The 72,089-nt window shown below is 35.5% G+C and overlaps 4 protein-coding genes and 1 long non-coding RNA gene across 7 annotated transcripts in view; 2 read left to right on the forward strand and 3 right to left on the reverse strand.

Annotated features, from left to right (window-relative positions):
• Nucleotides 1-7,778: 7,778 nt before the first annotated feature.
• LOC306855367 (uncharacterized protein) lies at nt 7,779-9,816 on the forward strand (the record flags this gene model as incomplete). Its single annotated transcript, XM_079394027.1, has 2 exons — nt 7,779-8,058; nt 9,389-9,816. The coding sequence occupies exons 1-2, from the start codon at nt 7,812-7,814 to the stop codon at nt 9,814-9,816; spliced, it is 675 nt and encodes a 224-aa protein (XP_079250153.1). The 5' UTR covers nt 7,779-7,811.
• Nucleotides 9,817-25,260: 15,444 nt separating this feature from the next.
• On the reverse strand, nt 25,261-38,159 carry LOC306854881 (ran-binding protein 3-like). 2 transcript variants are annotated; one of them, XM_079393176.1, is made up of 19 exons: nt 38,110-38,159; nt 37,229-37,264; nt 36,956-37,037; nt 35,543-35,598; nt 35,422-35,458; nt 34,839-34,925; nt 34,667-34,738; nt 34,296-34,361; nt 34,047-34,139; nt 32,903-33,015; nt 32,004-32,108; nt 30,861-30,943; nt 30,682-30,757; nt 30,464-30,572; nt 29,680-29,804; nt 29,473-29,593; nt 28,162-28,304; nt 27,909-28,068; nt 25,261-27,375 (listed from the first exon to the last, which is right to left on the reverse strand). In XM_079393176.1, exons 3-19 carry the CDS (start codon nt 36,969-36,971, stop codon nt 27,332-27,334), a joined length of 1,506 nt encoding a protein of 501 aa, XP_079249302.1. In that variant the 5' UTR covers nt 36,972-37,037; nt 37,229-37,264; nt 38,110-38,159; the 3' UTR covers nt 25,261-27,331. The 2 variants fall into 2 exon arrangements, with proteins under 2 accessions (XP_079249302.1, XP_079249303.1); XM_079393177.1 differs by lacking the exon at nt 25,261-27,375 and having other exon boundaries at nt 27,958-28,063.
• LOC306854882 (cystinosin-like) lies at nt 38,110-44,382 on the reverse strand. 2 transcript variants are annotated; one of them, XM_079393179.1, is made up of 10 exons: nt 44,115-44,382; nt 43,968-44,040; nt 43,796-43,883; nt 43,258-43,361; nt 42,461-42,598; nt 42,282-42,381; nt 41,930-42,049; nt 41,190-41,360; nt 39,399-39,516; nt 38,110-39,304 (listed from the first exon to the last, which is right to left on the reverse strand). In XM_079393179.1, the coding sequence occupies exons 1-10, from the start codon at nt 44,176-44,178 to the stop codon at nt 39,165-39,167; spliced, it is 1,116 nt and encodes a 371-aa protein (XP_079249305.1). In that variant the 5' UTR covers nt 44,179-44,382; the 3' UTR covers nt 38,110-39,164. The 2 variants fall into 2 exon arrangements, with proteins under 2 accessions (XP_079249305.1, XP_079249304.1); XM_079393178.1 differs by having other exon boundaries at nt 43,968-44,046.
• Nucleotides 44,383-51,592: 7,210 nt separating this feature from the next.
• Nucleotides 51,593-53,507, forward strand: LOC306854884. The gene is made up of 4 exons (XR_013782873.1): nt 51,593-51,899; nt 52,022-52,111; nt 52,659-52,773; nt 52,924-53,507. It is a non-coding gene; the product is annotated as an uncharacterized lncRNA (long non-coding RNA).
• Nucleotides 53,508-64,922: 11,415 nt separating this feature from the next.
• The window catches only part of LOC306855099 (serine/threonine-protein kinase NIM1-like), a gene marked incomplete at both ends in the record, with an annotated part of 7,411 nt that continues 244 nt past the window's right edge, over nt 64,923-72,089 (reverse strand). The window contains 3 exons of the mRNA XM_079393552.1: nt 64,923-65,675; nt 67,530-67,798; nt 70,297-70,587. Of these exons, the coding sequence (XP_079249678.1) occupies nt 64,923-65,675; nt 67,530-67,798; nt 70,297-70,587 (1,313 nt within the window). The remainder of the gene's footprint in view (nt 65,676-67,529; nt 67,799-70,296; nt 70,588-72,089) is intronic.

Here is a 72,089-nt window from a genome sequence, read left to right on the forward strand (position 1 = left end):
TGGGGAAAAAAATACTAAGTCAATGGGGACCAGAAATTGTTTGGTTATATTCATAATATCTTCTTTTATATTCAACAGCAGAAAGAAACTAGTGGTTTGGAACAAATTGAGGATGAGTAAATGATGACAGAATTTTCATTTTGGTGGGAACTATCCCTTTAAAATTAAAATAGACGTTATTTAAGCTCTTTTTAGAATATGAAACAAGTACATGTACATCTACAACAGTTGATTGTAATTCAAACAGACTCTTTATTTATGTTCTGGCATGTTTTGCTGTTACTGCCATATGGTATTTTGGTGCATAAAACAGCACAGCTTTGGCAAGAAAAGCATGGCACATCTACACAAAACCCTCTCATGTACCGGTCCATGCATCTTCCTCTTTCCATGTTCTCCTGGACCAGAACCAGCGAGTAGTATTACCCAGTGCACTCTAATAACGTCTGCTGAAGCGTTTGAGTGAGTGTGGTCTGGTTAAGTTCTTAGTCTCTGGAAGAACGGCCAAGGCATTTCCTGATTTCAGCTGCTGAATTGTTTGGTTGCTCCAGCAGCTTTTCTTACAGAATCATAAGGGAATGGAATCAATAACTATAATTCCTGTAAGAATGTAGTTTTTTAAAGACAAGAAAAGCAAAGGCACATCCACTGGCACAAATACTTACAAGCATGTGGAGTTCATGTCCTGTGTCTGCTTATGTGACAAACAAAAAATACATAATAAATTAATAAATGTATTTATGGTTTGACACATTTATAACAGAAAGAAATAGATATTTCAGCATCTCAATTTAATAAGAACTCATGTAAAAACAAATCATACTGTGAACTGAATTTCTTTGTGTGTTAATGGCAGCTGGCTAATATTTAAAGTAGGTAAAGTAAACAAAATAAATTACTTATAATAGTATCATGTCTTTTAGACAATAACCATGGCATCTGCATGTAGTTGTTGTTGTTTTTAATTCACATACAATATACCATAATTTGATTTAAATATACATTATGCATAAAAAATACAAGACAAATTATAAGTGATTTTCATGATAAGGAAAGAAATGCACTAAAATTTCTGCAATAAAATGCAATAAAAAATTATTCTATCCCCTGCTGATTTTGTACGTTTGCCCACTGACAAAGAAATTATCAGTCTATAATTTTAATGGTAGGTTTATTTGAACCGTGAGAGATAGAATAACAACAAAATTTAATTTAAAAATGTATTTCAAAAAAGTTATAAATTAATTTGCATTTTAATGAGTCAAATATTTCTGGCTCCCAGGTGTATTTTATACAGGTAAGGAGCTGAGATTAGGAGCACTCTCTTAGAGGGAAGGCTCCTAATCTCAGTTTGTTACCTGTATAAAAGACACCTGTCCACAGAAGCAATCAATCAATCAGATTCCAAACTCTCCACCATGGCCAAGACCAAAGAGCTGTCCAAGGATGTCAGGGACAAGATTGTAGACCGACACAAGGCTGGAATGGACTACAAGACCATCGCCAAGCAGCTTGGTGAGAAGGTGACAACAGTTGGTGCGATTATTCGCAAATGGAAGAAACAGAATAGCTGTCAATCTCCCTCGGACTGGGGCTCCATGCAAGATCTCACCTCGTGGAGCTTCAATGATCATGAGAACGGTGAGGAATCAGCCAAGAACTACACGGGAGGATCTTGTCAATGATCTCAAGGCAGCTGGGACCATAGTCACCAAGAAAACAATTGGTAACGCACTACGGCGTGAAGGACTGAAATCTTGCAGCACCGCAAGGTCCCCCTGCTCAAGAAAGCACATGTACAGGCCCGTCTGAAGTTTGCCAATGATTCAGAGGAGAACTGGGTGAAAGTGTTGTGGTCAGATGAGACCAAAATCCAGCTTTGGCATCAACTCAACTTGATGTGTTTGGAGGAGGAGGAATGCTGCCTATGACCCCAAAGAACACCATCCCTACCGTCAAACATGGAGGTGGAAACATTATGCTTTGGGGTGTTTTTCTGCTAAGGGGACAGGACAACTGCACCACATCAAAGGGACGATGGACGGGGCCATGTACCGTCAGGGCCAGTGCATTGAAAATGTGTCGTGGATGGGTATTCCAGCATGACAATGACCCAAAACACATGGCCAAGGCAACAAAGGAGTGGCTCAAGAAGAAGCACATTAAGGTCCTGGAGTGGCCTGCCAGTCTCCATAACTTAATCCTATAGAAAATCTGTGGAGGGAGCTAAAGATTCGAGTTGCCAAACGTCAGCCTCGAAACCTTACTGACTTGGAGAGGATCTGCAAAGAGGAGTGGGACAAAATCCCTCCTGAGATGTGTGCAAACCTGGTGGCCAACTAAAAGAAACATCTGCCAACAAGGGTTTTGCCACCAAGTACTAAGTCATGTTTTGCGAAGGGGTAAAATACTTATTTGACTCATTAAAGGCAGGGTATGCAATTTTTCAAAAACGTTTTAGAAAACTGAGTCGGGGCCGAGTCCCAAAACAAACTTGTAGCCAATCAGCAGTAAGGGGTGTGTCTACTCGTGATGTGGAGGAGAGAGCGTTCAGTGAACAGCCGAGCCGAGAGACAGAAAGATAGAGATGGTGGATAAAAAACAAAAGAGGAAAACGTCTGCGGAACGATAAGGCAAGAATTAGGACCCGTGTAAATATCAGATCAGCTTTCCAGCGCTGGAGAGAACTCAAGGAGCGGAAGGCCTACGATCGGACGCCGATGTTGCTTTGTTTCTTCTCGATAGGAGTAACACCGTGTCTACACCGGACAACAGCTAAAGTCTGCCTACACTGGACGTGTGTATTTCAGCCAAGAATGTAGTTGTTTAAAACTCAAATCTGCGGTTTATTTATAAAAACAGCGCCTATTTGAAAATGTGCTTCGTCGATTTTGGAGTCGTGAGCTCCACGTGATCACCGGGCGCTCAGTGCTCATGTATCCCGAAGAGAGGAGCATAACCTCGGCTAGTCCTTCTGACATTTGCCACTGGCTCTGATGTCTCTAGTGGATAAACATAAGATATAATTCGTTTTGGGTAATTCTAACAGGTAATCTTTGGTCTTTATTCTATTGTTCTATTAACTTGTTAAAATGAAAACGAAAAGAGGCACTGTTTGATATATTTCGTCCGTAAATACAGTGAGGAAGATAGCGAGCTGACTGACGTTATCAAGTACGCTGCTCTTTGCAGAATTACCGGACTTGCGTTGTTCCGTCCGCAGGAGTTCACACTCTAACTCTAATTCGTGAAGTCCAAACTACAGAGGATGCAAGTCCGAAATTTGCGTAATTACTTGGTATTAAAAAACACGTGCAGACCTAAAGTTATATCACCAGACTATTTGCCTAATCTTCTCGTTTCTTTAGACAGAGATGGAAACGCAGACAGCAACAGGTCTGGGGGAAAAAAGTTCCTGGGACATATTATTCCAGGTCGTTTCGGTGGAAAAGCGGCTTATGTTTCACAGAAGTAGTTGTTGCCTGGGTTGCGTAGGCTACATATATGTGGGGCGGATCTATCAAAATAGGGGCGAGACCCTTTTGGGGTAGGGGCGTGTTTGTTTTGGTGATTTCAAATATCAGCATTGGCTTCCAGAAATCGCTTTCCCTGCCTTTAAAATGAAAATCAATTTATAACTTTTTTTGAAATGCGTTTTTTTGTTGTTATTTTGTTCTTATTCTGTCTCTCACTGTGCATATTGAAGAATTGTGTTCTTTTATTCTTTGAATTACTTGAAGTGTCAGTTAAATGGTAGTACCCAACAAAGTAATCATTTAATACAATTTAATATATAAATGTACTCTGTATCATTACTTTGATACAGAGTAATATACCTTGGTACTACCACTGTACTGATTCTAGTCCTGTAGCAATAAGGCTATGATCCTAAAAACAGATTAAGCAGATTAAACCTGTGTTTAAGAGAGCAAAAAGGGGAAAATAAATCTTTGTGTGGATGTAGGGAAATCACTGAAGAAAACCCACTAATATACTTCTCATGTGTGTACTGTGAAGTTGCCAAAGGAGAAGCTTGTGATAAGCGTAACACTGCGGCCCGAGTGTAAACGCGACCTGTTTTGCTTGGAACTTCCCATTTTAACCCCATCAGACAGATTGAAAAATAAAACATTAAACAAGAGCGCTTTGGGAGTATGTGGCAGTTTTTGTATGTTCTGGATACAGTCGATTTGGGCCACATGACACGGCTGGACAATCCACACCTGTGCGCTCAGAGACCTGCGACCGGAATGAGATCAACAGAGGAGCAGAAAAGCTGCAGATGGCCAAACCACTTGTGCAAACATCTGTGAATGAAATCTTTGGAGCAACAACTCAGTTTGCACGAGGCCACTCATACATAGCTGAAAGATTCTGAATACACAATCGAAGATGTTTTAAATTGATTTGGCGTTTGTTAGTGCTGCAGTCCTTGGACTGCTGTCCTTGGACCGTTTTTGAGAATAACAGTTGTGTCAAACATCAGCGTCAATCATCAGTGCAGCTAAAAAAAAAGTCAAAGCAATTTAAAAAAAAAATGAAAGAGTGAATGTTAATGTGCTCATTTGAAAAATATGTAAGCAATAAGGATTCCAAATTACATGACAAAAATTGTAGTTAGTAACTTAATCCATTACTTGACATATTTTAGGCAATATAATCAGACAACTTTTTAATTAATCTAATGTGATAAACGAGTTAGGTCAAAAGTAATCTAAAAGTAGTGCTGTCAAACGAGTAATCATGATTAACCACATCCAAAATAAAAGTTTTGTTTACATAACATATGTGTGTGTGTACTGTATATAATTTATTATGTATATATAAAGACACACACACAGCATATATTTTGAAAATATTTACATGTATTTACATATATATATTTATATTCATATAAATTATATTATATATAAATATATTTAATATATAAATGTAAAATGTTTCTTAAATATATACATGCATGTGTGTGTATTTATATATACACATAATACATGCACAGTGCACACCTATATTATGTAAACAAAACTTTTATTTTTTATATTATATATTTATATTTTTTTAACTTTTATATTAAGATGAGAAACAGTCAATCTAACAATCCAGTGGAGCTGAAGGCTCAATAGTGCCTCAGCAGAGCCACAGGCTGATCGCTTCACACCTCACTGATGCTTTGTTTGTCATTTTAGAGTGGCCTTTTATTGTGGCCAGCCTAAGGCACACCTGTGCAATAATCATGCTGTCTAATCAGCATTTTGATATGCCACACCTGTGAGGTGGATGGATTATCTCGGCAAAGGAGAAGTGCTCACTAACACAGATTTAGACAGATTTGTGAACAATATTTGAGAGAAATAGGCCTTTTGTGTACATAGAAAAAGTCTTAGATCTTTGAAATCAGCTCATGAAAAATGAGGCCAAAAACAAAAGTGTTGCGTTTACAATTTTGTTCAGTGTATATTGAATCTAGAATATATGAAAGTTTCACTTTTTGAAATAAGTTACCAAAAAAGAGAGAACTTTTTCACAATATTCTAATTTTTGGAGATGCACCTGTACATGGTTAAATAACATACTGAGTGATAATTCCAATAAAAATGCAATGCAAAAATGCAATGCAAATGCAATGTTGAAACACTTCTTAAACCTGAAATGATTTTTGTAAATCCAGTGGTCGAATGCAGTGTGGCCACCTGAATAATGACTGTTTATTGTTTGAATGTCCACAAAACTGGAAGATTTTCTGAGTGTAAATAAGTGGTGAGCTGTATAAGAAAGGAACATTTAAAAGATGAAAAAGAGCAGTTAAGGAGAATCAGTAAACTATGAATAATTTATTGCTACTGTATGAATAATATGTAATCGTGTAATCAATAAAAAAGTAACTGTATTCTGATTACAAATATTTTAAAATCTAATTTAATCTAATTGCAAGTACTTTTGATCAATCAGAATCTCAGTGGAATTAACTTTATATGGAATTAATTTTATAAATGGAATTTGAGGAACAAAATCCACCCAAGTACGTGAATTAAGCATCATTGCTTTCCTTAAATGTGTCAAAACTGTTTCATTTTCATGTTTCATTGCATATCTTTAGTAAATCCTGACTCGCCAAAAGAGGGTTTGCGCTGCCTGGTACAAGCTGTTAGTAAATCTAGCCATAGGTCTTCTATGGCAGGGATGGGCAACTTCGGTCCTGGAGGGCCACTGTCCTGCAGAGTTTAGCTCCAACCCTAATCAAACACACCTGCTTGTAGCTTTCTAGTGATCTTGAAGACCTTGATTAGCTGGTTCAGGTGTGTTTGATTAGGGTTGGAGCTAAACTCTGCAGGACAGTGGCCCTCCAGGACCGAAGTTGCCCATCCCTGTTCTATGGTCTCAAGTCAATCTGATCAGAGCAAAATCAAACTCGCACATGGTGGTAAAATAATCACAATGAGCAGAAACTTAATGCTAAACTTCATCTGATAACCAAAATGTTTCAAATTCTTAAGTTCAAAATCTGATTCAGGTTTAAACTTTGTAATTTCTGTGCTTCACTGTGGTCACCAAACCAAAATTGACAAAAAAAAAAAAATATTGTTTTCAAACAGGCTTCTCAGCCGCTCCTCCTGTCAACCATTTTTTGGCAAAGACTCACACTAATGGTTGAATGAATGCTGCTTAAAAAGATAGAAAAAACAGTGAAAGTGAAATCGACTCAAACTCACAACCTTTGGGTTACGAGTCCAACTCTCTAACCATTAGGCCACAACTTCCCCAAATAAACTATTAAGTACGAGAAGAAGCTTCGAGCGACACAAGCTTTAGTTCTTCTGTTATTGAAATACATATTTTGAGCATTGCCACAAGGGGCACTATAACGGGCATTAGTGTATAATGTCTTTTTTCAAGTGGCAAGCAGCGACTTCTTTAAATATGTAAACCAGGTAATCTAATTTATTAATTTTGTGAGAGACCACGGATAAGAAACATTTTCACATTGATTAGTTTGCTCAAACATGTTGCCAATTAATGTGGACCTTCAATATACTGTATCTACGCCAAAGATATATGAAGATATGTTTTCAGCGGACTTTCATAATGTCTTTTTTGCAACAATAACAACCTCATAGCAATAAGTGCCAAAGCTGCTATGGATCCGCTCACCCTAATTCCCCCTTAAATAGCAGAGTTTTGCAGAAAAGTATGTCATTCAATAAATAATTTATGTATTTTATTATGTATCATGGTCATGGCCAATATTTTATTATGTAAGCTTTATACATCAAATAAAAAGGCAATATATGCAAATGCTAATATTAATTAGCCAGCTCATTCTCTGAAATGGCTTGTGTATGTCGAGCTTTCAGTTAATATGGACTGAATTATAGGCCTGATTTTATCATGGTCAATTTTTTTCAACTGACCATAGGGACAATAACCAGGGTTACACTTTATTTTGATAGCCTATTTGAGACTTATACTAACAATAAGTACCTTTGCAATTTCATGTCAACTAACTCTCATTAGAGTTTTAGCAGACTGTAGTGTTAGCATTAGTAGAGAAAGTTAACATATACTTGCAAAGTTACGTACAATCAGTTGAATGTCTTCTGAGGGAGCATCAAAATAAAGTGTTAGCAAATATTTAGCAGATCGTCTAATAATACTCTGACTACTAGTTGATGTAGTTTCAAAAGCATCTTTCTCCACTGACAGCCATTCAGTTGTAGAGTATATTCTGACAAAATGAAAATTATATCTAATGTTTCTGGCTTGTTTTTCTTTGGTTTGTTTTGCAGGGGCCCAATGCTTCTCCTCATTCTAAGATGAAGTTATGGAAGTTTGCTGCCATCGGCCTGATTCTCTGTGGTGCTGCACTTCCCCTGCTCGTCCTTAAAACTGCTCCCTCTTCCCGAGCCCCGCCCCCTCCGACCCACCACAGAGCTTCATCCTCATCACTTTCACCTCCATCGTCTTCATTTACACCAAGTAATTCATCGTCTACCGTTGTGGCAGGTGGGCGGCAACGGAAGGTCAGATCAGCTGACGGAGGAAACTCTCTCGTATCAGAATGTAAGATCATGACAAGCCCTTATGTTCTCTTGTGTTGTGACAGCAGTTCATGGCGTAACCTATCATCAGATTCTATTTAGCATGCAGGCCTTCCAGACATCAGGCTCATGTCCAACTTTACGTGAACAGAATTTCATGTTAATTTAATTCTAAATCTGATAACCAATATTCCCTGAAGTTTCAATTTAGAAGTTTGTGCATTTATGCCACTGTCGTAACCAACTAGAACTGGAAAAAAATAATAATAATGTTTTCAAACAGGTATTCATATGTATTTGACATGTGGCCAAGTATGGTTACTTACCAGTGGGCAGCCAATGCTGCGGCACCCAGGGAGCAGTTGGGGGTTCGGTGCCTTGCTCAAGGGTCTCACCTCAGTCGTGGTATTGAGTGAGGGTGGAAGAGAGCGCTGTACATTCACTCCCTCCACCTACAATTCCTGCCGGACCTGATACTCGAACCCGCGACCTTTGGGTCACGAGTCCGACTCTCTAACCATTAGGCCACGACTGCCCCAAATGTGCTCAAATGACGTAATCGACTCTTCCTATGCTATGAAAATAGTTCAAATATTGGTCTATTTATATGCATATTTGGCAAAAACCCTCATTTGAAGTGAAAAAACTACTGTCAGGATTTACTAAAGACACGCAGTGGGAAATTAGCACTGAAAAGGCTTGGACATTTTTGCGACTTACCTTATTGAATATGCATTTGTAGGAGTTTCCCTTTCGATTTGTAAATTTATGGGAGGAGAGTATTTAATTGAATCACACAATGCAATTTACTAAGATTTGCGCTCGTCAATTCAATGACATTTGTGGCATTATTTAATGCCCAAAAAAGCCTGTCTTAAAGCAGACGGTAATTTGTGCTGCTCTTGGTAGATTGCGCTGGTCATTATGGAAATGAGATGCCGCGTCTGTGTTCTTTAATGTGCACCTTGTCAGTAAATCATCCGCAGAATTTTCCCCTCCCATCATCCTTTTATGAAATTGCACTCTAATGCTAATTTACCCTGTTCAGTAAATCTGACCCTATAGTCGTTGCCAAGTCCATCATTTTACTGTGGAATTGGGCTACTTTTATACTATAGTTGCAGGTTATTTTGAAGTCGGAATGTTGCGGTTCTCCTGACTGGTTTGCTTCATGGCTTATAACACTTTAACAAAGACTTTTTTTAATATCCCTATGGGAAAAAAGAATGAAAAAAGTACTTTTAGAAGCAGTGCCACTGAAAAAAGTGTGCATGTACAATTAAAATAATGCTAATGTTTTTGCCATGCTAAACATTGAAAATAATTAACCCTGCTTTTTTCCTCAATCTCAGTCATGAAGATGTTCCAAAGCTTCACAGAGGGCGAGCTGAAGCAGGTCATTGGGACACTGGTGGAAAGGAAAGCCCGCAGAGATGCCCAGCAGAGCAAAAGGACTAAACGGGCAAAAAAGCGATCCAAACCCTGCTCGCTGCAGGAGGTGGAGGTGATGGTCAGCCAGCTGGGGCTGGGATACGTCAGTGACGAGATTATAGTCTTCCATTACTGCAGCGGAAAGTGCACCACTAGCCGCAAAAACTATGACCTGACGCTGGCGTTCATGAAGCGCTCACGGCTGCTAACAAGGGAACAGAAGGACAAAGCGCGCCACAGCCCCTGTTGTCGGCCCACCGCATACGAGGAAGACATCTCCTTCCTTGATAACTTCAACAAATACCACACTATCCAAGAGTTTTCGGCCAAAGCATGTGGATGCGTCTGACGTTGAAGGTCAAAACTCATTGGAGTACTCAAAACTTTTAGGAAGCATAAGATGTTTTAATCTCTGAAAAATACAGACCCTCGATTCTGAGAAGAAAATCTTCTGGGCTCACAGCACTGAGGTGAGAGCTTATGTCTTGCATTGCCTTCACGAAGCATACTCGGCTGACAGTTTCTCCTCAGACACTTCTGCCAGTCCTGATGAAGAGAAACCGGAAATATATTAAGCTAATAATTATTCTCATGTTTAGTCGTTGCTAATGAGATGTTGCTGTATATCTTGTTTCTATTGCCTTTGTGGGTCTATTTCAAATAGCTTGAAATATTGGGTGGATGCTCAAGAGTTTCAATGTCGAAAACCTCTAGAAACTTCATTCAGGGCTTCAGTAAACAAAGCAAGTACACAAAGGCACACCCAATGCTGAACGAAATTTCCTCATTGTGTAACTGACCTGTAAATGATCCCAGCAGCTCTGAAAGGTTTCAGCTCAGACATTTCAGAGGCAAAACATTCCCACAAATAAAATTCAAACAGACACATTAGTTATACTGAACATCTACCTCAGCTTTGCAATAGTCAACATTGCTCTGTAAAAGAAAACCCAATATTTGATCAAAATATTTACATTTATTAAATGTTATAATAATCAAACAAAAAAGTTGTTTAAAAAGATCAAAAAGGAACCTAATAATCTGCTAAAGGATGGATTTTAAAATGCTAGGTATCACACAAATGTCGACGTTGTAAATGGTAACAGAGGAAAAACAGGTGGTCACACGCTACTAAAATTTCAAGTCGTTCCGAACACAACAAATTCACACAGAAACAAATGTTATTAAACGCTTGATATTCTCTGACAGGATGGAATCATAGTCCGAAACGAAAAATATCAGAGTCTGTACACATCGTACACTATGCCGTTATCCTGTGAAATCTGTCAAATACGACTGCCCAAAATACGCAGACAGGTTCGGATTTTGGGGCAAAAGTAGTATATTCCAACCTTCAGAACCTGATAAATTGGAATGATCAAAAAACTGTATAAAATGGGTTCCAATTTATAAAATTTGATGCATTTATGAAACAATACTAGAATGTCCAAAACAATCCCATTGCAAAACTACTATGCATTTTGGCAAATTGGTGGCTAATACTCATTCATATGTTTTCATACAATCTACTATACGCCCAAGTGATGGTTAGGGGTAGACCTTCATGCTTATTTTTTTTGCGACAAATCATACATTTTTGTATTTCACATTGTGTGAATAAATATGAAATCACCACCTTGTAAATTAGATACAATTCCCAGTGAGATCAGGTTGCAGTGTCTCCAACAAGGTTCTCGGGAATCTTCCAGTCAGGTTTTATATAGAGAGAAATTTGTTTGATTTTTGTGCATTGATAATGCTTTGCCAAAATTATGCTACTATTGGCCTGGACTGCCATCATAAAGTCAATTTACACTGTTCCTCAAAGGAAATATTGGAATCCCGCCCTTTCAAGAATCCCTCCAGAAACAGGCTCACTATCGGATGGTTTTCATTCTTCTAGAAACTTGCAAATGTACTGAAATATAAGGCAACCTCTCAGCAGCAGCTGGTGTCAGGCTATCTGTGCCCGAAGTCTTCCCTTAGTTAACCTGACCAAATCCACTTTATTTGTGTAAATCCTATAACACAAGAGTCTAATCCACTTTAGCTCCTGTCAAGCCTTGGCCAAAAATACAGAGAACAAAAGTGGGAAGAACCTACCTACACAAGCATCGAATAAGTCTCTAAATAAAACTGTGTCCTGATTTTAGCTCTAAACTCCATCAAAATAATCTCTGGAAATTAGGCGTTAAATAAGCACAGATACTAGTGAAACTAACTCCTCGTTTCGACTTTATGTAGTCAATCATGTTTGCATTGACATAAAAATAACTTTATAATAATATTATATAATACTATACTTAGTGGATTACAGCTGCAGTAAGACACGTACACATGATGTCAACAGACTGCAAATGCGATAACTGCGTGCAATAGTAACTGGAAAGAGAATTTGGTATACAAATGAAGTACGATGAATCGAAATGAGAGTTGAAATCGATGTCTTGTGCTCAGGAAGCAGATGAGTGTCCCTTTAAGCCACATGTAAGTCTGATCAGTTCATTAGAGCACTGATGTAATTACAGGAGAAGACTTAAGCCCTAACAAACACCCGGCCTTAACTCAACAAACCATGTGCTTACAAATGTGTGCAGACTTTGTGCTACTGTAACAACTGTTTTGAGTTTATTTTGGATAAAAATATATATAAAACCAAATTGAAGATTTATGCAATACACTAATATAGTAATGTGCATGTATATGGTTGTAAGAATCTTTTAGCATGCTGAACTAGAACAATTATTAAACAGAATCTAATTTCACCTCAGAATATCACATTCATAATCAAGCAACATCGTGCAAGATTTTTAGTATGATATTGCTTTTATACTAACGGACACTAATGGATAGTTCACCCAAAAATGAAAACTCGGTCATTATTTATTCACCCTAAATGTTGCATGACTTTCTTCTATGGAACATAAAACAAAGATATTTTGACGAATTTGGGAAGTTTGGAAAAGACATTTCTTGAGATATTTCTCAAATATCTTCTTCTATGATGACAGAATTCTCATTTTCGGGTGAACTATACTTTTCACTGATATATGGCCATCTTTATTCTGATACACCAAAAAACAGTAACATTTAATTTGACTGACTACATTGCTACATTGTTACAAACAAAAATATAAGTACCTGGTCTGATAAAAAATAGTTTGCTAATGTATTTACTGCACAGTTTCACTTTTTAGGTGAACAAAATTATTCCAAATTATGTCAAAGGATCAAGCAAAACATCAACACTCCTGTCTATTATAAATAGTGCTGTATAATCCATTCATATCTAAATCTGTCACTCTGTGGTTAATCGTATTTGTTCTTTTACTTTTTTTGGAGTAACTGCAGTCTCTAAAGAGTTCATCTGTCCATATGGCCTCAGTCTCTTCCACCTGCTGCAGTGGGACATCCTGTTAACCCACACACACACACACACACACGCATTGTTGGACTCTGTTGACCAACTGCAATAAACATTGATGCAATGCATCTATATAACAAATGACGTATATTTATTGAAGAGTAAATTATGGCTTGTTTATTTATTTAGATGTAGAATCACTGACTTAACGAGAACATATTTATTATTTTTTTGGGTGCCAAAAAGATCTCATATGTATTATATTCGATATATAACATGTTTAATAAACTGTATCAGCTTTAAAACCAACCCAACCCTGTGTGATTTATTATACGGTTATTCCATTGACGAATATCAGTGCACTTTGCATAGTAGCAAAACGTTTAGTATCTGATAGAAACAATTAAACTGTTAAATACAAAAGAAGGTGCTCTACATATGTTGTGTCTGTTTATATCATTTTATTAGTTTGTCTTAAGAAGACCAGAGCAATTTTGTGTGGTCATATTTTCACAGATGAATGAGAGTGTAAGCGCTTGATGTGTGAGTTAAAAGTTTCTCTTGTCTAATCAATGTTATTAACTGTACAAGTGTGCAAACAAGAGCAACAATTAGTGTCATTTATGCCAAAGCTGTCAACAGTAACCCAAGCATTACAGCCAAATGCAACTTCAAAGCATAACAAGTAAAAAATATATATATTTTTGTTAGTTTGGATTTTCATTCCTCTGCTGAAGGTCTCTGAATCTTGCATATTTCATATGAGGTACCATATCAGGAAAAATGAGAAGCAAATTCATTTCCAGCCTCTTGTCCTTACTGCTGGATGATAGATACTGTAAGTTGAGAAACATGCATCTCTTGATGACAACATATTACCCATAATCCCCCTTGAGTGTCGGCCCACAGTGAACGGCCTTGACGCGCATGTATTACTGTCAGCAGCTCTGTGTGTACGGGAATAAATGTCAGTGAGAAAGTACAGCAAACCTGACCCAGTCCTGACTCTGAGAGAAACTAGTGCTTTAGTTAAAAGGGTATGTATTTACAATTTTACAAATGACATGCATTTACAGTACATTGCAAAATCTTAATTACAAAGTTGTGGGGTCATTCTTAGGAAACTGTACCACTTGCCATTTGTGTCTTCATGACTTGCAAGTATACATCATTAACATAATTCTGTCTTTTCAAATGAATTGGCTAAAATAATATTTGAGCAGGTGTTCAGTGTGGAACAGTTTTGGATCCCAAGTTTGATTTTTAAAGAAAAATTGTATTTTTGTTATCATTTATTCACCCACAAGTTGTCCCAAATCTGAGTTTCTTTCTTCTGTTGAGGTCCCCACTGACTTCTATAGTAATTTTTATATACAGTACTCAATGGAGACCAACAACTGTTTCCAACATTCTTCAAGATATCTTCTTTTGTGTTCAGCAGAAGAAAGAAACTTGTATAGGTTTGGAACAACTTGAGTAAATGACGACAGAATTTTAATTTTGGGTGAATAATCCCTTTAAAATGTGCATTAAAATTTGCACATAAGTGCACAAAGCTCTCAAACATTTATAAAGCTCTTGAGTCATGGAAGCTGATCTCTAAACAAATTTTCTCCTCATTTAATTTGGAATAATCAATATATATATAATCAGATTGTAACTTGAGATTTTTCCCTGACTAGTTTAGTAAGGGCACTGTCTTTATCTCGCACTTTGTAAGTAACAGTGAGACATTTTATTCTTATGTTTTACAGAAAAATGTGGGGTAAATACATCTAGATATTATCCTTTTAATCTGTTGTTCCTGGTGAAATCTTACAATTTGTAATGCAATATGATTTAGAATATCCCCAAACAATCTACAGTTTGAGTCAGTGGTTAGCATTTTGGATATGAAACATACAAATCAATATCTCAGAAATTTTATTACTGCAACTAACAATCATTCCATTAATAAAGCTTATTAGAAATCCTGACCAAAGTTTAACCGAAACATTTTCCTGTGTCCCTTTTGCCAAAAAGAGGAAGTTCTTATACTACATATGCTTGACTTCAAATCTCAGCATCTTTGTTTCTTGTGTTTTATTAGATTAGCAACATTTCTTTCAATGTGTTTCTTTTCAACGCTGACATTTCTGACAACAGGGAGCTATACTTGCCTCAGATTTAGGTTTACTGTTAAAATCTCTTCCCATAAAAAGTTTTTAAAACATTGTGCATTATTGACCTATATTTATACTGAACTCATTTACATTTTTTGGTAGATTTAACATGGTTTTGCATGCAATGATGTTATGCAAACCTATTTTAAAATAAGCTAATTAAATGCAACTTATTTAAATTAAAATATGATGTTTCTGCCGTTTTTACAAGATGGATTCCTAATGTTTATGAATGTTTATAGCCGTTACTTTGGGTCTGATGTGGGAAAATATGATATCTTGACAGATCTGCAGAAAACATTTCAAATAAAATTAGCCTATTAAAAACAGCTTTTCCCAGAGTTTGCTCAGGCACAAGCGTACCATTTTGACAGATTCTTCAACAGGCAGTTGTGATTTAACTTTAAAGCCTGTAAGAGCCTTTCAAGACTCATTTATGACTTTTCTATTTTTATATCACTTATCTAACCGTAAGATTAGCTTTCTTCCTTCCCTTATGCGGTTCTTGCTGTGCGCTAAAAGAGTCTAATGCAATGGAGCCTGTAATCTATAATATAAATTAAACAATCCAGGCTTTATTTCCAAACATTTCAAACACAAGTTGAAACAGCCTACATCTAGTGATGTTCTAGCCATGTGCTGAACGCCCTCTGCTGTCCGCTGACAGAGAAATGCACAATCATTGTTTGACTATGAAATGAGGATCATGTACACAAACTATCTTGGCGAGCCAGCAGGGTGATCACACTAAGCAAATACTGCTCTGCTTTGAGGAATCGATCACTGTAATTTGGATGGTAAGCCACTTTGACCCAAGAGAGTGTTACGTTATCTCCTCAACACAAACATCATCTATCACTGCCAGGGCTTTCTGTTTGCCTTGACTCTATTCTATCATTATACAATGTCTGAATCTCACTGGCCATCTGAGTGGGTCACTCGGATGAAGCCAGACAGACTAAACATGTTGTGAGTCATTATTTCCGGTGAAGGAGCTGGTCTCGATTACCTGAAATCATGGCTTGGTGCTTGGTTTTCTTCTAATGTTCAAGTGATCACTGATTTGTGCTGTGCATGAGAATGTCTCGGTTGAGCTCAGATTGCCTGATTTTGTCTCTAGAGGACTTCAGCGTGCAAATTATCAAAGGATCACTATTTAGAAAAATGTAGTTTTTTGTGTGCTACTTCTTTTCTATGGTGTAGCCCTGACATACGGAGCACCTACACTGTATAAAAAAAAAAAAAAAAAAAAAAAAAGTTGAGCAAACTTTAAAATTTAAGGCAACCAGCTTCGGCAGATTTTTGAGTTTTCTCAACTTATATTTTAGGAGATTTTTGAGTTCTCTCAACCTTTTGTTGTATAAACTTAAAACAAGAAGTTGAGAAAACTCAAAAATCTGCTGAAGCTGGTTTCCTAAAACATTTTGTTTGCTCAACTTTTTTTTTCTTCTTTTTTTTTTTTTACAGTGTATAAGAGGACAGTGACATTTGCATTTTCCCGCAACATGTTTGTGTTCTCTCGCAAAAGTAGCATTACACTGAGTAACTTTGCATTTTCTTGCAATACATTTGTGCTCTCTCGCAAAACATTTGCGTTCTTCAAGGAAACTTTGCATTTTCTCACAAAAGTATCGTGTTCTCAAAGGAAATGGCATTTTCTTGTAAAACTTTGCAGTTTCTCACAAAAGCACTGAAAACACAGTATAGTTTTTCCTCCCACCTCATTTTATTTCAAATACAAAACTTTTGTGAGAGAGAAAAAAAAGCATCAAAATATAAGTTTTCCTTTCATTTGTTTTTTTTTTAATGGGACCCTTAAAAAAATTTAAGTTTTTAATTTAAGTCCCTCAAATGGTTATTTTTTCCTGTTTACTGTCGTTGTATTTGGGGTCAATATGACCCCAACAATCGATGAAGTAATTGTAAAAAATATATAAATTGCAATCATACAAATAATATATCATTGTTTTTGTTTACTTCTCATCTATACATTAATGCTGTGTTTTGGGAGATATGAAGTACTTTTGTACGTATTTACCACAAAAATCCTCAACTATACCATTAACTTGAATGTGAAATATTACATTTTTATAAAAAAAACACTTAAATGATAATCCAAATTTAATTTAAATTGTTTCTGGATATTGATCTAGGTCTTAGTTGTAGAATTCTGCCATCTGCTGGTTAGAGATAAACTGAAAAAGGTTTACAGGAAGAAAGAAATCGTTTGACCAGCAGAGGACCATAGAGAGCCATTCATTTTACTGGATGTGGCCAACTGCGCGTATCACAACTTTTGCAATGCATTTTGTGAATTTATGTATATATAAACATTAGCAAATACATAAAAAATAAATATTCTTTCATACAGTCGAATTTTTGAAGTTTTTGATGCATTTTGAAATGTCTGTTTTTACAAAATACCACAGAAATTCGACAGAAAAATGCCACATAAAACACCTAGGACAAGACAGATTATAGTGATTTTAATGAACCACGTGTAAAAAATAATAATTTTAGAATGTAGAAAAAAATTAATAAATCATATGTAAATAAAACCAACAGCAATATGCATAAATGAACAGGAGTGAAGAGTGAACATCGAATAGCAATACAAACGTGTGTGTGTGTGTGTGTGTGTGTGTGTGTGTGTGTGTGTGTGTGTGGGTGAGCATGTCTTTTCTACATTGCATTTGTGCTCTAGTACCAGGCCTTCATTTCTGTATGGAAATTCTCAGATTTATAGATTTTTTTTTTTTTTTTTTTTTATAAACATATTTTTTCGCTTTTCCCATTCATTTTCAGTTGGGGTCATATTGACCCCAAATACCAGATTTGTAAAAAAAAACAAAAAATACATACCTTCAGAGCAACCGAATCAAGCCCAGTTTTTTTTTATGTGTATATAGATAGAAAATGTAGAAATATCACAAAATCGTATTCCACTGAGATGAAGGGAACCATTTTTTTTAACTAAGAAAAACTTCATTGGGGTCATATTGACCCCAAGGACAGAACATTACATTTCAATGCTTTTGCTTGCAAAACGTTCACAAAAATCCTCATTGGCTCTCAAAAAAAACTGGTGATGGAAATATAAACTGGAGGTTAGACTATATTTGAGTGCATTTGCAAACGAATGCCAAGTTTCTTAGGGAAGCACTTGTGTGTGAGAACAGGGGATTGCAATTCTTTTCTTTTAGATTACAGACACTTTTGCTAGCATGTCCACAACTTTGCGAATTGTTATGCTTTTCACAAGGGCTGTATCCAACACATTTGGCACACACAACAAAGTATGGAAAGCTATGGCAAATATTGCTGCAGGTAGGACATTTAAGCAAGATCCAAAAAAAAGAGCACTGATTGGTGGAAACGTCTCATCCTCGTTCATTTTGAAGAGGACAGTCAGTTTACTAACTTCAAACTGTTTTGTTTTGGTTTTTTTAATGAATGTACTTTCTTTTATATACAATATTTTTTTTCCATAACACAAAAACATTTTGTATTTATGGAAAAGTTATAATATTTTATTATGTTAACCAGTTTTTGAGCCTAGACCTAAAATGAAATTTCCTGAAAATGCATTCTGTTACACATTTCACTTCACGTGGCATGACGAATATTAAGTCACAGCTTTGTGCATGTCTGCTAATATTTAGTTGATTAGAAATGACTCAGTTAAGCATGAGAATCAAGGATGAAATGATGGCTCGATGTGAGCAGCACGTTTCCAAACCGCTTTTGGAATTTTAACCAAACAAGAGCCACATCTTATAAAACAAAGAGCTGAGAAAAATAGCGAGATTAGGGATTTATTTAAATTACAGCAAAATATACTCCATTTATATGATTCAGTAGAGAACAGTCCACATAATAAGAATCCAAAACGAATAAATAAAATGATGAGAAATTTGAACAGATTCCAGCAGTTCCACCACATGCATGCTAATGGAGAGGGTAATTATCATCATTGCTGTCGGTGATTCATCCAGGGAACATTTTCTGTGGTTGACCACATTTGTTTTGAAAGGGAACAGTGAGGAAACCCACAATCAGTGCTGAGAGATGCTGCACACGTACTCATTACACTCAGCGAGTATGATTATGTCCATGTATACAAACGTACGTTTCAATGATCTGTAGCCATAAACATTTGGACAGAAGCAAAATGTGGCACTGAGGCTTCAACCAGCTTACTGTGTCTGGAAGAACAAAAAATAAGGTGCTAAAAATTGAAATTCACATCTGTGAAGTCTTTTTTTTTTTTTGGAACATAATGAAATATTTTAAAGGCTCATTGGGTTTCTGCAGGTTTTATAAGGACATTTAAGACTACTTTAGGACCTTTTTAAGACTAAATAAAGAAAATTTAAGGAACACGGTGACTTGTATTAGCAACTACAACTTCTAACCAATCTCCATTAATTATTTTTTTACAAAAAACAGTTTAAGGTTTGAATAGCTCTGCTCCAAACCATATGGAAACAACTTTCCCGTGCAAATGTCTAAAGATTCTTAAATCAAGATACATTTATGTGACAAGCAATATGACCCAAGTCTTGTTTTCTGTTAACCTGATTCACAAAAAAATAAAACTGCCAAGGGGCTCAGAAAAATACTTAATTCAAGGTGAAAACAACTTTTCATTCCCATTGACAGATATTTGTAATGGTTTTAAACATAAAATCACTGATAAATGAACACTTCATATCTTAATTCTGCATCTCAAATAAATGTATCTAAGGATATTTGTATTTGAAAACATTTTAGCAATGCATGCAACATATGCCATGACTTTATGAATTTAAGACTTTCTTTTGAAGGCCTTCATTTGCAGAAGGATGAGTTAAGACCGTTTTAAGACCCGCAGAAACCCTGTTAATGTCAGTATTGCAGTAATAAAAAAACATGAATTTAAAAACGTGTTAACTTGAAACTCAGCACATGAAATAGACATGGAATTTTATGATATATTGTATATTTATGAAGAATTTGCTTTTCTATACTTACAACGCTGATGTTTATTGTCTTAAAGCTGTTAAAAGGAGACGCTTTTATTTCTTCTGAAAGGTTTCTTGGAAAGTGTTCATCACATTTCATCTGAAATGCCGCATGGATTCATGGGCTCACGCATGCAAGGACGTTCTAGGCCGATAGCAGACCTCACAGCCCACCAAAGCTAACACATCAAACCCTCACTGTTAAAATAAACTCAACTGAAGCTGTCCAGAATGAGTGACGAGTTCAAGTGCTGTGGAAAATTACAGAAACGCCCCAGTGGAGAAGCACAAAGATGATTTCACATATCAAACCAAGCAGTTCAGGATAATTCCTCTGTGTTTACTTTCTGCTAGTATTGTACTTGCTTTCAATCACTACATTGTTATTCTTTATCCTGTTTTTTTTAAAAAGACATTGTTGCACTAAATAAGAAAATATCAGGTTTGATTGGGGACAAGGTGTTTTTAGTGGATGTGTGAAGCTAGTAAATTCACAAGTGTCCACTCCCACGTGTGTAGTGAAATGTTTTAAATACAAGGGTGCAGAATTTAGTAGGGATGTTATGACATGTCCCTACCGATATCTACTAAATTATTCCTAGCAATAATTTTGAACAAACAATCAAACGTCTGTTGTCTGCCGCTAAGTTCCCACCAATGCCAAAATCAAACCTGCACCCTTGTTTAAATATGCAAATGATAGATCTAATCAAATATGCCCTAATTTGCATACATTTTTAGAACATTGAAGCCTTTTTTCATTTTGTCACGCTATAAAACAGAAACTTCTATCAAAACAAAAAGCAGCATTTATTTAGGATTAAAATGTAGAAAATCAGACAAATGATAAATGAACAAACCGCTTTGTAAAAACCTTTAGGATATAGATAGGAATCAAACTGTTAAGTCTTGTGTATGAAAGTGGTGCTTTAGATTTCTAACTCAGAGCAGGAGAAAAAAATGGCCTTTAAAGATATTTCATGTAATTGAAATCTGATGTAAATAAATTGAACTTAATTTGCACTGAACCCAGAACATTTGTTTTTCATATTATTATTTGAATTATTATTCATTTCAGAACAATTCCACTCACTGCTTCTTTGCCTTCATGACAGAATTGAACTGATCTTTTGTTTTAGTTCTCCATTTAGTGCTTCAAATGTATTGTAATCAAGGAGTTAAACAACAGAGGATTTAAAATGAACAGATGTAACATATAACCTCAAAGTCGACATGAAACAGGAATTACAACCATCTTTTCATGTCTCAGAGTGAAAAGTGTTGGCTAATTGCTGCACTTGTTTCATGTGAGTGACAGGTTAGAGGGATGTAAACGCATCTGGCAGCTCAGCAACATGAATATTTTTACTTCATTGTGATTTTAAATGTTTAATTTTAAGAGTAAATGACTCATTTTTAAAATAATAAAACATGCACAGTCCCCAGAAATATTTGGACAATTAAGCCACACTTAATGTCTGAATTTCTTTGCATTATAAATATCAAACCAAGTGGCATTTATTTAAAAAAAAAAGATATTAAGATAAGTTTTAAATTTCACAAAAAGATGAACACAAAGTGTATTTTTTTTTGTCAAAATTTAGTGGAGTATGCTCATGCACCGAAAACAATTTGGTGGAATAATTTTCACTTTGGTTAATTTCACAAATTAATTAAATTACAAAGAAATGGCTTGAAATTGCATAATGCATTGAATGAAACATAAATAGTATTTTCTTGTAAAACATTCATCAATTTCTGAACTTGCGGGGAACTGTCTTCATATATCCATTGAAAACCACTTTGCGATTGCGATAATTGCATCATTTGTTTGTAAATATCATATGGTTTGATAACCAGTATGTGTGACATTTTGATGCTTTCTTTTGAGTGTGTGCATGTGTCCAGAATTGTCCAAATATTTAGACCCATCATATGAACTTTATGAGCAGTCAAATAAAAAAATATGAGAATGCTTAAAGGTTTAAATCCCTTCACTTAACCAGTTTGTCAGAATAACAGAATGCAGTCAATATCTGTTGTTATTCTGTTGGCTATTTGTGTTAGCCAACTGTCAACTAGATGCTTGGGTTTCTTAAACATGTAGTTATAGTATGAATGAAGCTATAATTAGTTTACAAAAAGGGTTCCAAACATCCATTAGCTAAAATAACTTGCTCAAAATGGCTTTGACCTTTAAACCATTTAAACGTGAGAGAATGGAGGAAAACAGTATATTTGAACTTGCACGTATAGGGTGAATTAAGGGTGATTGGGACATTAGGTCAAATGGGACAGCATAACTATACAGAATTTATTTTCTCATCTAACGACTGAAAATAAAAACTTATTTTGCTGAGTAGGTGTAAGACCACAAAATGAAAATGGGATGCCCTCATTGGTGTGACACAGAGCCGATCCTCCCTATACGCAGAATATGCAAGCTGCGTAGGGCGAGACGATTCAGCAATATTTGCCAACTGATTATGATAAAAAAATTAAAAATGTAAAAAACCTAAAAGACGACATTCATTCTCAGGGATACAAACTACTACTGGCATTTTCAAATTTCTTAATGCCATTTACGTTATTGGTCACAACATAAGATAAGAGTGAATGTTTGTAAATCTATAGTCTATCCAGGCTTTCTTCTGTAATTTCACGTGTCTAAGAAAATGTTTTTAAAAATCCATGAAATATAATCATCAAACTTACTCTGGAACATTGTAAATCTGAAGACTTCGTAACGGTCAAGTGCCGTGATTAGGAATTATAGCCTAATAAAAATATAATTCGCTAGCCTGCTTCACATGCATCACACACTGGTGGTCAAATGTTTAAAATAACGAAGACTATTATTTATTGAAAGGAGGCTGAATTTATTTGATCAAAAATACAGTAACAAATATTAATACTATGAAATATTACCTAAAATAGTGGTTTTCTATTAAACTTATAAAATGTAATTTATTTAAAGCTCAATTTTCAGCATTACACCAGTTTTCAGTGGCACGTTCCTTCAGAAATCATTCTAATATGCTCTTTATTTGTGATCAATTATTACTAATGGTCCTTATTCTCAATACTGAAAACTTAATATTTTATGTTTTTGCTTAATATTTTGGTGGAAACTGTGATAGGCCCTACTTTAATTTTTAACTACTGTATAACCATTTTCTTCTATTTATTTTATTTTTTTCACATTTGAGGTTAACCTGAAGAAAATAGCAGGTTGTTGGCCAGACTAGGCCTTCCATTGAAATTATGAGTCAAAAGGGAACATGATCAATTAAGTAAGTTTCCCCACAGAGCCAATTTCTGGATAACAGTTTATGACCCTACTGTTTACTGATGTCAATAAACTTTACAATAAACTGCTACCTGAACAGCAAAAACAGTTTAGAACTAAATATTGACAATTGAGAAACAATCATACACAGCATACAGGGTGCAGACAAAGGAAGAAGAGACTTTATGAAACAACAGTCAAAGGCGGTACAGGTTTCCAAATGATGTGAATTAGAAGCAGCATTATATTTCATAATGTACAATCAGTAGGTGTGTATTAGTTGAAATAGCGAAATGGTCTGAATAATTTTAATTGCAAACATGAACACCAAGTCTTCCACTGGAAAGAAAAAAAAATGCTGGATAAATTATGAATGAAATGAAAAAAAAAAAAAAAAAAAAAAAAAAAAAAACTTTTTTTTTTTTTTATTTGCATATTCCAGGGTTTTATAACTTGTCACATGGTCAATGGAAAACAGAACAGACCAAATATATATCCACATTTGACCACCATTACATGTTTCAACATCATGGTTAACAAAAAGACGTTAATTATTCCAGTGAAATCAACAGTCCAGAAGCAGCTAAATGATCTCTAATCGCTTCCACCAAAGCAAAATTGTATATTTAAACCACAAGACCAGTGCAGCTGAGCTGGTCTGGACCAGAAATAGCACCGGCACTTTCACAGTCTATCTGAGGTCTACACAAATCAACCCAAAAAAAGTGTGTCCTAAAGTACATCTGCTGCAACACACTGAATGTAAACATTTACAGACATTTACAGCAACTTGCACTCAGCAAACATCTGTTTTGTAAACCCTTAGCTCTGCTAGTGCTTTCATATTGATGGGAAACATCTAACTCTATGGAAACACATTCATTCTGAAGCAAAACAACAGAATGTCATGTTAAAAGGAAAGCAGGTACAACACAAATATGAACGCAAAACAATGACTAAATGCTATAGTTGGTATAAACACTATATATGCACCTGGAAATTTTTTTTTTTTTAGCTCACTAAATTTGTAACAAAGGCTAATTTAGTATATTGGCCAACATATCTACATCTCTCATTTTATTTTTAACAATATCTGAATTAAAATAAAAAAATATCCTACTATAAAATGACTAAATATAACCTGTTCTCGTCTGAACACATCCTGCTCTTCAACTGTATGTTTATGCGAATGGCAGGATGGAGCAATGGATCATCTGCTTCAAACACATTACAGAAACAGTCCACACATGTACCATACATTATTTTCACATTTTGTGAATTTGCTACAGTGGAGTACCCATCGCCGGCAGTGTAGTGAGGATATTCAGCAGCAGAGTGGGGAAAGCCCTTCTTTAACTACATTGTGTGAGAGTCACAGGTTTTTGCTTGTTGTTTGGCAGATGAGTGATATCTGGCCAACACTAGCTGACAAACTTTAGAACTTAAGATCAAGCAGGTTTGGTTTCTTCGAGAAACTGTATAAAAGGGCAAATCTCACACAAAAAAAAAAAAAATATTAAAATGATTGTAATATAATTGTATATTTTATTCAGTTATAATAAACATATTATATTACAATAATTTGTAATGACCCACACAAGCTGACAAACTGTCTTCTATAACTTAAGATGAATCAGGTTTTGCTTCTTAAAAATTCTTTAAACTGCATTAAATCTCACAAAATATGTCACATTTCACCCCAAATCAAATTAGATTAATGTATCAAATTAACTACTGATCAAATTAATTATTTATTAAAATATTGTAATATAACAATATATCAAATTGTGGCATTATTTTGATAATATTCAGATAAATTGACAATTATGACATAAAACAGATTAAAAACATCCTGTCTGGGCTTTTTTCAATCAAATTAACAAAAATTAAGCAGTACAACAAATACTACCATGATTTACTCTATTTTTTATTTTATTTTTGTCCATTACAATAATTAGGATGCTTTTCTTTTTTTCATACTAAAGTAGACTGAAAATTAAGGTTGGATGAAAGTTATCTAGAAAAATAAGATCACAATGCAAACCATCTTAAAGGAATAGTTCACACACATTATGTGGTCTTACACCTAGGACTCATTAGATGAAAAATGTATCATTATAACACTTGCTCACCAGTGGATCCTCTGCAGTGAATGGGTGCCGTCAGAATGAGAGTCCAAACAGCTGATACAAACCTCACAATAATCCACACCACTCCAGTCCATCATTTAACGTCTTGAGAAGCGAAAAACTGCACGTCAGCAAGAAACAAATCCATCATTAAGGCATTTTAACTTTAAACTGTTCCTTCTGATTGATTTCATAATATGTTTTCATAATCCATAATTTTCATAATCCAATTTTCATAATCCATAATAAATTTCCTCCAGTGAAAAAAGTCCATCCCGTGTCTTCACACCAAAATACACTGACAAATTTGATTAGAACTGTTTTGGATTGTTTCTGCCTTTAAACAGCACTTTATCTGTGCATACTTCTCTCCTGATTCAAACGAGACAACGTTTTAACTGGAGAAAGCAATGGATATGAAAATAAAAATGTCTTGATGGATTTGCTGCACAAACACGCAGCTTTTCACTTCATGAGATGTCAACTGATGGACTGGAGAGGTGTGGATTATTGTGATGTTTGTTCAGCAGTTTGGACTCTCATTCTGACGGCACCCATTCACTGGTGAGCAAGTGATGCAATGCTAAATTTCTCCAAATCTGGTCCCATGCATGAAGAAACAAACTACATTTCGGGTGGTCTGAGGGTGAGGACATTTTCAGCAAACTTTCAGCAATTTTGGTTGAACCATTCCTTTAATGATCTTATTTTAGTGTGAAATATAATCCTGACAGATTCTGTGAGATTCACCCCAACAGGCCAGTTCTACAGCTGTGCAATCACAAAATGTAAAATACGCTAAGTTTGTTTTTTACAAAATTTTTGTTAAGAGAAACAGAGCACAGAATCTTTCCCTAATCTAACGACAAAAACTTCTCAAACAAAGTGTTTAGGTGAAAAACACTGTATATAGTATTACGATAGTAACAGACAATATACAACCCATTTTATGATAGTAATTGATGTCCTTAAGACATTTTGCTATAAAACTTTTGATCCTAAACCATGTACAGTACTAACTCGATTTACAGGACATATTCATAAAAATATACTGTCTGAAAAGGAACTATTGCATTGAAACTGGAGAATAATTTACAGCAAGTATTTGTACAATGGTTACTTTTGTTTGCAAGTTGAGGTCAACCTCACTGCAATGATATGTAAAAGCTGAAACATTTCACCCCAAAAATAAAAACTCTGCCATTGTTTACGCATCCAAACCCAGGAATCCTCAAAAATATCTTGTTTTTCCAGCTTTGAAACTACAAAAGAGTCAGAATTTTCATTTATAGACAAACGTTTCCTTTAAATAAAGAGACTAAACAAATTTGATATAATAAATGAGGTCCACTTAAAGCTGCAGTGTGAAAATGTCTGATTCTGTAATGTTTATAAAAATTTCTATAAGAGCGGTCACATGGATGATCAGCTCTCTTTTAATATTGTACTGTTCTACAGCCCTATACGAGTAAATTAAACGCAACTTGTGACTCATCTGAAGTCATTCGGAGATCTAAAGTGACGGATGATTTGAACAACACAGCTGAAACGGAGCAGAACTGTGATGGAAGATGAGATGGGACAACAAACATCCGTCTGGTTTCTGTCAACTCTGTGTGCACTCTGTTTCCACTCAGGAGGGAATGGAGTAATTAAGTCTCACATTTAGAATAGAAATCGGTTTACTAAAACACTAAGAGCCTCTCATTTTCATCAATATGATGACATTAAGAGTGTTATGTGTCCAGTCCTGAAAATGACCTTTTTTGCTGTTAAAATGCAATAAATAAAACCAGCTGAACACATGACTACAGTACACCTGAAGGAGTTTAGAGAAAAAACACCTGCATAGTTTTTGAGCGGATCAGTGGGCTGCAGTGAGGCATTGTGGGACAGATATCAGCAGCAGGCTCAGCACTATGTGTCACCTGTGAATGGGCACACACCTGCCTCTGGATTACCTGGAAAAAATAAATAACTAAATAAATTAATTTATTTAATACATTTAAATTAAATTAACAAAAAAAAATAAAATTGGGTTGTGGAATGCAGGGAAAAACAATGCTAAATGCAAATAATAACACATTTCTATATAGACATCTACAGTTAGAGCAGCCATATATATATGTCTTTATATATACATAATAAATATACACAGTACACACACATATTATATAAACAAAACCTTTTATTTATTAATCGTTAATTAATCGTTGCCCAGCACTACTGAAAAGATGTACTGAAGTCAAGCGATTGTATTTTTAATGTATTGTTAAATAAACTAACAATTGTGGACAAGAAATGAATGAATTTTCAAATGAATAAATAAATAAAAATAATCTCTCTCTCTCTCTCTATATATATACACATGCTGGATTTGTGAATCCTAAACATGAACCAAATCAGTTAAGAATGGCTGCTATAAAATAGTTCCTGATAATATCACGTCAACAAAAATATTTTTGATTTTTTTTTTTATTATATGAAATATTACCTGGGGCAGGCGTGGCTGCTGTGGGGGGCGTGCGGGACTCGTCGTCGTCGCTGAAGCAGATGGCTGGCTTGCCGGTAGATTCCTGCACGCTGATGCTCCGCAGCGCCAGGATACGATGGTGCAGGGCTGCAAAGAGCTGCCCAGCGTCTTTAGAGCTGGACTGAGAGATGAGATGAGTCCACATGAGACCAGTAACACAACACTGACTGACTCAAATCAGCTGTGATGATATAATCATTCGGCGCATTCTTACAGATATGAGGAAGACTTTGACGCCCTGCTCCTCTGCGTCCATGGCTGTTATTCTGAGACTCTTCTCACTGGCTTTATCCACTTGCATCTGAGGCCAAAGCTTAGTGTTGAGGATCACTCGAAGACTTCCCTGAGTCCGCATGACTGCAAACCAAAAACAAACACTATGATCAGCTCTCAGTAAACAAGACTACTTCAGAATTTTCTTTCTAAAGAAATTAAACCCTGTTCTTTCAAAACGAGTGACTGAAAAAGGTGTGTTATGCACTTTTTTGTTAAAAAAAATTTAATACAGGCCAATATATATAGAGAAAACCAATGAACTGACCAGTATTTGTCCATTTTGAGATTGCTAGCAGCAGCCACTAACTTGAGCACTCAAGGCCGATAAAACCGAAGTATTAGCACCCCCTTGTGTCGGTTACAAAATCTGCAAGCAGCCTCGTCTATAATGAAAATGTACTGTTTTTTTAATGAATTTTGTATAAATATTGCATAAAGCAAGCATCCAATAAATTTGAGCATCTGTTGTGCATCTCATTGGCTCACTTTAAATAGTCTCGAAGTAACAGTTCATCCGATACCAAAAATGCAGTCAACATTTACACTCCAGTTCAATTCAAACTCGTGACTTTCCTTTTTTCAAGAAATTCAAAGAAATGTTTAAGCAGAAATTGTAAGCTTCTGTTTTCCATATAAACAAAAACAGAGCGTGATTTCGACACTACCGTTCTAAATTTGGTGGTCAGAATGAGTTTAGTAAATATTTATTCAGCAAAGATTATTGGACTGATCAATAGTCACAATATACACAATCATAATGTTACAAATGATTCCTATTTCAAATAAATGCTGTTCTTTTGAATTTTCTTTTCATCATTACATTTTAAAGTATATTCAAATAGAAAACAGTTACATGTAATATTCCACAACATTACAGATTTTATTGTGTTTTTGATCAAACAAATGCAGCCCCGGTGAGCATAAGAGACTTCTTTCAGAAACATTAACGGTAGTGAATATTATATGACTTCAGAAGATGTGAAATATAGAAGTTATATGCACCATTTCTATGTTGATATTTTGTTTTTCCTATTTTGATCTGACATTTTTCATGTGATCTTTTTTTTTGTTTGTTTCACAGAAAGAATAAAAAAAATGTCGGATTTACATTATGATTAAACAATGACAAAACTTTTTCTTTTAATATCAATGACTGGCCACTATCAAAACTCAATGGAAATTCACAGTACAATATTGAAGTGTGAGGGTTATACGACCAAGGCCTTTGATAACCTCTGCAGTGCATTACCCAGTCTGGACTGTAAGGTGCCGTCATCAGCAGACGCCATGTCATTGAGCCTGAGCACTCCACATCCTCTCTCCACCCATGACTGAGATGTCATCTCAAACACAAACAAGTTACACTGCATCTGAAAACATACAGGAAAGAGCGTCATCTTGTCATGTGTTTTTATGAAGCTCGCCTGTAAGGATCAGATGTGTGAGCTGCTGTCACCTGCAACACATTGCTCTCAGACTCCTCTCCTGTCCTGACTTCCACCCGCTCTAATAAACACTTCTGCGGTTTGTGTGCTTCGTGTCGCGCCGCCGACTCCTCCAGAGACTCTTTCATGTTGTCACCTACAGCACATTAAAACATTAAACCACAGCATGAACTTCAATGATTTAGTGCAGCGGATCAAGATATTACTGTGAAAATAAAGGTAGAAAACGTAACTTTCATTACCTTTCAAATCTTAAGGGATATTAATGCCTTTATTCAACAAGGATTCATTAAATGAATAAAAAAGTTACAGTAATCACATTTAAAATATTATAAAAGTTTGAGATTTCAAATAAATGCAGTTCTTTTGAACTTTCTATTAAAAGAAAAATGCATCAAGATTTCCACAAAAATATGAAGCAGCACAACTGATTTCAACAATAATATTTCACAATATTGCAGTTTTTAGAATGTTTTGAATGGAGCCTCGATTAAAAATCTTCTTGATATTAGATACTCGATGTGATTGTTTTATTTATTTATGAAGACAATTGTGGACTCGTGACAAATTGTAAGTCACTTTGGATTATTTATATATATATATATATATATATATATATATATATATAATATATATACATACACACACACACATTTGCTATAAAACATATACAGTGTGTGTATGTATGTTTTTAGTGGCTAAGTTAAGCAAACTGTGCTATTTTATTAACATTCTGCCCCTTTTGTTTTGCCTTTAAGACTCTGTAAGACAAAAAAAAGTCAAAAAAGTACATACTCTTCTCTACGGTTTGAACATGTGAGGAGGAAATCTGGCTGAACAGGCCCATCTCTGACTGAGGCTCTCTGCTGCTCCCTGGAGGTTCAGAGCTGAATTTTGGCATTGCCTATAAGCATGCAATACATAAACATGTCAGGAACTGTGATCTATGATAACTTGACCATGCCAAATCATGACAAACATATCAAGGTTTAGAAAAGAATTTACTGTTTTACCAAGACACGATCCAACATGTTCTGCCCAAAGACAAACTTGACGCTGTTGGCATTGCTGCTGTCAGGTTTTTGTGCACTAAGAGAAACAATAGCGATGCCAAGAAAAGTTACAAGTTTCTGCCTGAGGAGATCTGTAAAAATGTCTTTAAAAACTAACACGAACATTTCAGCTGCAGTACCTGGAAGCAATATACTGCAAAAAGTAATTTGTTTCCTCTGAATTGACACTTTCGGATGAGACACAGCTGCTGGCCACCTGCAGCTAATACAATTATACTTTCAATCAACAAGACAAAACACCAGCACAGAAACAAAACTATTTTTACTAAAAGACAGAACTTAATAAAGAATTATTAGGAATTAGGGCGGGGTGATACAGGTAAATTATATCTTGATCCTTTTCAAATATTCTATATTTAAAATACAATAAAAAGAATGAAATATAAGCATAAATGTAATAAAATAATATCTCCTACATATTTGCACTGAAATGTTTTTTTTTGTCATTTTTAATGGTTTTCATCGTTAGCCAATCAAATCAACCAAACTGTATTGTCACTTACTGTAACTTAAACAGATAAAACCTTTATAATGTAAAAACTAAAACAAATTAAAAATCATCAATACATCTACTTTTTATTTAAATAACATGATGAAAAGTGATTAAATCATTATTTATTTAATTAACTGACATCTATATGAACCATCATAATATTATAGTCTTCTGCTCACCAAGGCTGCAATTATTTGACCAAAAACACAGTGAAAACAGTAATATTGTGAAATATTATTACAATTTAAAAAACTTTTTTCTACATGAATATATTTTAAAATGCAATTTATTCCTGGGATGTAAAGCTGAATTTTCAGCATCATTTATCCAGTCTTCAGTGTCACAAGATCCTTCAGAAATCATTCTAATATGATGATTTGCTGTGCTGAATAATATTCTTGTGGAAATAGTGATAGAGATGTTTTTCAAAATTATTTTTATGAATAAATATCTTTACAGTGACTTTTGACTTATTTAATTCATTCCTGTTGAATAAGACGATTATCTTCTTGAGAGAGAGAAAAAAACAAAACAAAAAAAACTTACTGACCCCCAAATTTTAACATGACATTAATATATTTTTTAAATCTAATACATATTATGTGGGGACTTTTGATGATGCAAACAAAACACTGAAGAGGAGTGTTTTGAACTGTTTGAACTGATTCATGAAATTAATTTATAATGTTTCCTACTGAAGCTTAAATAAGAGATGCGATTAAAACATGAGACAATCACACAGAGAACACCAGACACAAATGAATCAAACCTTTGCTCTGTCCCTCATATTCTGGCCAAACACAAAACTGGTCTCAATTGGGGAACTTTCAGTTTTGTCTTCTGTTGTGTGCCCAAAAGTGCTGTTGCTCTTTACCTTAAAAGAAATAACAAAAGGTTGTTTAAGTTTAAAAGTGTGAGGCTGCTCATATCCTGTTCACTTTGCTATAGTTATGTGTCAGAGCTTCAACTAGAAATCCAGGGTCAGCCAAAAAAAACGAAGACATTCAGAACAAGATAAAGTATTTTCTGGAAGCCACAGCCATGTAAAATAAAACTAGACTTGTCTGGCCTTTGGACCATAGCCCATGCTGCGTTCAAACATGCTTACATTTGTAGTGCAAATATTACAGTGACCTGAAAATGATGTCGACACTTAAGCCACGATTCAAGATGAATCTCTGTGTTATATAACTAAATATCAAACAAAGCGGCATTTGATGAAAAAGTATAGCACAAATACACTTCTTAAGCAAAATAATACAAAAAGTATTAATCGATTTCCTCCCAAAGTGCACTAAAAGGGATAGTACACCCAAAAATGAGAATTCTGTCCATTTACTCGCCCTCAATTGTTCAAAACCTGTATGAGTTTCTTTCTTCTGCTGAACACAAAAGAAAATATTTTAAAGAAAGTGGGTAACCAAACAGTTTCTGGTCCCCATTGACTTCCATAGTATTTTTCTCCATACTATTCAATGGGGGCAGCTGTTTGATTGCCCACATTGTTCTAAATATCTTCTTATATGTTCAGAAGAAGAAAAGAGAAAAGAGATAAGAACTCAAAGGTTTGGATTTTCATTTTTGGGTGAACTATACCTTTTTATTGTGACAATTTGAAGCAGATAACAGTGTTGTCTAGGTCATGGGTTGTTGCCAGTCACGTCTTACCGACGACAAGTCATTATTCTGTGTGCCAGCAGCAGACATCTCTGAGTTACGTTCACAGTCTGCTCCTCCATCTGAGAGGTCCTTCGCTCCGTTTGAACTGCTGTTGCTCGTGTCTAGTGAAACAACAGACGGCTGTTAGTTATAGCTCTCCTTCAGATCTATTTCAGTTGATATTCATCATGTACTCACTATGGGTGTAACGAAACACGTATTCATACTGAATATTTTCAATACAGGTCTTTCGGTTCAGTGCGCATGTGTACAGAACAAATATAGCATTGTTTTAAACAATGAATGCACATGAGGAACCTTGTTTGAAACTCCTAGTTTATCTTCATTTTATTTAATCAATCTCAATTCCTAAATCCCAAGACTGATCTTTTAGTCTATGTTGTTTCAGTTGATGCATGAATAAAACTTCACCGGACGTAAAGCTCATCTACTGTGCACTTATTGCCATAAGCTTTGTGTTTTCTTATTTTTAATAAGAAAAAGTCTCATCTTTCAAATTCTGTCCAATTAAACAGGAAAGTCATTATAATAATGTATATAACAATAAATGCTGCTCTTTGATTGCAAAACAGCAGCGGAGCCTGAGTGAAAGCAATCTTCTACTAGCTTTATACTACTAACACAACATAGACATGAATGAACATATCACGTCTCATGTAATAGCTCAATCAGTGTTTCAACCATGGAAAGACATTGATAAAACAGCTTGTAAACAATATGTCACATAGCATTGCCTCGGGAAGCCATTGAGTACCCACAGATGGTTAGTTCACTACAGAAATGTATGCACTATATTAGCCTATATATTCATTATAGTTATTTTTATATATAATTGTATAATTAGTTAATGTAAACACTGGCAATTTACATGTACACATACTTTTTATTTGAGTGCTGATTACTGCATCTAAAAATAAATATTAAATGTAATAGTTTTGGCTCTGGTGTTGATTGTAACCATTAATATTATAGTAATGTGCAAGTAATTAGGTTCCCTATACAGTTTATAATATTAACTTAATCCTTTATCATTAATCTTAAGATATTTTTATTTAGAGACAGAACCACAATTTGTTCAGTAAACAACAGTTTTACGTACCGAACCATCATCTTAGTGTACCCTAGTACTCACTGTTCTGAGGGGGGGATCGAGCCAGAGGGGGCTGCAGCACTGGAGGTCGCAGGATGCTGCGCTGGGCTTCTTTAGGTTTCGGGCTGGGGACACCTGAAACAAAATCAATCAAAAGACATCTCTCAGGCCCTCTGAGGCTCTCAAATGATGACTGTCTATGGAATCATGTAAATAAACAATCTTATGAAAGCACCACAACTGGACATTAATCAACAGATGGTTCAAAACAGCAGATGTTTGAACACTCACCAGCGCTCGGCGCCTGGCCATGGATCAGAGTCGGGGGTTTCAGGCGAAACCCCACAGTTTTCTCTTCTAGGAAAATAAAAATTAAAAAAATAGGAGAAAACGATAGCAGTCAACATGAAACCAAATCTGACATTACTTAATTTTTTAATGCACAATATTAGTCTTGTGCAAAGATTTGTAATAACTTGCCCAATTTCTAAAACAACTTTCATTTTGAATTGTGAAATACTGTGCGCTTTTCTCAATCAATCCAATTCCCAATGGATAAACTCCAGTCTTGATTGTTTTCTAACTGAATATCCCGTTTCACTCATTTCATGTAATTTCTTACTGACTGATTTGGTACAGATTTAAAGCACATTGAGTCTCACCAGGTTCTGAGTCGGAGTTTTCGGTTGGTGACTGGCAGAAACTGGATGGCATGAAAACATTATTCTTAGAAACTGTAAAAAGGATAAGAAAGTGCGTCAAGAAGAAGCCAGGCTAAATAGAAGAATTTCTAAATGTACTATAAAACCTGTAATTATTTTCCAGGTGAATTACCGGAATGAGTTGGTGGAAATTGCATAAATGGTGATGTTCTTCCTCTTTTGGCTGCAGGGCTATAATTGCCATCTGCTGTATCAGAGTCTGGAAAGAAACAGAAGGAAACGTCCAGGAAAAGGGAATTTATAAAATTAAAATACATTTACGTATGACACTCACAAAAACTGCCAAGCACATTTCAAAGATGTTTTCACCCCAAACTCAAAAGGAAAACAATTCATTACATTTTTCAAAAAAATGAAGCATGTTTAGAAGATTTCTAGGATCTGTGATAACATTCATCACGTAAGCACTTTCCTTCTTTAAAAATGTAATTGTAGTAACTGTATATGGCTTTATAGAATTTGATTCATTCATATATTTTCAGTTAAGTAACTGCTTTTAATTTATTAAATCAAACACATTTTAATGTCCTTAATTGTGCAATTATTAAAATACAAAAACAAATAATACCCAGGTCTCTTTTCCTTTAAGACACAAGTGTTCCTTTTTATTCTAATATGTCCCAAATATGTACCAAACATTTCTTTGTCAAATTCATCTTTTCAGTAATATTTTCTGTTAACTGACTGAAGCTCACCTTCTCCATCCTCTGTGCTGGATCCCTCTGCTGACCTCTGAGGACAGAATCAGTGTTTTAAGGCCAGTATAGAAAAGATGTGGCCTGAGTCATGCAGTAAAAACTGAAGTGCTAGTCTTACCTTTTGTGCTTTATCTTTCTGAAACACAAACACTGGAGGAGCAACAGCAGGTTTCTCTGCAAGTTGAAAAACAAGATTTGGTGTCATTGAGTGGATATGTACATGCTACAGTAGCATCTCATGTAGCCTTGACAGAGAGAAAATACATCCAAGAGAGTAGATAAAGTGTGAGAAATACATCTACGTACAGTATATTACAATTTAAAAATATATTAGAATTCACTCAAAAATTTAAAATATCAATTAAAGTAGTTTAGAATAATCAAAACTTACTATTGTAACCAAAAGTGTGATTTGTATATGTATTAGGGCTGTCACTTTGGCGTGTATGACTAATTAAACTGTGGAATAAATAATAATTTTATTTAAATAGACTGCTGTGAACTGTAGCCCAGTGATGGATGTTATATATCCAATTATATGGAAATAAAATACACAATATATTAAGATTTGAAGCTACTTTTTGTTTTACGATGTTTTGAGCTTGCATATTCTGAACGGTTGCATCTTTTTCTTGGATGCTATTTTAATAAAATATGAAATAATAGTCGAAGAAATCTAATTTTTGAAACAGAACCATTTATTGAACCTTGGACAAAATCTTTAAAAAACGTGCATGTGTTTTTGTCGAGTACCATATTTTATACATCAGGCTTTTATGGCTTATATGATACAGCAGTATGATACAGTAGAATATGAATACCGTACAATACAGAGGCCCAAACTGAGCAAAAATATGCAATTTGGTACAGATGCTGATGTTTTTATGGCTAAGTAGTAAGATGACATGCTTAGTTTTATGATCAGAGCTCTGTAGTTTCAAAACATATAATGCAATGAAATACAATAAAACATTCAGACATGAACAAATAAAGCTTGATTGATCATATATGATACTCATAACTTAAAAAATATTTTTCTAGAAAATGCAAGTAAATCTAAGCTGTTTCAGTGCAATAAATGTTCCTCACAACATTACAGTTATTCTTATGTTTACTTTATAAAAATCATATAAAATGTAAATATTTCACAGCGAAAAGACACGTGAACCCCAAGCTGAATTATTTTTATCAGGTAAAAACTTCCCCCATGTTTTTCCAATTATACTAAAAGGCTTTATACCTGATAAAAAGCATGAAGATTGTGTAAAGTAGATTGTATTCAGCAGATTGTTCAGTAACATGTTGATCATTCACTGTACTTCATATGGAAACATTTCTGTCTTCATTTCCTTGTGTCAATTTTTGTGTTACCACGTGGCCTTACAGAGATGTGTGGCGTACCCCACACATGTACTAGTTAATGGCTCAGATGTCTAACTCAGACCTTTTAATATCTAATAATGACTCTCTCAATAATACCACTTAAGAAGTGCAGATGAGATCATCTCATCCGTTTGCCAATACAACTCACCGTTCTCATCTGCCATGCTGCTGTCTGATCCTCCGCAGGATGAAGTCAAGATCTTCTGTTTCCAACCATTAGAGAGAAAGCACTAAATAAAATACGGTGGCAAAAGCACAAGAATTGTGTTAAATAAAAGATGACATGACATGAAGTAGCCAAAGCTACCTATTTACAAATGCAAAACATTGCATTAAAGGAACAGTTCTGCAATAGTTCTGAAACTGAATATTGTTATCATGTTTATAAACTTGAAGGAATCAGTTTTCAAGTTTAACTCACTGATTTAACGCTCCTGTCGTAGCAGTCTACAGCTCACTGGAGGGAAAGATTTTCAGTTAATGATGACTTCTTAAAATTGCTATTTCTCACTCAAAGTTGCATAGTATACATTTATGGTCATTTTGAGTACAATAGAAATTAGTCCAAAAGACTATAACACACCAGTTTGTATATTAACTAATAAATAATCTTTTACAATTAAAAATTAAACTTTTTATACTTGAAACACATTTTATTTTTTAACAGAATAATACACACATAAGCTAAAGCTTCACCTAATTCCCAGTCAAAAATGACCAACCTTTTAAAAACTGCTTGTAAATCTTTCATTAAGTTTTATTATTACCCAATCTTGGATAGTCTTTTTTTTTTCTTTCAGTGAGCACAGGTTTTGTATTTTATTTCGGAACTGACTGATCGTAAATCTCATTAATCTGAGTTTATACACCTCTGTGTCTGAGTGAACAAAAAGCATTATTTGTGAATAATTCTGGCAAGATTGTGCACTAATTAGAATAACTCTTAACTCAAACGAATGCAGCTTAAAAGTGATACATCCACTCCTGCCACAAATAAGAAAAAACCCACCAATTTATAGACAAAAATACCTGCCTACACATTTATGAAGACAACAGAAATAACAAATACGTCTGTAAATGATAAACACACTTCTGTGAGAGACACAAGTGTATGTAAACATTAGTTCTGAGGCCAATGCGTTCAAACGCCACGATAACATTTCATAATTAAATCCCCTGAAATAAGCAAACACTCGGTCTGTCAGCTCCAGACAGTCTCACAAATCATAACATGATTCTTTGTACTTAATGAAAACATATAGAAAGAGCTGTACTGGTGTTTCATGCACAAACATCTCTTACCCTCCTCCGCCATCTTACTTCCGCTGTCTACCCATAATCCTCTGCGCTCTACGTAACGGCTGCGTTCTCAAGAGTAAAAACGTCGTGATATTTTACTAGAATTATATAATAACACTGCTATTTTAATTTCATTAAACAGCAGTGAAAAATACATCGCAGAGCAGAGAAAACTGACAACACACCGACAGAGCAGATATGAAACAAGGTCCCTCAGTGTCATTTTTAAAGAAATTCAAACAATAAATACCGTTTTGTGGCTCTTTAACGTGTCGTGACAAAAACGTGTTTTCATATTTACTCAAAGCACGAAATAAACATCAGAAAGTTATCAAACGTCACTGTTCTGTCTGATTTGTGGTTAAGGCTGGAGGGGATACAGCTGCGGCTACTGGGCATGCGCATTTACATATTTTCCAAGCCGACTATATAACGTGACACTTATGAAAATGGTTTTAAAAAGAGCATACCGCCATAGTTTCATCACTTTAGTCTTTTTGCATTAAAGGACCTGTCATAGTTTAATGAGTGGGAAGATGACATGAAGCGACGCTGCATGATGCATATATCACGGTGCAGATAAAGCTCCCATTAGGGGCGAAGTTCACGGGATTTTGTCCACAGAATGATTAAGAGCACACGTTTTAACATATTTTATTATAGATTTTCTGGTAAGCAAAACAAGTATTTAAAGGAATAGCTTATATTAGCACAGCTTAACCCTCCGCACATTTTTATTTTGAGTTATATGAAAAAGTTTCAATTCAGTCTATTTTCTTTACCCCGTTTTAACATGTATTTCTATGGAGACCTGCTACCTGGTCAGATCAGCTGTCAATCAAGCTCTTTGCGAGCAGTCACCTGAGACTGCAACAATTTACTGAAATCTAAAAAATTATTATAAATACATACGAAACTTGTGCTTATTTTACATCCAAAATACATGTTAAGTAAGACACATTTGTAATTCCCTTTGATACATGGTACACTTTAGATAGTGATAACTAAAGATATAAAAGCCCATATGAAATCTTTATATTGCAGTGGTCGTGTTTTAACTAATCATCTAATTCCTGATACAATGGCTCTGGGTTCCTATACAGACAATAATGCTGTACGATGAACACAACATCGAAAAATATGGACAACACACCCAGTCCAAACTTTGTGGGGTCTCCAAATATAAACTTCCATTTATCTGTCAAGGAAACACAAAAATTAAAACAAATATTTGTGTGCATTCTAATGACTTTAAAGCATTGCCGTAGAGCAAAGTGTTTGTGTGGTCTCACCGTTGTTATAGGCCTGAAGGAACATTTGAAGTAAACTGAAACTGCCCCCTGTGAAGTCCAGCAGCACATTCCCGATGCTCCATCCCTCTGTGCTCTGCCTGAGGTAGTTCATATAAGCCTACAAAATAATGCAGAATTACAGAACATATGTTTGGGTAATGGAACTGGACTTGATGTCAAGAACATGTAAACAAACGGAAATGAAAACATACACACAGGTGGCCATAAATTTGGAATAATCGTGATTTTGTTTTTCATTTTTTGGAAAGAAGCAATTTATTTGGGGAAAAAAAGTCAATTTCAAAACACAGTAAAAACAGTAATATTGTGAAATTCCAAATAACTGTTTTCTGTTAGAATATATTTTCCACTAATTTATTCCTAACGATGGTAAAGCGGAATTTTCATCTTCAGCAAATCAGCATATTAGAATGATTTCTGAAGGATCATGTGACACTGAAGACTGGAGTAATGATGATTGCATCACAGGAATAAATTACATTTTTAAATATATTCAGATAAAAAGCAATCAAATAAATTGCATTTCTGATCAAATAAATGCAGTCTTGATGAGCATAAAATACATATTTCAAAAACATAATACATCTTAATTATTACAAAATGTTATGTTTTAAACAACATCCATTATATATACATATATCATTTAATGTTTAATAATTTTTCCAATGCATCAAATTTGATCCAAATGTAACCATTTCTAATATTTATCCAAAGTACATGTTTCACAAATTATGTTACTCCAAAATTCAATCGCAGATCTAAGCTTTGGGACACTTGGGTGCAGTTTCTTAGGATATTAGGAGGATTGCTTTTATTCCGATTCACTTCTCAATTCACCACAAATATAAGAAAGTGGGTCCCACTTTATATTAGGTGGCCTTAACTACTGTGTACTTACATTTAAATTAATTATTTGGTACAATGCACTTATTGTGTACATGCATGTTTTTACATTGTACTTATATTTTTAAAAATACCTTTATGTAAGTACATCTGTAATTAATTTCTGTAATTACATTTATAATTACACTGTTGACCCATCCCTTACACCTTAACCCACCCTTAAACCTACCCGTACCACCAAACCTGCCCCTAACCTTACCCATATCCCACCCCAATAGCAGAAAAAGTGTTTTGCAATACAATATGACCACAATAAATACATTGTACTTATTTTTTGATGCAAGTACATAGTAGTTAAGGCCACCTAATATAAAGTGTGACCAGAAAGTGTACAAAACTGTTAAAAAGAGGAAGTGTGAAATCTATGTTTAGCATTCCAGTGAACTGCATAGAAGCCATTATTTTTAAAGGGATACTTCTCTAAAATGAAAAATACTGTCATTAATTACTCGCCCTCATACCATGCCAAGCCATCATGACTTTCTTTACTCCGCTGAATACAAATCTCCCATGGCTCTCAAATTTCTTTCACACATGTGAATATTCAGACATGGGGGCTAAAGACACATCAAGCCGAGTTTGATTCTCAAAACACCCTGAATATGTTTAAACTGAAAGCAAAATATCTGAGTGCTACAATACAAAGAGAACATTTTGAATATAATGAAATGTTGTTTTTGGAGTTTTCCCCAGTTCTCATGTACTTTCCTTTTAAGGAAAAATACATCTGATAAACATTTCCCTTTTGGATTTCATTGGAACAAGGAAGTAATTGGTCTGCAGTTTTTCCAAGTCAGGTTTGGAATGATATCAGGGTGAGTAAATGATAACATATGCATTTCGTGGTGTGAGATGGGAGAGTTGTACCTGAGGGATGTACTTCACAAGTGTGACACCCAGTTTAATGTAAGAGAAATAGTACAGATAATCCAGCCAGGAGATCTTCTGTGCCACAGCAACAAACAGGGAGACAAACGCAAAGGTCCAGCCAATCGCTAATAACCCAATGGCCACTTTGGAAACCTTTTGCCCTCCTCTCTGTATAAATAAAAAGCTATTTAGGAAACAATGCAATTTCATTCTCTAGATTTTCATTTTAATATTTTTTACATTTTATAATACAATAACATTTTTAAAATTAAAAACTACTACTACTTGTTACTTTATTTGTTAGTTATTATATTACGTATTACTATGTACTACTATTCAAAAGTTTGGGGTCAGTATGATGTTTTTAACATATTTCTAATGCTCACCAGTGCTGCATTTATTTAATGAAAACCTGTAATTTAGCGAAATATTCTTCATGATCCTTCAGAAATCATTCTTGTATGCTGATTTGCTGAAACATTTCTTCTTATTATTAATGTTCAAAAAACAGCTGCTTAAAACTTGTGGAACATGTGACATTCAGGATTCTTTGATGAATAAAAAGTATAAATTTAACTTTTTTTTTTTTTGCAAAACTCATTTTTTAATTTAATGCTGAATACTAAATTAAAGAATTAATTTCTTTGAAAAAAAATATCTTACTGACCCCATATATATGCGTGTGTATAATATTATTATTATTAAGATGATTTACAAAGTAATGCTTCAACATTTACCTCATAGATGACACACTGGCAGACATAGACAAGAGTGAGAAGTAACGCATGAAGGCTGAAGAAGACATCATTAGCATCGACAGGAATGACCCCATTTGGATCTTTCTTCAAGAACTCCTCCTATAGATGCACCATTTATTATCTCCATTAAAAATAAACTCTATTAAACATCTGGAGAAAAGCTAAAGACAGTTGTCTAACCCTTCAGTACAGCTAGCACTAAATTAGTCCTTTAAATGTGTGATTTTTCTACTACTATCCCAGTAATGTCCCAGACCATTGTCAATAAACAGAATGTTGCAAAAAAACTGGACTAAATAACTACAACCAGAAAGCTGTCAAGCGCACACACCTGTATATACGTCACCCAGAACAGGCCAATGTTGAACACACTGTAAGCGACGAATCCAGTCAGGTTGAGCGCGAGGAAATCAAAACTGAGGCCTACCACACTGCATGAAACAAAACACACGTTATTCATTAGCTTTTTTATTCAGTCTAAATCCTCGAATCTCAAAGATCATCTCGTACCTTCGTCGTTTCCAGTTCTTATACGCCTGCGGGTAGAACGACACAGACCAGGCCAGAAAGTAAATCCAGCCAATGATTTGGTTGATGATGAAAAGGATGTTGCTTCTGACAATCAGGAATCTGATTCGTGTTTCTAAGCTAGAAAAACAGAATCCAGTCTAGATGTTATTTTCATTTGTTAACACACATCTAAAATAAAACACTACAAAGTCTACTAAAGCCACAACTAATCATCAAAATATTAACTGATTGTATTATTAATCTTTTTCCCCTATCAAAAAATAAAAAGGAGAAGACTCTTTTCCTACTCAGTATTAGAATAGAGTCTTTTTAGTTCAATTTAAATGGACAATTGCTGGTCCCTATTGATGACCGTTGTATAAAAAAAAAAACACTATGGGTGTCAAAGGGGACCAGAAACTCTTTAAAATATTGTCTTTTGTGTTCAGTAGAAGAAAGAAACTCATACAGGTTTGGAACAACTTGAGTGTGAGCAGACTTATCACTTTAAATGTATTGGCGTAGTGTTTGTAACAATAAATACAGTTCACCTATTACTCAGCTGCCCACAAGCACCAGTATAAAATCCCCTAAATTAAGGAACTAAATAAATAGAACAGGTTTTGCAAGTGGCTGATTCAAATGTCTCCAAGTCTGGTTATAATGCATGCACAAGTGTTGCTTCGTGCTATAACTGACGACAAAAAAATAGCAGTAGGAAGCTATAAGAGAACATCACTTTTTATCCAATACTGTTTAATTGGTGACAGATTAAGAAAATTTAGCTTACAACACACTTTTTTATGTGAGTGTCATTGCTGGAAAGGTAAGCGGTCACCTGACCAACCCCTTTTGCTTGCACTTCAAAAGATACAGATGAGTTTCCTGCCGGCACGACAACCTGTGCAAGAGGAGACAGGACAAATCTAGTTATTTAGCATTGCTTCATTTGACAGTGTTTTATCGGACCCATTTGTCTGCAGCTAATATAATTATTCATGCATAACTCTGCTCAAAAAAATAATCCTGATGTAGGCTATAGATTGTAAATGGATGATACAGAAATTATATATATATATATATATATATATATATATATATATATATATATATATATATATATATATATATATATGATAAATCCAAACATCATAAGATTATAAGATCCAGTGCAGAATTTGACATGTTCCAGATAAAAGCAAGCATCAAAACATACAAATTCCTATCAGACTAAACTGTAACAACAACAGAATCTAGGAATTCAACATCAAATTTTGAATATGATTAAGTCAGACGGGTGTATTAAAATCTGATGGTTGAAATAAGTGCACAAACCTCATCAGGCAGCAGAATTATTGAAGAGACATTTTTTGATTCAAATGTGATATTGAAATAAACCGTTACAGATGTGTTCAATGGTGAACTGTGAATGTAAACACACACAGACAAGTTATATTTAAATGATTCCCAAACCATATATTTAATGTTTACATGGTGTGAATATTACCTCAGTGTAATGTTGATGTTTTCTGAAGACTGTTCCTGTAGATTCACTATTGCTGGAGCTGTGATAGTCACTTCTGGATCTGCAAATATAACTTTTTCTTATTCTTCTCTTTGTAAACTCTTATTTTATGCAAAACATCATACATACCAGCAAACGCCGTGTGCGCACAGGCAGCCAGTGTTATGAGAAACAATGAGAAAGCCTGCTTCATCTTATAACATTTATAATCCTACACGAGTGTAATTACTGTTCACTCAAGAGCTCTCATTAAAAACAAAGCGTCCTAACACGCCGAGACGAGTTTGAAAGACAAATCTGATTAACTACAGATCAACTATTAGTCATTCAGTCTATTTAAAGTGTAGCAGGAAACTGATCATAACAGTCCGTAGTTCCGCATTCGACATTTTGGATCACATGACACGGATCAGCTGACCAGTGTTGCCAACTATTTTTTTCTTTCTTTTTTTTATTTTTACTGCTTAAACATACAAAAACACCAATTAACAACAGTCAGAAAATTCTTAATACAATTCAAAAAAGTCCAAATAGCAGCATAACAAAATAAACATAACAGGAAAACCAAGAACGAAAAAAACTAATAAATACAGAAAAATAAATAATACAGTAATATAGGCCTAATACAAGGGGCTTAATCATCAAAAAACACCTCCAAAGGGCCACATAGTTTAAGGGCTTTTTCAGAATGCATGATCTTCAAGGATTTGAAGAAGATCATTAAATCTTGCTGGAAAAGTAATAAAGTGGGAGCGTTATTAAAGAATCCACATTTATGAATGAAGTCATTGGCCAAAATCAAAATATTATTAACCAAAAATTCAACATCACAATTCCGACAAAAGGACCAGTGTTGCCAACTAATTTCAGAGGAAGTTGCTAAAAGACGTTATTATGTCATTACGACGCAAAATTGTGCCACAACATCAAAATTCAGCAAAAACTATATTTTGATATGTTAATTTAGATTAGTTTGTAAAATAATATGCATTATATAATACTGAAATAAATTTAGTTATTGAACACTTACATTTTTGAATGATTACAAATTAAGTTTTTTAAATACCTAGTAAACTAGTAAGTCTAATTGTTTAGTACTAGTCAATTTATGATGGTTAGTCACGAGCATCGGATGAAATGAGAAATTTCATCACATTACATTATCAAGCTTGGAGAAAGGCAAAAACAATGTAGCCTACAGGTAGCCTCTCTGTGTGGTTTAATATGTCAAAGATAAAGCACACGATCACTGTTGAACAAACACGATGAGGGTCATTCGCCTTCTTGTAAAACCAACAAGGGATTTATTTTGCAAAATTATAAAGACCGTGTGATTGCATCAGGTTGTAGTATACAAAAGACTATAGAATACCCTTAAAGGGACTTTGTCTGCACTTGCATGCCCGAGAAGCGTTTCAGAGGCCGCCGAGTGACATGACTTGCCTTAAAGGGACTTTGTTTATACTCAAAAAAATACATATATTCACATAAATAATACATCATGTCAGATGACCTGCATATAATGAAACAAAAACTGTTTCCGCCATTAAAACATACAATTAAAAATTAAACAATTAAAAACATACAAAAAAGTTCCCGCCATTAAAACATACAATTAAAAACATTCATTAAACAAACATTAAAACCGTACAATTTCTCAAATATTTTTTAAAATACATATAAATGTGTCAAAATATATAACTGCAGGGCTCACAAAATCACAAGCCCGACGTCCCGGGGCTATTGTGTTTTCCACTCGGGCTAGCAAAATGTATCACGGCTCTTAAAATACTCCGCAGGGTCCTTAAAAACTCCTCAATTTAGCTGTATCAAATTTAAGGCTGTAAATACGTTAAATTGTAGGCTATAAGAAAAAGTATTAATTATAATTTCAAGAGGTCTTACAGTTGGGGACAGAAAGACAAGAATCACGAAAGGGCTGGATTAAACCAAAGACTACAGAATAAAAATTAAACTTCAAAAGGCAATGGTGTCATTGAATAAATATGAATATGAGTGCTGCACGTTTCAAAGTCTAAATGCAGCGCGGATGTGGGAACCGACTGTCCTCAGAAATGTGTCGTTGGCATATTAATTTCATCTTGCCTGATGAAGCAGCATTCATGAGTGCGGTGCTGCTTCGTGTACAGCCGTGACCGGGGAATCAGCTATATTCCAGCTGCTCCTAAAGCACCACCTCGTGGCACAAAATGAATTTGCATTTCCAAAAATGTGAAAGAAGTTAATTATTTATAAGTTTTAAATTGATATAATAATTTATGTTTAACTTATCCCTTTTCATAAAAATATTTTAAAGGCTGAAAAGCCATTTTAAGATTTTTCTTTTTGTGAAAACCTGTATCTGAACTGTAAATCATGTCATTTTATATGATACCATACAGTTGTGTCCTTTAATAATAAAATGAAACAATAACTGAACAAAAACCACCCCGAGGGGGAAAAACAGGCAGGCAGGCCGAGACTGCAAACACACACACGACGTCAAACATCTCACATTAAACATGAAATAACGAAACAGCACAGGACTGCAGACATCAGGAGAATAAATAGGGAGACAAACGAGGAGGACACACGTGAAGTCACTGAAACAATAATGAGATAACAAGGACGGCGGGGTCAGACAATAGACAGGAGAGCACATGGCACAAACCACAAACAACAAGCCATGTGCTCAAACAAACACACAGTGACATCTGGTGGCCAATAAGGGCACACCAGCAGGACGTGACACAACCCCCTCTCTAAGGAGCAGATTCCAGATGCTCCACAGTAAATCTGAAATCAAACAAGTCTGGGAGGGAGGTGGGCCAGAGGTGGATCAGGGGGAGGGATGGGGGTCCAGGCCCGTGTAGCGGCAGAGGGCCTGGAGACACCTCTGTGCCAGGGTTCCAGGGTGGTCCCGGCAGAGCAAGAGGCCAAGGCGGGGCAGGCAGAGCAGGAGGATCGTGAGCAGACACTGCCGCTGCCTCGGAAGCGTTGTGAGCGTGCACCGCCGCCTTGGAAGCCTTGTGAGTGTGCACCGCCGCCTCGGAAGCCTTGTGAGCGTGCACTGCCCCTTCAGGAGGATCGTGAGCATGCACCGCCACCTCGGAAGCCTTGTGAGCGGGCACCGCACCTTCAGGAGGATCGTGAGCGGGCACCGCCGCTTTGGAAGCCTTGTGAGCGTGCACCGCCGCCTCGGAAGCCTTGTGAGCGGGCACCGCCCCTTCAGGAGGATCGTGAGTGGGCACCGCCGCTTTGGAAGCCTTGTGAGCGTGCCCCGCCGCCTCGGAAGCCTTGTGAGCGGGCACCGCCCCTTCAGGAGGATCGTGAGCGGGCACCGCCGCTTTGAAAGCCTTGTGAGCGGGCACCGCCCCTTCAGGAGGATCGTGAGCGGGCACCGCCGCTTTGGAAGCCTTGTGAGCGTGCCCCGCCGCCTCGGAAGCCTTGTGAGCGGGCACCGCCCCTTCAGGAGGATCGTGAGCGGGCACCGCCGCTTTGAAAGCCTTGTGAGCGGGCACCGCCCCTTCAGGAGGATCGTGAGCGGGCACCGCCACCTCGGAAGCCTTGTGAGCGGGCACCGCCCCTTCAGGAGGATCGTGAGCGGGCACCGCCGCTTTGGATGCCTTGTGAGCGTGCACTGCCGTCTCGGAAGCCTTGTGAGAGGGCACCGCCCCTTCAGGAGGCTCGTGAGCGGGCACCGCCGCTTCGGAAGCCTTGTGAACTGAATCACCTTGTGAACTGAATCACCTCGGAAGCCTTGTGAGCGGGCACCGCCACCTTAGAAGCCTTGTGAGCGGGCACCGCCCCTTCAGGAGGATCGTGAGTGGGCACCGCCGCTTTGGAAGCCTTGTGAGCGTGCACCGCAACCTCAGAAGCCTTGTGAGCGGGCACCGCCCCTCCAGGAGGATCGTGAGCGGGCACCGCCGCTTTGGAAGCCTTGTGAGCGTGCACCGCCGCCTCGGAAGCCTTGTGAGCGGGCACCGCCCCTTCAGGAGGATCGTGAGCGGGCACCGCCGCTTTGGAAGCCTTGTGAGCGGGCACCGCCCCTTCAGGAGGATCGTGAGCGGGCACCGCCGCTTTGGAAGCCTTGTGAGCGTGCACCGCCGTCAAACATCTCACATTAAACATGAAATAACGAAACAGCACAGGACTGCAGACATCAGGAAAATAAATAGGGAGACAAACGAGGAGGACACAGGTGAAGTCACTGAAACAATAATGAGATAACAAGGAGGGCGGGGTCAGACAATAGACAGGAGAGCACATGGCACAAACCACAAGCAACAAGCCATGTGCTCAAACATAGTGTGTGGGGTAAAACGTCCCCCCGCTCGGTGGGGTAAAACGCCCCCATGGGGCAATGGGCAATTACTATATTCTGTTCTGAATATCAAATCCTTTGTTTTTCTATCAAATATATTCTAACTAGTTAGGCGTTTTCCCCCACTCTACCCTAAAAGTTACTGATTTTAAAACCCATTTAATCCCACCGGTCACAATAGTGATTGTAAAACAGTTTTTCATTTAGCTCTGAACACCTTACTGACTGATGTTTTAGTGCACTTCCTGCAAATATGGAAAAAATAAAGGGTCTCAAAATATGTGCAGTTTCACATAATTAGTGCAAATAGTCAGTGTCTAGTAATAATATATGAAATCACATATGTTCAGTTTTGTTATGCAGCAGGACAATGATTCATACTCGAAAACCCTCCAATGCAAAAGATGAGTGGGCCAAAATTCCTCCACAGCGCTGTAACAGACTCATTGCCAGTTATTGCAAATGCTTGATTGCAGTTGTTGCTGTAAAGGGTGGCACAACCAGTTATTAGATTTAGGGGCAATTACTTTTTCACGTAGGGCCAGGCAGGTTTGGACAGCTTTTTTCCCTTAATAAATGAAATCATTATTTCAAAACTGCATTTTGTATTTACTCGGGTTATCTTTGTGTAATATTAAAATTTGTTTGATGATCTGAATCTTTTAAGTGTGACAAATATGCAAAAAAATTAAAAACAGGAAGGGGGCAAAAACTTTTTCATGGCACTATATAACAATTTTTATGACTGCTGAAATAATTTAATTCAGTAGACCAGGTGCGTTTCCTCCGAGGAGGCAAGGGAGCCAGTGTCTCCTCAAAAAACTGGTGGAGAAAATATATTACAAAAATAAAACAACGCAAATATTACTAAACATGACATTAAAAGTATAAAAGTCACTCGTTTTTATAAAGTAATACGGTCCAACAGCGAGGCTTGCCTCTCTTCAGTCCATAGAGTAGTCCTCTACTTCAGAGTGGGTTCGAAAATCATTTGATTCAGATCGGAACTTCGGAGCGTGGATCACGAATGTCACGATTTTGGAGTATAAACCATGCTAATTTTCGTAATTGATGTGTTGCCAGGTAAAAAAAAAAAACGTAATAAATGTACAACTTAAGAGGACACGGGATGAATATGGAAATGCAGTTTTCACTTACATTTGCAGATTAACCATTTTTAGTAGTGTACCATAGATTTTCATATATTCATATTCATTTTCATAGTTATTATTTGTGTCTCTGGTGGCCACCATATTTTGAGACAGTGCCCCAGCATGGCCACGCCATTGAAAATGCTCTAGATAGCGTTCCTCTGCTTGTGTGTGTCCAGATTCCCACAAATTGCTTTGATAAAAATAGGATCTCTTCATGTTCAGTTTTTGAGGTTAAAATTTATGAAAACCCATTTTGCATATATGAGCCAGAAACAACTTACATGGTTTTTATTTAGAATTTAGTGTCTGGAGAATACTGTTGATGTTACCTGAAGTGACACTGAATTTATACATTTCATGTAACCTAGAAAATCTTTTTTATTTTTCCTATAGAAATGCTGTTGTATGTATGTATTTTAGGTGAATTGTTGCTGTTGGTTGTTGTTGTTGATGAATATTATAACCGGAACTTTAACCTTGATACTTTGATATCGATGTCTTTTTTGTATGACTCTTGTTCTTTAATCAAATAAATTAAATAAAAAGTCAAATTAAATAAATCCAGTTTAACCAAAAATGCATGTGTTTTAATTCATCCCACACTCTTTAAATTGTTTCGAAATTAAATCAGAATTTCACAATGAATCGATTCCTGATCAGAAGTTGAATAGAAGTTTGAAATTAAGTAATTTTGTAAAACCAGCACAGTTGTTTGCATTTAACACTTTTTAATCTTGTATTTCATAAAATTTTGGAAAATGCTGTTATTTATTTATTTTATTTTTTTAATTGCTCTTGATTAATATTATAACTACAACTACAAGTGTGTGTATGCTTACTTTGATATTGATGGTCTTGGTTTATATGATTCTTATTTAATAAAAATGAAATGACTGTGTAGTTTCTTGCACATTTAATCATGTTTATACATTTCACGATTGCATTTCATTTGATTTTTGAAGAGTTTGCCACAAAAACAGAAAATGAAGTATGACTGTGCCTTTAAATGCAATAATTGAATGAATATGTGATGTTCACAGTTATTGGGGAGAGTGAAGTAAGATGTTTAAGTTGTCACAGAAATTCTACTGTATGCCTCAGAAATTAGAGACAGATGAAATCAAGACCATCTGCAACATAACGACTTAGAAATTTGACTTTATTATAAATTGACTGATGGCATGTCACAAAGAAATTAATATGCATAGGCCTATCTCTTTTTTGCAGTGTAGTTTGATCAAAGCTGTACTTCTGCAGAATTCGAGAAAACATTGGGAGAACTTTCTTATGACAAAACAACAAAAAAGGAAAGTTTACAACAAGATGAACTGAATGAATCAAGACAACAGTTCTCCATATGGGACTATTTAACATTCCAGCCATCAGTTTAGCTGGGAAACATAAAATGTGTCTTCTAACGTTCTTTGAGACCAAACGGGACGTTCTTTTTGCCAGAAGAGAAATCTGACCCTTGCTTTATGCCTTCGAGCCTTGGTCAAGGAGTGGAACTTCATATGAAACACTGCACTTTCTGCAGAATTCCAGGTCTAAAGGTCATACGGCAGCCTGGAAACATTGAAGTAAAATGCACCAAAAGATGAGATTCTTCTGGGTAAATGCTGTTTATTAAAAATTGGAATTCCCCTATATGCAGCAGAACCGCACTGTTGGCACACCATGAATTATTGTCAGTCTTACTGGCAAAGACTTGCAGAAGATCACTAGCTGTCACAAAAGCACAGGCATCTACAGCTCCTCTTAAAGATGTAGCCAAAATGCTGCAGTTTAGGTCAGATTCAGGTCAGGTCAGGGCCGAGACAATAAATGGTCATTAGAGTTAAGACATCCATGAGGGAGAAAAAAGAGTCAGTGACATAAACACATGTAGCGCTGGACATTTTCAAAAGTGTGATCAATTTAGGGGAATCTTGTTGCACAATATTGCATTTCGTATGTTTGTATTGGCACTTACAAAGTAAGATTTTCTTAGGGGGTTGGCAAAGATGTTGTATTGTGCAATACTAAGTAGGGGTGAGAAATGGGGGGCTGTAAAAAAAAAAAAAAAAAAAAAAGAAAGAAAGAAAAAAAAACTCTGTGCACCAGGCGCTTCCTTCCCCCATGCTGAAACATCTCACTGCTGACCAAATATAGAGGTCTGTCTTGTGAGATATTAGAGATATCGCTTCAGGCATCCTGTTTATATTTGTCGTGTAGGAAATCAACTGCGATTTGTCAAAACAATAAAGTCAATCGATGGGATCCACTTTCATTTTAACATCTTCTAATGCAACAGAATGTCAAATTTAGGTGAAATGTGAAAGGGGGCGTGGCAGAGTCTCAGGTTTTGTTGCTATAAAAAGAGAAACGAGCGAAACAGAGGAGATAAGAGTAGCTTCAGCCTTGAAGAAAAACCTCATTCTTCTGAGAATCTCTGAGGTACAGATGAGCCATGCAATCTAAAGCCATTATTCAGCACTTTACAGCCACATGGTTTTGGTTGATGGATGCACATAATAAGATGAAAATTGCACTAAACATTTCCCTGTTTTTTCTTGCAGCTTACATGGAAACACAGCATTCAACCATGAAGTTTCAAGTCCTGTTTCTTCTCATGCTGCTGGCTTGCATGTATTCCAGTGTGGCACAAGGTAAGAATTTGGTTAATTAAGTGAGATGACTTAATAATGTGATATTAATGATGAAATATTAAATATATAATTTATTTAAATAGAAATAAATTACATTTCTACAAATGCATTTTTCATTTTAGATCATTTTTAAAACATTTCAGCATGTCTTTTTGTTATTAAATGCAAGGGTTTAACAGGATTTAAGTAAAAATAATATATAAATGATATTTGAAGAAGCATGAAGTATGCATAGATCAATACACTGGAAAAAAAAAGTATAAGCATCTAAATTAACTGGTTTTAATTCAAGCCAAAAATATTATTTAAAATCTCTGTTTCACCCTAAATACATTAATGTAAAAATAGGGTGAAAATAGGTCAAAAGTGCAGGTTACCACGTTTTAATAGTGTAAAAAGATAAACAGCAAAAAATATTTGAATATTGGAGTTTACATGAAAATACTATTTTAGTCTTTACATAATTCTTGATTCATCAATGTGTTCCATACCACTTTTTCAGGATATATAGATCAAATGACTAAATATATTTGTGATTTACTCCCAGGTTCCTATGAAAACTGCTGTTTGAATTATGCGAATGTAAAGAAGAACATCAAGAAACATGTTGCTAGTTACAGAGTGCAAGAAACAGATGGAGGATGTAACATTCCTGCTGTTGTGTGAGTACGACATAAAACACATCAACACAACCGCTTTAAAAGCTGGAAGTCATTTAGCCAGCAACACTTGATCATCTCATCCAGCAATTAAACAGTCCCAGTTATGGATGTCTTTTTCTCTGTTTTTTTTTTTTTCTTGTTTCCAAACAGCTTGACGCTGAAGAAAGGATCAAGGATGATCTGTGTTGATCCAAGACTAACATGGGTACGACAATTGATAAAGAAAATGAGTAAGAAAAACACTGGCAATATGTAGTGTACGAGTTTCATAGGCAGCTTTGACCACGCCACTGCAGACCAAACTGTATTTTAATGCAAAATATGTTATATCACTAACACACTAATGTAACAGTATGTAGTTTATAACACTATCAATCCTGCTGATTCATATTTTCTACACTTATGAATTGCTATCTCCATGCAGAGGTTCATAATGAACTGTATTGTATGGTCTGCTTCTGTTCATTGTATTAGAACAATATGAATGTACGAACTGTGAATGTTTCCTCTCTTTTTCTCTTCATAATGAATCTTTTTACACTTTATGTATATATATTTTTCTTTTTTTTATGTTTTAGCCAAATATAACATGTGAACAGCATAACCTACATGTAAGTGTTTGTGTGTGTGTGTGTGTGTGTGTGTGTGTGTGATTGATTGAGTGAGTGAGTGGGTAAGAGGGCAGTACATATACATTTAATGCATTTTTTATAATAAAGTGTTGCAGCTGTGCATTTAAATTGTCATGTCATTTTCTTTTGTGGTAAACCCATCTGAACTACTAATCTAGCATGTGATAATTAATTATTAATATTGAATAAAAATTCAATCAAAAATAATAATTGTTATTTTGAACAACAAGGATGCTTAATTGAGCCTATAAATGAGATATTGATTGCTTAATGAGAAAAGCTTGGTAGTAAAACAAGTTTGCCTTTCATTACCTTCTTAAGAAAATCAGTTTGCTCAGTTGGTTTGGTGCCATAGAGCATGTGTTTGTTCTTGCTTAAGCTCTTTGTGATTGATTTAGAGGATTATTATCTCTGTATCTTTTAAATGCCAAAGTATCAGTGTGAGGTGTGACAAGTGATGCCTAAACTTGCTGGGGTGAGATGAATTACTGAGTCGAGTTTCTTCATTGCATGCCAAATAGCTGCGATTCAAATACTCTGGGTTTAAACCTGTCATTGCATCCAACTAATCTTGCTGTGCGGGCGAAAACCTTATTGCATAATGCATAATGAAAACATGCATAATGAAAGCATAATGCATTTCACTTAATAAGTCATATAAAATCATTTGGTCCTTTAAGGAAAAAAGAAACCCTTGTGAATAATAAGTGCACTTAACTGTGCTTAATGTGCACTTGTAATTTACTTCAAATCTTTAAAGCATTTTTTTTAAGTATTTGCAAATAATATAAGATTAATAAAATATAAGTTCACTTTCATAGTTAAAGAGAGCAACCTTCCATGACTGTTAAGTGAAATGCACTTTGTAATAATGTCAAATTAAAAGTCGTACTTTGTAGCATCATGATGTTTTAATAATCTTTCGTCATGCTTTAAAGAAGCACAATTATTTTGCTGATTGATATACTAGTATATACTGATATACCAAGGCAAATGCATTGTAAAATGTGTTATTCAAACTGTGTGTTATAATTACAAATTCATTTCAGATCAGTACAAATGTTTAATTGCAAATATGTTTACATGACATACAGTTTTCAGGGTTACATTAAAGTATATTTCAGGCAAATGCAGTATTTTTCAAAGACAGCAGAAGTAATAGTGAAATTACATATAAAGGATATTCTTACAGTACGTCCTGTTTAAGTGGGTCAAAAAGCAGTCTGAAATTCAGTTAATTCCATTGGATTTAGATTTAATCTATAATACACTTTAATGTAAGTACAACATGCAATTACTATAAGTGTCTGAAAATGTTCAGTTCACACTAATTCTGTCAAAATCAAATCCATATGACTTTCTTTCTTCAGTGAGATGTTTAACTGAACATTACTGCTGCTCTTTTCCATATTACAAACTGACTTGTAGGCTTTCAAGTTTCAGAAAAAAACACTATAAAAAGTATTTCAAGTCTTCAAATAAAAATGCATGTTATTTATTTTCTAAAAGCAAATTTAAACTGTTTCAAATTACATTTTTAGTTATTAGTCCACATCTGTTTTGCCAATTTCACAAATCCCTCTGTGTTAATGTTGGCCATAAAGCTGATTTTTCCTGGAAATGAAAAGAAGAAAGGAAACAAGACAAAGTCAAAGTGTATTGACTTAGTGTGTGGGTGCAAAAGTGGCCATGCACTGTACTTTTGATAGTACAGTCGTAACACAGAGAGAATGATAAATAGTGTTGTTGTTCCAAACCTGAATGACTTATGGTCCAAACAACTTTGGTCCCCACTAACTTTCATTATATACTGTATACATAAACACAGAGACTTGTTCATCAGCATCTACACAGGAGAAAGAAAATCAGGTTTGGATCAACATGCGGGTGAACAAATGATGCCAGAATTACAATTTTTTACAATCTCTTTAATCTAGTCTAAAACAGTTTCAGCTGTGCTTCTCTTACTCTTATTTTCATTGTGATCTCTCATACACACATGTAATTAATTGTCATGCTTTGCTCTTCATTAGACGCCCCATACAACGTACAACTACGTCATTAATCAGCCATCAGTGAGCATGTCACGCTCAGCCATCCAAAACTGCTGATTTTGCCTTAGGATAAAAGATATATTTTATAATCTTTGAAATTAGCCTCAGATGGCATAATTGCATGGTGTACACAGACTGGTAGTACATTTTGATCTGTTTCTCACACACAGCTACTGTATGGCTTTAGGGGACTATATGTAGTGTTCATCCATAGTGTAAAATAGAGTTGCATGAACATGTTATGGAACTTTAATGGATTTTTTCTGGCGCTTTAGAGTACCTGGTCACCATAAGCTTTCATTTTATAGAAAATAGATTTGTTTTTTTTTATATTGAAAGCCTGTGGTCAGTTTTTTAAGGAAAAGAGTTGGGTCAGTATTCAGCTACACTTGTTTTGTTGTGTCCCATTGACAAAAGGCAAGTAAAAAAAGTGTTGGAACATACACATAATTGAAAATAATGATGAATAATTATAGAATTTTAATATTGGGTTTTTGTTGTTGTTTTTTCTTTGTTTGTTTTAGAATTATTTCTGAAATGATCCAGTTTTTATACACTTTTTGAACTTATGGATATATTTTTCCTTTTCTTTTTTCCAGTAAAGTCCTCATTAAAGAGTCATAAGCCAAGAAAAATGATGCAAAAAGGTACAAAACATCAAATTCCCAAGAAGCATTGCAAATGATATAATCCATTTATAAACAAAGGAGAAACGTAAAATTATGGATTTAAAGATGTTTAAAATAAGTTGAATTCGTTCTTGAATGAATCAGCTGTTTGAAGGAATCGGTTGAATGAATGAATGACTCAGTGACTCGCTCAGTAACACAGTCACTTTTCGCAACCTACAGCTTTTTGCTTTATATTGATAACATCAATTCATTTTTAAAAATATATCAACTTTCTTTTTTTTTCTTTCTTTTTTGTTAAACAAAACAATAATACCCATTAATTTGCATTATTTATTCAATGTTTATTTCCTTCTAGAGCAACTTTATGTCATGCCTTTTTAATGTTTGTTTTTCATCAAACACAACAGTAATAACTTTATCTTTTGGGAGGTAATTTGAGAGTAATTTAGAGTAATCTGAGGGTGTTACGCAATATACATGACATGATTCTGTGACTAAGCGGCTTTTGTCACTAAACTGCAAACGTTGCAATGTAGCGTTACCTTTCTCACACTCATATTCAGGGCAGGGAAATATGTCATCAGCATGTGCTAGTTCCACCAACAAATCCAAACTTGTCATGACTAAGACAATACAGCAGGTTCTGTTGGCCAGTAGCCATGAGAAATGTTACAAGTGCTTGGAAATGAATATTTCATAGCGTCAGCCTGTAGTATGGACTATTTCACATGCTGTCTGCAATTCCGATAACAACAGGACCTTTGATCGCTCAGACTTACTGTAACATTTCACTTTTTTAAGTCTGGTATGTGAATTCATTTATTAAACATCAACTTTGGATGATCTGCTCATTATGGTCAAGGGAGAAAACCCCTAAGATAACTACTTCTCATAAGGGAAGTTACTCATTGTATGAGTAATGATGGGTACGTTTTGCAGACTACTGTTATCCAGATGACACACTAAAGTTATGATAAACAATCTCTTTAAAATTTATAAACTGATAAATGTGCTGATATATTTATGAAGAAACTGCATTCTATTTAGGAATAATCCACAGTCTGAGTCAAAGCTGCGACAGCAATCAGATTCAGCTTTAATTTCATTGTACAGAGGCAATGAAATGCAGTTAGCATCCACCCAGAAGTGCAAGATTGTTCACCGATCTAAGCGAAGAGTAGACTTTAACCTTATGCAAAAAGAAATATACTTTAGTATCCTTTGAAAAAAGAAAAAGAATATACTTGCATGTAATGTTTTTTGGATAATTAATTGCATGTTATTTGCAATTAAATGAATTTAAATTGATATTAAATGCATTTATTAAAACGTAATAGTGCTTTTTGAATCACGTAGGCTATAAGTCTTCTTATGCAGTGTCATAATTACTTTGAAATGGTTCAAATGTACTGCCAAAATACACTGACAAGCATTTGTGAATTGCACATTTGTAACGGTGGAATTTTGATTTAGAACAGTTAGAATATATTGACTTTAAATGTAATGTTGAAAACTTATACAGTTCAAAGGATAAGTATTATGTTAGTCAAGACATCAAAATAAGTGTAAGCATAGTGAAAGTTTACTAAAACTGAAAACAGGAATAGCAGTCGTGGCCTAATGGTTAGAGAGTCAGACTTGTAACTCAAAGGTTGCAGGTTTGAGTCTCAGGTCCGGCAGGAATTGTCGATGGGGGAGTGAATAAACAGAGCTCTCTTCCACCTTCAATACTACGACTGAAGTGAGAGAAACGCCCAACTGCTCCCAGGTCGCTGCAGTAATATGCCTACTGCTCCGGTGTGTGTGCGGCTGAGCGCACCTGGTATGGCAAGCCGGTTTAACATTTAATCTAATCACTAGTATCTAATTTAACGTTACTAGTACTTATTTTTTAGATACTAGTATATTTTCCATTAAGTTCACTAGTACTAGTATTCACTAGTACTAGTCTTTTGTAAAGTTACAAGTACTTATTCATTAGATACTAGTACTTAATCATTAGATACTAGTACGTTTTCATTAGATACTAGTGATTATTTATTAGGTACTATTACTTATAGATACTAGTACTTATTGATCAAATACTAGTACTTATTTATTAGATACTATATTTATTCATTCAATTCTAGTACTTATTCATTAGATACTAGTATTTATTTCAATAGTGACTAGTAACTATTATACTGTTACTAGTAATAAATTGAACATTTTTGCTATTGGCTTCTATGGGGATCCATCATTGAGATATCAACTATTCAGTTTTGAGTAGTATGTATTCCACTAGTGACTAGTATTTAATTTTTATGTACAAGTAGTTATTCATTAGGTACTAGTGCGTATTTTTTTAGATACTAGTACTCATTCATTAGATACTAGTACTCTTTGGGTTGTGGCTAGAAGGGATACAGCCCGGACCCGCAACAAACAATGAAATTTATTTTCTACCTATTAGATTGTGTTTTATTAATGTCTACACCTACCCCAAGCCTAAACCTACCCCTTACAATAATGAAAAAATAGTAATTATTGTTGTACAGTGTTAAAAAAAATTACGCTGTATTGATGTGCGCATGCCTAGTAGCGCCATACGTATCCCTTCTAGCCTTAACCGTCACTGCGTCCCAATGTGCATACTATCCACCCTATCTGCCCTAATAGTATTGGAAATTACTAATATCACATAGAATTTAGGAATAGTGGATAGTATGCACATTGGGACTCAGGCCATGTCTTTGTCCATATAAGGGATTTCCTGGAACGTCATCAGTGGGTCTCAATTGTGGTGTTGATGAATGAAAAAGAAATTACATTAATTAAGTACTCATTATTGCTCACAAAACCCTAATTTGAATAAAAATAGCAAAAATAATTGAGAACTTTGAGGTAAACATTTGCAAATCCTTACGTTTTTCTCCAGTGTAGAGAAGTGTACATTTTTTTTTTTAAATCTTTTTCTTGCAGCTATATTTATTATTATATTTATTATTTTGTATATTATAGTGAAATAGTGTTATTGCAAAAGTAATATTCCTTATTTTGTTTAATGTTTTTATTTAGAAATAATAACCATAATCATCATTAGTTTTATTGATACATAAAAACAACATTTTTGGCCAAATTGTGCAGCCCTACAAGTGAGGAGCGTCTCGCAGCAGCCCACAAGATCCAGGGGGCGTGGTTGGATCCAGATCCAACTCCTCCCACCTTACATTTACCTAAACCTACCCATCTCCACCCCCTGATCCCTAAACCCACCCATCTCCACCCCATATATATATATTAATGTAAAAACATTCAATGCCGCACCAGTGCTATATGAAAAAAAGTTAACGTACGCCACACATACCACTTCCCTTTTCCTTCCCCTTGATATGATATTTATTGTTTTTACTGGAGGAAAAAAATAGATAATAAAATTGGTGTCTTATCTCCACTCGATGACAAACAAACACATTAGGCTACTATGTTTACGAAATTAGTGTTTACAAAACTGATAAAAATACGTTATATGTTCTTGTGTACAAATGATTGTTTCTTTTCTATGTGGTTTCCTCCAAAAAAAAAAGTGCATCCGTTTCCTTGTTACCATTTCCGGTCTAATCTCTCTCCTATATGTTGCTGGTTCATTAATATTCAACACACGATTAGCATACTGGGCAGAAATGCAAATGTAAAAAATACTAGTAAATTAAGTTCAGGATATCTTTGGTCTAAAAAGTTACTAGTAATTAAAAAATAAGAACTATTTCTATTTTTTCTTAACAAGAAGTGTATAATCAAATAGTCATTATTGGAATAAGTAGGCCTACTAGTATCTAATAAATAAGAACTAGTATTTAATAAATAAGTACACTGTAAAAAAAAAAAAAAAAAAGTTGGGCAAATTTAAAAGTTTAAGGCAACCAGCTTCAGCAGATTTTTTTAGATTTCTCAACTTGTTGTAAAGTTACTTGTCAACTAGTAACTTTACAAAATACACTAGTACCTAAAGAATACATTCTAGTATCTATAGAATAAGCATGAAAATAGATACTAGTACGGCTTATAGATTAAATGTTAAAACGGCTTTCCATACACTTGGATGGGTTAAATGCAGAGCACAAATTCCACACGTCACTTCACTTTCACCACAGCAAAACTTTGAATTTGACATTACTACAAAGTGTACTTAAGAAACGTATGATATACTGACTTTAAGTACAAGTAAGTGGACTTTTATTTAATGAATATTATACTATCTGCAAGTTATTATTATTTTTAAAATTTTAAAAACACTACAAGTGCACATTTAATACAATTAAGCGCACTTCTTTTCACAGGGGTAGCTAAATCCCAATGTGCACACTACGTGTGTTGGCGTATGCGATTAACAGATTGTGATGAAGCTAATGATAAGAGGAATAATAATAAATAGCCTATATTTTATGATAAAAAGACTAATACTGTGTTTTAATAACCTACTTTGGTAAGCAAATCAGTTAAAAGGGGATGACGTTTTCACTTTATTCAGTTTCATTCATAAATAAATAAATACTACAGTATGAGGCCCAAGTTTATAAATATTTTAATATTTTTGTTATTTTATTATTTTTTATTTATGGTCTATAGTCTCCTCAGATTTTAGAGAAAGCGCTCTCTATCAGTGTGGTGGTGGAACTGCATTGTGTTTGAATGTGAGCACAACCAAACAAATCTTATTAGTTCTTCTGTTAAATTTGAACCATCCTATGGTTTAGAAAGGCATTTTAACAGGATAGAGATCTTGCCCCTTACATATAAGTAGGTTGCACACCGAAAAGGCTATATCTAAGGATATATCTAAACGGAAAAGAAAAGATGAATTTGTTAATATTGTGAAATATGTTTTGATATCAAAGCACAACAGTGTTCTTTTGTGATATTCACAAGTCATTGATTGCACTTTGTGGTGCCAAAGCATGTGTGAACAAGTCTGGAATAAGCAGTCAAGAGGACTGCAAAATCCATATCAGCCAGCAAACTGCCAATCACTTTGAAGAAACCATGAACGCTGCAAGCACAAACTAGTAGTGTGCAGGAAGTCCACAAGTGTTGTGAAATTCACAAAGACAGGAAAAGAAACAGTTCGTTCCAAGGACAGTAAATCTCTGGCATGCTTTGCACGTCTAAGAAGGATTGAAAGGATGTTTACTCAAGGGTCCTGTTGCTGTGAAGTAGGCTGTTATATGAGAGATGTTTATGATAAGAGAGTCTAAACTTTACATACTTAACAATAACCAGCAACAGTAAGCCTGTGTTTTTGTGGTTGACTGGGTCAATATAATGGTTGGCTTGAAAAATCTAAGGACAGTTAATCCAGTCCCACACTTATTTGCACTGGATACCTCATCCAAACTGAGCAATTCAGAGGATCCAGTTAAAAATAAACTCCTTTAATTGGTTATTTGGATTACTGAATTATTTTGTTTGCTTTCCCAATTGCACAAGATGCATTGGATTACGCAAGAAAATAAACGACCCTGTGATATACTTTTTTTTATCAGATGTTGCTCAACGAAATGCTATACTTTTTTAACCACAGTACGGATTCTGAAGCACGTTGATTTTTATGACACACCTGTTTTCATGCATTATAGAGATATACACAGGCAATGTACTGTATATACTTTTATTGAAGCTTAGAAACTTCAAAAATGCAGGCTACATTTCATGCCAAAATAAAATGAAACAGCATTGCATAAAGCCCCTTTAGTTTTTTTTAATATAACATTTTCTCATATTCCATATTCAATATACAAAAATATAATACAATGTATTTTCATGTACTGTAGCATCTGAAATTTGTGTGACATAACGTTATATGAAATGTTACGTATCATATTAGCAATGTACAATATATTTGTCTCAAACAAAAAGCTGTTAATATTAACATGTGATCATGTAACAATAAATCACATGCAATGCTTGATTGTGTTACACCCCGTCTAGGGGTAAAGGCGCAACATAGGACGAGGACACAGTGGAGTTTTGAAAAACAAATGAACAGTATTTTAATGAGGACAATGATTTCTGCTGTACAATTGGGGTAATTTAGCTTCAGGAGCCGTCAAAGCCAAAATAACAAACAAAAGCCAACTAATTTTATCCCTCTAAATTCCCTAATTCACAAAACAAAAATAAAACTGCAAATGACGTAAATGACGCAATGGTAGTAACAATTTCACATCTATATGTCATTGAGTAACATAAGGTTTAGTAACATGAAATATGTCTCTAAATATGATTTAGAAAGTCGAAGGCATATGTGTGTAACTACAAAACACTATTATGCCTGTAAAAACAGCATCTTGGCAGATCTCCTCCATTCCTGATATGAATGTGCCATGGCTTGTTTCCCTTATCAGGGAAAATAAAGATGATTGATTTTAGAGAAAACGAGGTAACTGCTGATACCACAAGCTTTTTTGGATTAACAGCCGATTAGCGTTTAATCCTTTACACCATATATTCAATGTAAACCCTGCCTGAGATCAGCAAATGATTGCTAAGTAGCAATTCAGCTATTTTAATAGAAACAGATGGCGGTGGAGCCCATCAAATAAGCATCAAATCTGTCAGGCTTTTGTAAAACAAAAATACTTGTGAACTTAGTTACAGAAGGCAAGAACAGCCTTGTGTAGAAAATATTTACTGCATATGACACTCAACCAAAAGCTGTGGCTCAGACTATCAGACAAACAACATCTCAAACATTCAACTATTCAGTGATACAACAATGTATCAAATGTTTTCCTAACCGTTAAGTATTGGCCACATCTCCGTATTCAGCTTGGCAACAGTAAATGACCACTTACGGATCGACTGCAAAATAAAAACACCCTCTATTAGAATTACATGTGTGTGTAAAATCCAAATGTGCATGCAGTTTGTGCTGCTTATATAACATGCTTTGATTTGTAAAAGCAGCTATATCAACTTATTTCATTGAGGTCTAAAAGTCTGAGACCTTTGTTAAAAGAGTTTATTGTTGTTGAAAACAAAAATGAGACAAAACGACATACAAAATAAAAGCATTTTCAGAAGTGGTGTCAGACCTTTGGTCTCCACTGAACCCTTCAATAGAATAAAAAACTATGCAATGCAACTGATTTATTCATCAATTTGTGTTTTTTTTTTTTTTTTTTTTTCCCTGTTGTAATGATTCGGTCCAGTTTTTGAGCTATTCCTAATATATATATTGGCTCATGAGAGCCATTCATTTCAGGAATCAAGATGTCGCACTGTATGTTTTTCATCTGTTGAAAAGAATCAGCTCGTAAGAGTCATTCATTTCGGGAAAACGGGCTACACTTGTTGCACTGCATGTTACAGATTCACTAAAAACAACCAGTTCTTTTGTTTCTGGAATCAGGTTGAACTTGTGGCACAGTATGTTTTTGATTTATTAAAAAGAATCAGCTCGTAAGAGTCATTCATTTCGGGAATCGGGCTACACTTGTTGCGCTGTATTTTGATTTACTAAAAGAAGCCGACTGGTAAGAGTCATTCATTTTGGGAGTCAGGCTACACTTGATGCACTGTACATTCTTAATTTGTTAAAAAGAACCGTCTTGTAGAGCCGTTTCGGGAACCGGGCTACACTTGTTGCGCAGTATTTAGATTCATTAAAAAGAACCGACTCGTAAGAGTCATTCATTTCAGGAACCGGTCTACACTTGTTGCGCTGTATTTAGATTCATTAAAAAGAACCGACTCGTAAGAGTCATTCATTTCGGGAATCGGGCTACACTTGATGCACTGTATTTAGATTCATTAAAAAGAACCGACTCGTAAGAGTCATTCATTTCGGGAATCGGGCTACACTTGATGCACTGTATTTAGATTAATTAAAAAGAACCGACTCGTAAGAGTGATTCATTTCAGGAACCGGGCTACACTTGTTGCGCTGTATTTAGATTCATTAAAAAGAACCGACTCGTAAGAGTCATTCATTTCGGGAATCGGGCTACACTTGATGCACTGTATTTAGATTCACTAAAAAGAACCGACTCGTAAGAGTGATTCATTTCAGGAACCGGTCTACACTTGTTGCGCTGTATTTAGATTCATTAAAAAGAACCGACTCGTAAGAGTCATTCATTTCGGGAATCGGGCTACACTTGATGCACTGTATTTAGATTCATTAAAAAGAACCGACTCGTAAGAGTCATTCATTTCGGGAATCGGGCTACACTTGATGCACTGTATTTAGATTAATTAAAAAGAACCGACTCGTAAGAGTGATTCATTTCAGGAATTGGGCTACACTTGTGTGCTGTATTTTGATTTACTAAAAGAAACTGACTCATAAGAGTCATCTGTTTTGGGAATCAGGCTACACACGATTCACTGTATATTCTTAATTCATAAAAAATAACTGTCTTGTAAGAGAGGTTTTGGGAATCGGGCTACATTTGATGCACTGTGTGATTCTCATTCACTAAAAAGAACAGCCTCAGAGTCACTCGTTTTGGGAATCAGGCTTCACTTGTAGTGCTGTAGGTTTTTGATTCGCTATTATGAACCCGCTCGTAAGAGTCATTCATTTCAGCAAGCAGGCTACACTTGTCGCGCTGTCATTAAATCACTTACAGTACTAGATTCAGTAGCAGATAAGCACCAAATAAAGGGAACCTTTTCATTTTGGTATATTACAAAAATATGATCAAATGTAAAAGACTGATCTTGGTAATCGATTCTGGTATGCTGGGATTTGTAATTAAATCACAAAAAACAGCACAATTTCATAAATGTAAATTCATTACTTCCTGAAGCATGGCATTATCCACCCATGAACCATTAAATGGAGGTCTTCATAAGACGTTACACACTGCAGAAGGATTGTGCTTAGCAGTTGCACTGTTGGCCCAGTATTTCTTGGTACCAAAATCCTCCGGGTACAGGGCGGAATATCCTACCACTTCCACGGATCTCCTCTTCTGGATGCGGTGCAGCAGGATTCGATAAATTCCTGTTATTGGGCTGCGACAGTCAGTGCAGGTGTTATTCTGCAGGTGCGTGCCACTGATGCCCAGCTCACTCAGGGCCGACTTTACTTCCTGTTCCTCCACACACAGACTCTTCGCAGGGTCAACCAGGTAATTGGGCGTCGCACTGAAAGCAGGATAGGGTTTGGGGTATTCGATGCCCCTCATCCAGGAGCATACCATCAGCTGTGACACAGTGGTCCGGTCCACAGGTACGGGTCTCAGCATGCCTTTGATGGCCAGTTGGCAGGGCCCAGGGACGTGGGGTGGGATGCTGTACGCCCCCTGCAGGATGCAACGTTTTAGTCGGCCTAAGTTGTCGGCGTAGAAAGGCATGGTGGCGGTCACCATAAAGTAGAGTAGGACGCCCAGTGCCCAGATGTCCACATAACGGCCCACGTAGCTTTTGTCTCTGAACAGCTCAGGGGCTGCATAAGGCGGGGAGCCGCAAAACGTATTCAGAGTTTCAGTCGGCTCACTGACAACACTGAAACCGAAGTCACCTACTTTGATGCAGTAGCATGTGGTGTAAAAAATATTTTCTGCTTTCAGGTCGCGATGGATGATGTTGTTTTCGTGCTGAAAAACAAACCCAAACAAATCCATTAGACTGAACTTGCAAAAATTATGTGTGTGTATACATATGTATGCGTAACCCTGGACCACAAAACCAGTCATAAGTAATTTTATTTTTTTTAATTGAGTTTCATCACCTGAAGGCTGAATAAAAAAGATTTCCATTGATGTATGGTTTGTTAGAATAGGACAATGTTTGGCTGAGATACAACTGTTTGAAAATCTGGAAACTGAGGGTGCAAAATAATTAAAATATTGAGAAAATCGCTTTTAAAGTTGTCCAAATTAAGTTCTTAGCAATGCATATTACTAATCAAAAATGAAGTTTTGATATATTTACAGTAGGAAATTTACAAAATATCTGCATGGAACATGATCTTTACTTAATATCTTAATGATTTCAGAATCAGAATTAGTTTTATTGCCAGGTATGTTTGCACATACGAGGAATTAGTTTTAGTGACAGTAGCTCCACAGTGGGACAGAATGACAGCGACAGGACACAGATAATAATAATAATAAAAAATAAATAAATAAATAAATAAATAAATAATAACTGTACAAATATACAAAATGGACAATATGCAAAATAGCAAAACACAATATACAATATAGACAATTCAGTATGTACAGGTATGTTAGGTGCAAATTTGAAATGTAATAAGTATGTGTGTTATAAAAAATAAAAAGTATGATAGTGTTGCGTGTTTCATGTTTATTGTTAAAAGTTCGAATATTCATGAGATGATTGCCTGAGGGAAGAAACTGTTTATGATTTTTGGCATTAAAGAAAAATTTATCATTTTGACCCATACAATGTATCGTTGGCTATTGCTACAAATATACCCCAGCGACTTAAGACTTATGACTAAGTAAATATAATTCAATGAATTTTGCTGATCAGTCTTAATAACTATTTTTATCATACAGGGTTTTGATCTGTCAGTAAAAAAAAAATGTGCACGCATTTCAAAATTTAAATTAACTACGATTATAATAATTCTAAATGTTTTACTTGTACATGTTTTTAATTAAAATATAATTCTTGACCTGCTCTACCGTTCAAAAGTTTGGGGTCTGTCATTTTTTTTAATGTTTCGGAAAAAAAAGTAACTTCTGCTCGGCAAGGTTGCATTTATTTGACCAAAAACACAGCAAAAGCAGAAAAATTGTGTGAAATAACATTACCGTTTAAAATAACTCTTTTCTATGTGAATATATTGTAAAATGTAATTTATTGCTGTGATCAAAGCTGAATTTTCAGCATCATTACTCCAGTCTTCAGCGTCCCAAAATCCTTCAGAAATCATTCTAATATACTGATTGGCTGCTCAAGAAACATTTCTGATTATCAATGATGAAACCAGATGTGCAGCTTAATATTTTTGTAAAACCATGATGTAGAAACCTTTTTTTAGTATTTGATGAATAGAAATCTTTTGTACCATTATAAATGTCTTTACTGACACTTTTTATATATTTAATGCTAAATAATTAATATCATTTGAAAACTATCGATCAATCTAAAAGTATAAATCTGAATTAAACAAATGACCAAACCTCATGTCTCATAATCTATATTTATAAGATTTTTCAACCCATTTAATTAAAACTCAGAAGTCCAATTGCTTAGAAAAGTAACAGAGCACCTATTCTCAACAAATCACTGGTATAATTCACGTTTGTAGCACACGTGCAGGATGTGTAACGTAGTTTTAATACGGATTTTGAGGGATTTGTTCAAATTCCTAATTCTAAGTGTGAGCGATATAGAGAGCGATGCTTGTCTTCACAAGCAGCATTAATAAACAGGAGCTGTTGTCAGGTCAGGTGAGGACAAGGCCTTGCTGTTCTCACCATGTATTTGATGGCTGAGATGATCTGGGCAAAGATGAGCTTGCTTTCCAGGTCTGACAGGCGTCCCCTGCTGGTGATGCGTGAGAACAGGTCTCCTCCGCTACCGTACTCCATTGCCAGATACAAATGCTTACTGGTCTCAAGCACCTCATACAGACGCACAATGTTCGGATGGGAGAGGTTTTCCATGCAGATGATCTCTGAGGCAAATATATTCTGCGACTTCTTGTTGAGACGCGCCTTACTGAGAATCTTTACTGCAACACGCTCTGTGAGACGGAGAGAGGGAAGTGTGTTAAATCACAGTGAATTATATTTGGGGAAATCCATGTTATTCAAACGTAGCAGGGGAACAAGTGAAATATTCTAGTGGCCTTTTTATCTTAAAATCTTAGTAAAGGTCTTTAAAAAATATGTGGCAGAATGCTAGAGAGGCCTCCCCGCTGGGCTGCTTTCAAAAGGCATCTCAACCAACCCACCAAAAATATTAGAGCGATTCACAGAGGGGGTGCTGTAAATCTAATGGCTTACATGAGCGGATCAACTCGTGGTCACTGACGTCTACAGACACAGTTTGACTGTGCCGCCTGCTGTCAGGAGCTGCAAACTGACAGATCACAGCAATCCAGAGAGCGTAAAGTCGTGATGAAGCATTGACAGATATTTCTTCTTTTTTTCCCCATATTGTTAAGAGCATCTGAGTGTAATGGATTCTAATGAAAGACAAAATGTAAAACAGGGACTTGGTTCTAAGCATTGGTTGTTGACTGGATTTTGAAAATTAATCTGCCAAAAATTGTTTGGTTCCTGCAATACCGGAGGCTGCAGTTCTAGGACCGCATTACTAGGACCCTATGTTATGTGACAGTGCCATCTAGCCAATTCTATTCCAACAGAGGAGACCTGATTCAAACATCAAACAAACAAAGACTAGATCCATGGAAACTATTAATTTTTTTATCTTTTCATCATTTTTAATGTAAGAACTAGCATGAACTTGAGTTTTCGAGGGGGATGTCAGCAATCTCCATTTAGCCTATTTATTTTACATTTATTAAAGTACTAATAATCACACTAATTTGTACCGCAATTGTTTTACCGTTTACTGCACTTTAAGTGGGTCACACATCAGACGTGAAGCGATGCGGCTAATGAACTGAAGTGTCGCACATACACAAGTATTTCTTTCTAAGAAAACTGAATTTAAAACCAGAATATATACAGAATATATTGAAATCATTTAGGTTAAATATTTCAAGAGAGTACCAACCGGTATGTTAAGGGTTAGGAGTTGGTTAGGACAATAATTAAGTGTATGCAATTAAACAACTAGCCTGCATAATAGCCTACTGAAACTGCAGCCTCTGGTATTGCAGGAATACCCTGCTCACAACAACAGCCTTATTGAACATGCACATTCATGCCTGATGAGGTTAGAGAACACCTGACAAGAGATCAGAGACCATTCCTTCATCCAGAATCTCTCCAGATCCTTCAGATGCTCAGCTCCATGAAGGTGCTTCTTCTCTTCAGTTCACCTCACTCATTTTCTACAGGGTTCAGGTCAGAGGACTGGAATGGCCAGCAGAAGCTTGGTTTTGTGCTCAGGGACCCATTTTTGTGTTGTTTTTTAGGTTTGTGTTTGGATTATTGTCCGGCTGGAAGATCCAAACATGGCCCATTATAAGATTTCTAACAGAGTCAGTCACTTATTGATTTTTATCTGTTGGTATTTGATAGAATCCATGATGCCATGTGTCTAATCAAGATGTCAGGACCTCCAGCAGAAATATAGACCCACAACATCAAAAATACAGCAGTATATTTCATTGTATCTTTTATCCCAGTGTTTGCTGCTAAAAAGCTCATTTTTTAGCTTCATCTAACTAGAGAAGCCAGTCCCATTTGAAGTTCCAGTGGTGTCTGATAACTGAATATGCTGGAGATTGTTTTTGGATGAGCTAGGAGAATTTTTCTTGAAACCCTCCCAAACAACATGTGGTGATGTAGGTACTGTTTGACTATTTTTTTAAAGGTTTTCTGACCCCAAGACTCAACTATTTTCTGCAATTCTCCAGCTGTGGTCCTTGGAGAGTCTTTAGCCACTCAAACTCTCCTTCTCACCGTGCATTAGGACGATATAGACACACGTCCTCTTCCAGGCAGTTTCGTAACATTTTATGTTGATTATTTACATTTTATGTAAATTCTTAATTATTGATGGTGGAAATGGGAATTTTCTCTGCTCTAGCTCTTTTCTTAAAGCCACTTCACTAATTTGTGAAGCTCAATTATCTTTTGCTGCACATCAGAAATATATTCTTTGGTTTTTCTCATTGTGATGAGTGATTAAGGGAATTTGGGCTTTGTTTTCCCTCCTATTTATATTTCTGTTAAACAGGAAGCCATGGCTGGATAATTTCACGTTCATAATCACCCTGGAGTGCTCAAAATTGTGAATATGAATGGGAATATACTTCACAGATATTTTACTCATAAGAATTTCTAGGGGTGCCAATAATTGTGTCCAAAATGTATTTGAGAAAAACATTTATTTCATAATGATATCCCCCCCCCCCCCATTTTAAATTCTTATTATCCAATGAAATGTTAGATTTTTGTGAAATTTTAAATAAAAGATCAAAAGGATTAACAATGTAGATTAATTTTGACAGCCTTCTTTGATATTTTTGGCCATGACTGTAAGTGTTCAAATACTATCCATTGCCACTCAATGCAGAGTCATTCAACACACTGATTGTCTCACCTTTAGTCAAAGCGTGAACACCTAGTTTGACCTGGGAGAAGTTTCCAGTCCCAATTTCTCCTCGGAGTTCATAGAAAGCAATCCTGCGGCCCAGCATTATGTCACTGATAACGTGGTCATTGTGGGACATGTCATACAGGACCCTCTCGAAGGCCGTCTGCTTTGCTCGTTGTTCAGGTGTCAGTGCTGGAGCCCTACGTGTTTCTGCTTCCTTCTGGGCAGGTTGGGCCGCTGGCTCATTCTTTCCTTTTTTCACATGTCGCTTTGCCCAGACATTTAGTGTTTTGGTACCTTGGATAGGACAAATAAAAAAAGAAGACTTCAAATATGAGGTTAATAAAAAGGTTGAATCAATGTAATTTTACGGATCCTCTATGATAAAAGTTTTAAAGAGTGTTTTAAGGTCAAACGAGTAAATTTTTAAGCTTTCGTACCGTTTCGTATTTCAAAGACAACAGTTGAACTCAATTGAGCATATTTTTCAAGTATGTTTATAAAGAATAAATAATGAGACAATTAATTACTGCAACTAATAGGAGGTTTTGCATGATATTAAAATGACTCTGGTACTGGCCTCGATGTTCGATTTTCTAGACTATTCCAAGCAGATTTCCTACTTCAGTGTCATGATCCCTGTTGACCCCGTCTCTGAAAGGTTAAGCTCCTGTAAACCTTTCCTTCAGCATGGAAGGTCAATGAGAGGAAGTGTCTCAGTCTGCGGAGACTGACACGGCTATTGCTTCACATTTACCAAACAAACGTCAGGACCTAATGATTTTTATTTGTCATTTTATATTTTAAATAGAAATAGTTACTGCATATGCATTTGCATACAAATACTGAAAATTAAAAAGATTACATTATCTTTAGGATCTATTATTTTTATTTAACCCATAAAAATGAATTTTTATTTTATACATTTTAATAAGATAATGTATATAATTTCATTTCGTAGTATTTGGGACTCCAAAGGTTTCATGAAGTGGAAAATACAGTTGCTTTTTTTACAGAGTAGGTTGGTATATTGACATTATGTGCAGTTTTTTACTTATTTAAATGTAAGTTTAAATCTAAATCTAATTTAAAACCTAAAATGTTGCTACTTTATTTTTTACAGTGAAGTTCTTGCAACCACAGCTGCCATTGTTTTACCATATTTCACAGATTATTTTCATTAATGGACTAAGCCTAAATGTAAGGCAAAGACTTGCAGGACACCAGCATATTGAAATTACATGGTGAACACCCTTTTGGAATATCCCATTCGTCGCAGAGATGTTCTTGTATAATCCTAATCCATGACTGCATGTCCGTTCTATTTTAGTTCAAATGTCCAGTATGTCTGCACTAGAGGCAAGATCAGGCTTGTAAATCTGAATAGGAAAGTCTTTAAGAAGGGTGGATTAGGAGCCTCTTTAAGACCATGCATCACAGTTTGCAGACTCAACACACTTCTAAAAATACACAGGATATCCACTGAACTACTTTCAATATCAGAAACACCAATGCTGCAAGCAAAAAACAAACAGATGGGAATGCATGGGACTTCACTTAATGACACTGTTTTCATTAATTACTTTTGATACAATGTTTTGCACAGTATTGACAAAAAAATCGAAATAAGTGTCCTGGATATCATTTAAACTCTAGAAAATGACAATTTCCTTCAAAGCCGTTCATCATATTTAACAAACAAGTGTTTAAGAGCAAGCATTAAGTGTTGAAATTAAAGATTTAAAACTTAACATTCAAGATCAAAGAAAAAATGACGACATCTTATGCATACTGTAATT

Source organism: Barbus barbus (genome assembly GCF_936440315.1).
Source record: "Barbus barbus genome assembly, chromosome: 35".
NCBI classification, from domain to species: Eukaryota; Metazoa; Chordata; class Actinopteri; order Cypriniformes; family Cyprinidae; genus Barbus; species Barbus barbus.

Coding starts and splice junctions, on each gene's coding strand:
- LOC306854882 (XM_079393178.1), bottom strand. CDS start 44,178: ATGAAGCAGGCTTTCTCATTGTTTCTCATAACACTGGCTGCCTGTGCG. Junction 43,884..43,967: donor AACATCAACATTACACTGAG/GTAATATTCACA, acceptor TTACATTCACAG/TTCACCATTGAACACATCTG. Junction 43,362..43,795: donor TAATTCTGCTGCCTGATGAG/GTTTGTGCACTT, acceptor CCTCTTGCACAG/GTTGTCGTGCCGGCAGGAAA.
- LOC306854881 (XM_079393176.1), bottom strand. Junction 34,739..34,838: donor ATTTCCACCAACTCATTCCG/GTAATTCACCTG, acceptor TCCTTTTTACAG/TTTCTAAGAATAATGTTTTC. Junction 30,573..30,681: donor ACATGTTGGATCGTGTCTTG/GTAAAACAGTAA, acceptor GCATGCTTATAG/GCAATGCCAAAATTCAGCTC.